Source organism: Mercenaria mercenaria, chromosome 4 (genome assembly GCF_021730395.1).
Source record: "Mercenaria mercenaria strain notata chromosome 4, MADL_Memer_1, whole genome shotgun sequence".
In the NCBI taxonomy this organism is placed as follows: Eukaryota; Metazoa; Mollusca; class Bivalvia; order Venerida; family Veneridae; genus Mercenaria; species Mercenaria mercenaria.
The window spans coordinates 4,387,873-4,445,108 of record NC_069364.1 but is presented as its reverse complement, the minus strand read 5'-3'; the positions used below and the strand labels follow the sequence as shown (position 1 = coordinate 4,445,108).

General features: G+C 36.1%; 3 protein-coding genes across 4 annotated transcripts; 1 reads left to right on the top strand and 2 right to left on the bottom strand.

Annotated features, from left to right (window-relative positions):
* Positions 1 to 1,286: 1,286 nt before the first annotated feature.
* LOC123550864 (SET domain-containing protein 4-like) lies at positions 1,287 to 27,600 on the bottom strand. The gene is made up of 9 exons (XM_053540019.1): positions 27,369 to 27,600; positions 15,364 to 15,490; positions 12,797 to 13,217; positions 9,236 to 9,403; positions 9,130 to 9,146; positions 8,847 to 8,951; positions 6,602 to 6,682; positions 5,162 to 5,294; positions 1,287 to 1,512 (listed from the first exon to the last, which is right to left on the bottom strand). Exons 1-9 carry the CDS (start codon positions 27,550 to 27,552, stop codon positions 1,417 to 1,419), a joined length of 1,332 nt encoding a protein of 443 aa, XP_053395994.1. The 5' UTR covers positions 27,553 to 27,600; the 3' UTR covers positions 1,287 to 1,416.
* A 1,310-nt stretch (positions 27,601 to 28,910) lies between these two features.
* On the bottom strand, positions 28,911 to 33,071 carry LOC123553158 (uncharacterized). Of its 2 annotated transcripts, none has more exons than XR_008370461.1 (5): positions 32,531 to 33,071; positions 31,436 to 31,696; positions 30,517 to 30,765; positions 29,954 to 30,184; positions 28,911 to 29,716 (listed from the first exon to the last, which is right to left on the bottom strand). XR_008370461.1 is itself a non-coding variant. In XM_053540226.1 (5 exons), exons 1-3 carry the CDS (start codon positions 32,616 to 32,618, stop codon positions 30,538 to 30,540), a joined length of 714 nt encoding a protein of 237 aa, XP_053396201.1. In that variant the 5' UTR covers positions 32,619 to 33,071; the 3' UTR covers positions 28,911 to 29,716; positions 29,954 to 30,184; positions 30,517 to 30,537. The 2 variants fall into 2 exon arrangements, 1 of the variants encoding a protein (XP_053396201.1); XM_053540226.1 differs by having other exon boundaries at positions 32,394 to 33,071.
* Positions 33,072 to 38,417: 5,346 nt separating this feature from the next.
* LOC123550862 (NADH dehydrogenase [ubiquinone] 1 beta subcomplex subunit 2, mitochondrial-like) lies at positions 38,418 to 56,938 on the top strand. The gene is made up of 3 exons (XM_045339314.2): positions 38,418 to 38,577; positions 53,547 to 53,691; positions 56,663 to 56,938. The coding sequence occupies exons 1-3, from the start codon at positions 38,489 to 38,491 to the stop codon at positions 56,774 to 56,776; spliced, it is 348 nt and encodes a 115-aa protein (XP_045195249.2). The 5' UTR covers positions 38,418 to 38,488; the 3' UTR covers positions 56,777 to 56,938.
* The last annotated feature ends 298 nt before the right edge of the window (positions 56,939 to 57,236 follow it).

The following is a 57,236-nucleotide window of genomic DNA, read 5'->3' as shown; positions in this document are numbered from 1 at the left end:
CATAAATAAAGCTGCTATTGTGCACACAAGGTCAATATAGCTAATTTTGGCCCTTTCAGGGGCCATAACTCTGGAACCCATAATGGGATCTGGCCAGTTCAAAAAAGGATCCGAGATCTTATGGTGATACAAGTTGTGTGCAAGTTTGGTTAAAATAAAATCATAAATGAAACCACTATCGTGCAGACAAGAAATTGTTGACGCACGGACGGACGGACGGACAGACGACGGACGAAGGGTGATCACAAAAGCTCACCTTGTCACTATGTGACAGGTGAGCTAAAAATGATAGACCAAGTTAAGTGAAGATCAATCAAGAGCTTCATAAGAAGTTGTCTATAGGTAGTTCTGTATTTAGATCTTGCAGCGCACAAAAGGGACAAACAGAAACTATTTGAATAAATCTGATGGGGTTCATAATAGGATGCTACATACCAAGTTTGATCAAAATCCATCAAGCAGTTCACAAGAAGAAGGCCTTTAAAGGCGTGTCTATATTTTGATTTAGTGTCCTCTAAAAGGGGCCAAGTGCACCATTTGAACAAATTTGGGAGCAGACCTTATAATAATGCTAAAAATCAAGTCTGATGAAGATCCAATGGACCATCCGAATCTAGCGCCCCCATTTAAAAAAATTTAAGAGCAGAGCTTATAATAATGCTACATATCAAATTTGATGAAGACCCATCACATGGTTCATTAGAAGTTGTCAGTTAAAGGTATTTCTATTTTTAATTCTAGCGGCCTCTAAAAAAGTCCAAGTACCCTTATTTGAACAAATTTGGGAGAAGACCTTACAATGATGCTAAAAATCAAGACTGATGAAAATCAATAAAGTGCTTCATGAGAATAAGTAGTTTAAAAGTATTTCTAATTTTTTCTCTAGTTACCCCTCTGAAAGGGGCCAAGCCTTCTCACTTGAACACATTTTGGAGAGGACCTTATAATGATGTTTAAGATCAAGTCTGATGAAAATGCATCCAGCAGTTCATGAGAAGTTGTTTAAAAGTATTTCAATTTTTAGCTTTGGAGGCCCCTAAAAGGGGCAAAACTAAAACATTGAATAAACTTAACAGAGGACCATGGCAGGATGCTACTGGCCAAGTTTGGTGCAATTCTGACCAGAAGTTTCAGAGAGATTTCATCTGAAGAAAAGTGTGGACGGATGATGGACAGAAGCAGATGGAAGGACTGCAGACGGACAAAGGACAGTGGGCGATCACAATAGCTCACCTAGAGCACTTCGTGCTCTGGTCCGCTAAAAACACACATATATAACAGGTCTGGAAAATAATACCACTAAAAATGTTTTTTATAGCTTTATATATCACAGTTTCACAAAGTTAAGTTCATACAATTGACAATGACTCTGGTAATTTTCCTTTCATTAATTTAACATCATGTTCACTTAAAGCTTCATGAAGGTAATGACGCCGTCAAAATATGTTTCTCAATATATATGAGTTGTCTTGCAATGTCAACATGTTCAGGGTTGTCAGTACTTGATACAGTCTGAAAAGAAAACATTATACTTCAGAAACATTCATTACACATTACTGATGATGCTGATAAAAAACAACAATCAAATTAGAATATGTGGAAGGCATTGAAGTAAATATATTCATAAGGGGACAACATAACATCTGAACTCAGTAATAATGTTACTGATTTGTGTAAACGTGAAAAGTTCAGTGTTCTCATTGATGAGAGTAATGACGAGGGATCAGATAAATGTGTCGCCATTCTGGTTAGAGTTCATGATTCGGTAGTGAAGCATGTTGTGTCCAGATTTTTAGCTATGCCGATCTGCAACACTGGGACGGGATCTAACCTCTTCAGCTGTCTGTAGACTGTGCTAGTGTAAGAATGAACTGGTTTTATCGGGCAATGGTAATTTTCCAGGTAAATGGTTGAGACGACAAGTATGTGATTATTATGCGTAATGCTGACTATTTTGTTCAGTGCTTTTTTTTTATTGTAGGCAAATGAGGCAATGGTGGGCTATCTGCATCCAGAGATGAAGCGTTTCTTCAAAACCATGCTCAGCAAGTTTGTCAAGATAAGGGTCATTACCAGTGCTACCAACGTTACTAAGGTGGACTTCAAGAATCCTGACAACCAGCATGACGATGACAACCTGGCTGTTGGTATGGGTGTCAGACAGTACCTTAGCTCCAACCCCAACATTGACTCCAAAGCTGTTGAAACCTTCTTTAAGTAAGTGATTAAAACAAAGTATAGGATAAATGAAGCAATATTATTATATTTTTACTTCTTTGGTAATAATTGATGCAGATAAATATCCAAATGAAATATATCTTCAGTACTGACTGCACATTTTCAGGAATGTGAAGTATGATAATTGATACATTATTTATACATTTGCATAATTATATTTTTTTACTTCTTTGGTAATAAATGATGTTGATAAATATCCAGTTGAAAGATATCTTCAGTACTGACTGCACATTTTCATGTGAAGTATAATAATTGATACATTTGTGATGTTTTTTTAGGAGTGCAAGAGAGTTCTACACTGAGCTGGCAGAACGAGTAGTTCAGAAGTTTCCGTTCGACGATACCATTCTACAAACCCTGGCTTTTCTGAACCCAGACTTGAGAGGGGATGTCAGTGCAGTCTCTGGTAAGTTTTCCAGAAAATGAGCCAATAGGCAATATCTTTGTTCATCTGTTCTGTGTATCAGCAATGATAAATTAGTTCACATTTCTTTTGATAACTACCTCAATATAGAAAACAACATCTTTGATGTAACATAATGGTGATTCTAGTTGGAGCATGACTATCAATAACTTTTTAATTCTTATTTTAAAAATCACATTTAAGTTTTTTTTTAATTATCTGCTTGTGTATTTTCAGTTGCACAACTCAGTGACAGATTTACCCCAGGTTTGGCAAGTCAGAAGGTGAAAGACGAATTTCAAGACTTGTGTTTGGCGGAGGAAAATGAGCTACCCACATTTAACTATGGAATGACTTCAATGGGCAGCTACTGGCATGACATCTACAAAATAACCATTCCCACTGGACAGAAACACTTTCCCAACCTATGTGTACTGGCATTCGCCTGCCTTTCCCTATCACACAGTAATGCAGACACTGAGAGATTATTCTCTAGATTACGGAAAGTGCAATCAGACTATAGGGGCAGTTAAAGCAGAAAACTCTAGAAAATCTGTTGGCTATAAAAGAGAATATGGATTCCCCGTGCTATTCCTTTGTGCCAACAGAGAATATGTTGAAGAGTGCGAAGAGAGCACGTGTTGTATACAATGAACAGTGCAGGTCAGATGAGGCTTTAATGTAATGGATATGAAAAGGGACAGATTGTGACAGGGTTTCAGTGATACTATTGATATGTATCATTAAATTATGTTATTAATGGTTGTCATATTTGTAGGTATGTTGTGATTAGGAAGTAATAACATCATATAAAGTTTATATTAGTGTCACACTGATTTTTATTTACAAAAATGAATTCCCATAACAGTGTATTGCAAAATGAGTGTGTAATGTCCAGTTCAATAACATAGTAATCAAGCAATAACAAGAGCTGTGTAATGACACTGATCACAACTATTTGAAGCCCTTCAACTTAATTCTAGCTTATATACAAAAACTTTAACAAAAATTTCTAAGTTGAAAAAGTGGCATAGTTTTGCTATACTGTCACAAAAAATTTTATGTTAAAAAGGGTATTTGCTAACTCTTAATAAATAATTGCTTAAGTAAGTACTCACGTAAATAGCCATGACCATTTCACAAGATAGCCATATATCACAAATATTCCAATTTAGGAATCAATTCAAATTTTTTTACATATATTACTTTTAGCCTTATTTTCTGATTTGAGAATTAATACAGGTTTCACAAATTATCATAATTTGTTCACATGTCAGACCAGTCACTGAACCTCACTTGCATTTTAGAGTGGTTCTGAACACCCACCTAGACTGTATGATTTACTGTAAAATATTTTAATATTTTCTAGCCCACGTAAATTTATTAAGTAAATGTCAGAAATTTAAAATTGCATTTCTAAACATATAATATTTACTAGATTCTAGTACTCTCCATTATATTTTCTAATGATTTCAAAAGTGAATACTGAAAACTTCCCTGCTTTTCATTTACACATATAAACAGGAAGTAAATCTTAACCCTTATCCTGCTAAATTTCTATAATGAACTTCTCCATCTTTCAATTTGGACAGTACCATTATTTGTTAAAAGGGGTGCATACAAAAAGATACCGACTGAATGGCGTACAGTGCAGTTCTTGATCAGACTGCACGGATGTGCAGGCTGATCATGACCTGCACTGGTCGCAAAGGCAGAATCAATTATGTCCAGCATGTTGAGGGTTAATCATAAACTGTACCACATTTTACCTCAAAATTATATCTTCTAAAGTATTTTATCACACATTTAACTATCTTAACTTTTTCTTTGACACATATTTTGCTTTTACTTATATTTTATCTATTCAAAAATGGTATTCAGTCCACTGTTTGGCCATTAATAATATAATACTTGCATTTTCTTCACCAAATCTTCTATAGGACTGACCTTACATCTTATATTGTACATAAACTGCATGTATTATAATTATATTCAATTTAGTATGTTAGTTAATGCAATATGCATATCCATCTGTAAATTTCTAGTTTTTATGCTTATTTTTCTTATATATTTAAAGGATTAAATCTACATTTCTTTCTTAACTCAGATGTTACTCTATTTGCAATTTAACTTTTAACTTTACAATTTTTTACCTTAAAGTATTAAACAAATTATGTAGTGTTTACCTTTATTCATACACATGTTTGTTTTATTTTCATTATGACTTTGTTTTGTTGCAAAATAGCTGATAGCTAGTATTTATAGTTTAATTCATAACCAACTATAAATAAAGTTCCTTGAATATTGCATATTGTATCTTAGTTACCCCACAGCATAAGGAAGTAATGTTTCATTACATACACAGTAAGAAATAATCCCAGTTGACCTACATATCTGTAGATACAATTATAAAACAAAAACTCTTGGTAAAATATGACATGACACAAAGGCTGTAAGTCAATGAATCAAATGTACCAGTTGAATATTAATTAGTCAAATTAATAATTAATTTAAATGAACCTGTTCAACATATTTCATTAGCTGTGTATTTTCTGTCAGATATTGCTGCAGAATGTAACTAGCCATGTTGTTTGCTGCTGGAAGTACTTCTGTGAAAGCTGCCTCATCTGTAAATACCTGGTTCCAGCATTGACTGAAATATGTAAGTACCTATATATTGTTGCAGTATATAACTAGCCATGTTGTTTGCTGCTGGAAGTACTTCTGTGAAAGCTGCCTCATCTGTCAATACCTGGTTCAAGCATTGACTGAAATATGTAAGTACCTATATATTGTTGCAGTATATAACTAGCCATGTTGTTGCTGCTGGAAGTACTTCTGGGAAAGCTGCCTCATCTGTAAATACCTGGTTCCAGCATTGGCTGAACTATGTAAGTACCTATATATTGCTGCAGAATATAACTGGCCATGTTGTTTGCTGCTGGAAGTACTTCTGGTAAAGCTGCCTCATCTGTAAATATCTGGTTCAAGCATTGGCTTAAATATGTAAGTACCTATATATTGCTGCAGAATACAACTGGCCAAGTTGTTTGCTGCTGGAAGTACTTCTGGTAAAGCTGCCTCATCTGTAAATACCTGGTTCAAGCATTGGCTGAAAAATGTAAGTACCTATATATTGCTGCAGAATACAACTGGCCAAGTTGTTTATTGCTGGAAGTACTTCTGGCAAAGCTGCCTCATCTGTAAATACCTGGTTCAAGCATTGGCTGAAATATGTAAGTACCTATAAATTGCTGCAGAATACAACTGGCCAAGTTGTTTATTGCTGGAAGTACTTCTGGTAAAGCTGCCTCATCTGTAAATATCTGGTTCAAGCATTGGCTGAAATATGTAAGTACCTATATATTGCTACAGAATACAACTGGCCAAGTTGTTTGCTGCTGGAAGTACTTCTGGTAAAGCTGCCTCATCTGTAAACATCTGGTTCAAGCATTGGCTGAAATATGTAAGTACCTATATATTGCTGCAGAATATAACTGGCCATGTTGTTTGCTGCTGGAAGTACTTCTGGTAAAGCTGCCTCATCTGTAAATACCTGGTTCCAGCATTGGCTGAAATATGTAAGTACTGCAACAGTCTTAAAACATTGATGCAAAACCTCATAAAATGATACAACAACACAGTTAAAGCGATTTACATAAACAACAAAATAAATACATTTTTTTGTCTGACATCGCCTTTCAAAAAATGCTACAGTTAAATAAGGCCAGTGAACTAAACTATCCTGGATTCTGTACCAGAACTGACATGTTCTAAAGTAACTGAATACTGCCCTCAAAGGTGGACGACAAATGACTTCTGATCTTAAGTGGCCTGTCAAATCATCCTAGGGAACAGTTACCTCAACTGGGGAATAAACTGGCAATCTCTATATTGAAATCTTGTGCCCTGTAAACCTAGCTAACTACACATAAAGAGCAAATATATTCTGATACTTACAGCTGATTCCAATCCATAGCCAATGTTTTAAAAACTGTAAGCAGTTTCCAGGACAAACCTTCTTTGGTGCACATCAAAGACCTGAAACATAATGGAAATCCTTCTTGATAAAGTAAACATTTTATGCATGTTTGTTTTATTTGAATATGAGGCATACCGACAGAGTTTGGATCATATGGCAATTTTCCAGCTTTGGTTGACCAAACACACCTCTCCAGGCATTATTCAGGCTTTGGAATGCACCTAAGAGAAACTTCTTCTGCAAGCTATCTGGATAGCCTCCTAACATGAAATACTTCTAAATCCTGAGCAGAAGCCAAAGTCAGTGATCTTAATCACTCGCCGGTCAAAACTTCTCTCTTTAAAGTACTTCCTTAAATGCTAATTTGTTTTATTTTTATAATTACTAGAATGTGTCTGTAGGACACAGGGTGTGCCCCCCACTGGTACATTTGTCATAAATGAGGGCCGATAATTCAAATGTTTGCAGTCTTAATGGGGTATAGCCTCAACAATCATTTTATGAAAAGGATTCATTATTCTAGGCCCTTTACTTTTTGAGCTATGAGCATCACAAACAAAAAATCCACTATTTTGGTTATTTCACGGGCCATAACTCTGTAATAAGAGCTAAGATTCTCAAGAGGAATGCCAAGTGTGCAAGTTCACATCATGATAAAGACTCCAGCAAGGTTTCTTGAATTTACATCTGATACTTTTTGAGCTAGGCACATAATTAGGTGAAAAAGTGCATTTTTTTACTATTTCAGGGGCCATAACTTTAAAAATAGGGGGTGGAGCCAGCCAAAAAATTAGAGGTGTGCAAGTTTATATCATGATAAAGACTTATGCAAGTTTTCAACCATTTATATTAAATAGGTGCATCACAAGGTGAAAATGTGTATTTTTGACTATTTCAGGGGCCATAACTCTAAAAATTGGGGGCGGACCCAAATGAAAAATAGGATGTGCGCAATTTTTGACTATTTCAGGGGCCATAACTCTAAAAATAAGGGCGGAGCCAGATGAAAAATAGGAGGTGCACAAGTTCATATCATGATTAAGACTCATGCAAGGTTTCATCAATTTATATCGAATACTTTTTGAGCTAGGCGTGTCACAAGGTGAAAATGTGCATTTTTTACTATTTCAGGGGCCATAACTCTGAAAATAGGGGGCGGAGCCAGACGAAAAATAGGAGGTGCGCAAGTTCATATCATGATAAACACTCATGCAAGGTTTCATCAATTTGTATCAAATACTTTTCGAGCTAGGCGCGTCACGAACTTCGGACGGACGGACGGACGCACGGACGGACGGACAAGACCAAATCTATATGCCCCCACCACTCATGGGTGGGCACAAAAATGCTTCTTTTTACAGAAAGAGATGTGTGCTTAATATAAATACACACCATAAAATCAAGGTGTAACTGTGTATGTACACTACTGTCTTAACCATACCTATGCCAGTGATAATACTTAGTGGTTACTTTGACCCTTAACTTAATGACCAAATAAACAAAACGTGTCATGATGTGATCATGAGCAAATAACCTTTTAAGATTTCTTGCAAAAGGATTCTCCAGTTAAAAAATCTTGTAATCTGGTTAACTGATCCACTTGTCTGTCACCTATTATCTACTGCCAATGAACCTACTAAGTCTGGCAACAGTAGGCCTAAATGTTTCCACTGCGTTAATCACTGACAGTCTAAGTCGCACCACTGTATCATTGATTTTCAGATTTAAGAATACAGTGTTTACTCACTGACCACATACAATCATCCTTTGAGGTTTGTCAACTGTAGACTCAATCTTCCAGTTACTTATAGGGGACTTTGATCCTTAATATTATTGTGAATTCACTGTGACTTCAGCTAGTATATAGTATTAAACAATCATTATTTGTTAAACAATTATCCTATGATGTATGCTGGCTGAAGGCATTTCCCAGACATCTTTCTGAAACCATTTTCAATCTGAATGTCCCTTGAACATCTGCCTTTAACCCATTTACCCAACAAGAAGGTCAATGCTCACCTAACCTAGTTTTGACCCCCAGATGAACAAATTTTAAACTTGACATTAATTAATATTAATAGTTCACATTCTTATTTACTTTTAATGATAATCATGGTAAGAAGAAAATATTCTTAGTTTTCATGTTTTTCTGAAATGTCTGGCAAAACTGGGTACATTTTACTCTTTTCTGTCACTGACAATGAAATGTACTCAGCAACTTACTTCAGTAAACCATGTTCCTGCAGCAATTCCATCTTCTTGGATAAATGTTCAACTGCAAAGTGCTTGCATGCCTTGACAATATCTTCTGAAAAAAATAGTAAGATTCTTAATTAATATTCATTGCCTGAAAATCTGAGCGATGATCAATCAATGTTAGGAGCTTTATAAAAAACCTTCAGTCTGTGGTTGGCCTAAGCATTTCCATTGATTTTAAGAGGTATTTTTTTCTTTTCAAGTAACACATCCATGTCATTTTATGTTACTTGAAGTTTCAATAAATTACACTAAATTATATAACATCTACAATGTCATACTGGCCAAACATTTATTGACACATAAAAAATAAAGAAAAGATAAATTCAGGGAAAATTCAAAGGTTTACCATAAACAACTTCAAATTCATCATCAGGATTGTCTGGCACACAAAACCCATACTCTAAGAAAAGTTTCTGGTTACCATGGCAACCGTAAGATATAAACACTTGATCGTAAGCTTTGTAGGTGTCATTTGTAATAATCTCATAACTCTTGTTGACTGGATTAAAACCAGCTTTGATCTGTAACAAAGACAAAATAATTGAGCCGTGCCATGAGAAAACCAACATAGTGGGTTTGCGACCAGCATGGATCCAGACCAGCCTGCGCATCCACGCAGTCTGGTCAAGATCCATGCTGTTCACTTTTAAAGCCTATTGGAATTGAAGAAACTGTTAGCGGATGCGCAGGCTGGTCTGGATCCATGCTGGTCGCAAACCCGCTATGTTGGTTTTCTCATGGCACAGCTCATATTTCTATTTCTATATCAAAGTCCTATTGCATCCTTTCATGATAAACATGTTCAAAGGTACTTTACATACAAAAACTACCATAAAATTCATCCTCTATCAGAACAAGAGTTGTTTGTAAAACATGTATGCACCCCCCCCCCCCCCCCCCCCCCCCCCCCCCCTCCCCATTAAAGGTTTCCCATTTTTAGTCCCATGATCACTATGACCCCTAAAACAATAGGGGTGTTGAAGATACTTGGTCAAGTGGTTCTCAACTTAATGAGCAGAAATAGTTTTCAATGTCCAGGTCCCTGTGTCCTTGACCTTTGACCTATTGACCCCAAACATAATAGGTGTCATCTACTTTATAAGCCCAATCATGCTGTCGGAAGTTTGAAGGTTCTTGGTCAGGTGGTTCTCAAGTTAATAAGCCGAAACCGTTTTCAAGGTCCTAAACCCCTGTGACCTTGATCTTTGACTTACTAACCCTAAAAACTTTAAGGGTCATCTACTTCATAAGCCCAATCATGCTATCAAATTTTAAGGTTCTGGGTCAAGTGGTTCTCAAACAATTTAGCAGAAACTGTTTTCAAGATTTAGGCCCATGTGACCGACCTTTGACCCATTGACACCAAGAACAGTAGGGGTCATTTACTTAATAAGCCCAATCATGCTATAAAATTTGAATGTTCTTGGTCAACTGATTCTAAAGTTACTGAGTGGAAACTGTTTTCAACGTTCAGGCCCCTCTGACCTAGAGCTTTGACCTATTGACACCAAAGTCAACAGGGGTCATCTACTCCATGAGCCCTATCATGCTACCAAGTTTGAATGTTATGGGTCAAGTGGATCTCAAGATATTGGGAGGAAAGCATTCACTCTATTGACAAACAGACGAACAGACCGACATGACCGGCAGGTGCAAAGCAATATACCCCTGCTTCTTCGACTGGAGGCATAAATACAAAGTGATCTGACCAGACGGAAAGAGCAAGAACAGAGAGAGAAATTTTAGACACATACATGTCCAGCTTACACAGCTCAGGTCTTTTTTATCAGACAGTTTGGTTCTTGCAATTCCCAGTTTACAGTCCCATTACACAACTTTCTGGCCACAATGCATTATTATGAACCAGTAATGTATAAGTAAGAAATACTTTGAACAGCATTTCAGAAAAGCCATTGCCATGGCTGGAAATCTAAACCATGTCCTCTGGATTGACAGTCCAAGTGTTTTACATCTGGACCACCACCCACTTATTACTGAGTTTCCTTACTTATAAGTGTTCAAGTACACGCTGGATTTCATTCTTTACTTTATATTCTTTACTTAGCTCGAGATGTCAAAATTTAGAGCATTGGAATTTTCACACAATTATACTATACACAGTCAGAATGTGTTTGTAAATGTGATACTTGATAGTCTTACACTTGTGTAACTTTTTGTATATGCAGCAACATATTTTTCTTCGGGCAAGCAAGAGCAGAAACTAATTATGTACATAACTTTACTACATGTTCAGCAGTTGATGTGTTCTTATGTACATGTACATACTGAAATCCAAACCTCATGCATATTGTTGTCATAGTACTGTAACACGTATGTATCTTAAAATAAACAAGAGGGCCATGATGGCGCTAGATCGCTCACCTGTGTTACACCTCTTGCTTGAACAATGATGACATACAATACTAAGAGACAATATCAGAGTTTTTTTTCCCTTCTATAATAGGCCGTTAATAGGACCCTTCCCCTCAGAAAACTTCTTTTAAATCATGCAGTTTTACCCTAAAATTGACTTTACATCAGGTTTTTATTCCCAATTGCCCAAATACCGAGCTATTTTTCCCATAAATCACAGGCCTGGGCCCCTTCCCCTACTGGTAAAAAAAACCCTGAACATCTAACAAGATTTTTAAAGTTTCCACCACATACATACAGAGGAAAAGGACCAAACCCCCTAGCGGCCATGTTTTTTGATGACACAGAATAGTTCATATAACCTCTGTAAAGGGTCACCCAAGAAACATTTGTGTAAACTTATTTTAAAATCGGCCATCAGTTTCTGACAGTTTCCACTATATAAATATAGGAAAAAGTGACCATGTCCCGTGACTGCAGTGTTTTTTGAAAAAAAAATAATTTGAACACTCTTGGTAGAGGGTCACAAAAAAGACTTAGAAGAATTTTTAAGTTTTCACTATATAATAACAGCTAAAAGTGACCACACCCTCTGGCGGCTATGATTTTTCAGGAATCAAAACAATTTCAATTATCTTCATAGAGGGTCACACAAGCGCCATCTGTGTGAAATTATTTTAAAATAGGGTCAGCAGTTTCATACAAGAAGATTTTTAAAGTTTCCACTATATAGTTACATAAAGAGAAAAGTGACCATGCCCATTAGCAGCTATGTTTTTTAACAAATAATTTGAATGATCTTGGTACAGGGTCACATTTGTGTGAAATTATTTTAAAGTTAGGCCAGCAGTTTCTTTAAAGTTTCAACTATATACTACATATAGGAAAAAGTGACCACGCCCCCTGGCAGCTATGTTTTTGACAAATCTGAATAATTCGAATAATCATGGTAGAGGGTTACATAAGGACTATTTGTGTGAAATTATTCCAAAATCGGACCAGCGGTTTAGGTGGAGACGTCATTTGAAGATATTTCTATTTTTAGCTCTAGCAGCCCATATGTGCAATCAAGTGGAACAATTTGAATAATTTTGGAAGACCACCCAAGGAACATCCTGCCAAGGAGCATCCAGGCTAAGTTTCATCAACTTACACCACACAGAGATGTTGTTTGAAGAAAAGTGTGTACGGACGGACGTCTGACGGACGGACAGACGCCGGACTGTGAGTGATCAAAATTGCTCATCCCAAGCACTGTGTTCAGGCGAGCTAAAAGCTAAAAAGTTTCTTTTATTTCTCAAGATGTAATGAAGACCACAGCAAAATAGATTTTCATTTTTTTGACCAGTTTTCCTACAGAACATTTTTAATATGGAAAGAACAAAAATTATGTTAGGAAAAAAAACTAACTGGAACACAGCGTTCAACACAGTTCTATTGACACTGTCTTTTTTATATTTACTGCAACTAATTTGATACAACTAGAAATTGTCAAATAATTTCATAAGCAAAGTTAATGGAAAAAAGTGTAAAAACCTTACATTAGCTGCAGGAGAATGGTTTAGTAAATCCAGGAATGGGGCTAACGCTATAGTATCAGGTTCCTCTGTACTTAGATATTCACTTTGTCCGCTCTGATAAAACACGCTTCTTGTATTTATCACATACCATGCCCATCTATACACATCAGATGTCAGCATTTTATAAAACTCATTCCAATGTTTCATGCTAAACTGTTTCACTTCATTAAATGTGTCCTCAAGTTTTTCACACTCTTTCACAGCTTTAGATCTGACAGCTGTAGGTAAGTAAGTTAACTCAGTCTGTGAAAAATAAGCCGGTGTAGTGAAACTGGAAGGTAGAAGGTTAATATATGGGAACCAAGTGGAAGATGTGTGCTTGTTTCTCTCCCAGATCAGGAATATTGACAGGCACTGTTGTGGTGATAGTTTAGGTTTCCATCTACAAAAAAATAAAACAAGAGCTGTCCGTAAGACAGCCAAGCTCGACTATTCGAAATATTGTCCCAGAAGCAGGAAAATATTACCCAAAAAGGTTAAATATCAAAAGAGTTTTAAGTTCAAAAGGGGGAATAATTTGACCAAAATGCATATCAGTTATGGGACTTGCTGCTATCAACTAGTTTTATAACCCCGAAGGCACATGTGAAGTTTCAATTCAATATCTGCATTAGTTTTGGAGATAGAAACTTGCATGTAAAACTTTAACCAGAATTTTCAAAGTCCAAAAGGGGGGCATAATTTGCCCAAAATACATGCCAGAGTTATGGGACTTGATCCAGTGAGGTTAGTAATTGATCTAGAAAAAGAAAAAATAAGTTTCAAATCTATATGCCTTTTAGTAATAGCTGTATGTACTTGCACGCAAAACTTTAACCAGAATTTGCTAAGTCCAAAAGGGGACATAATTTGGCCAAAATGAAGGTCAGAGTTATGGGACTTGCTGCTATCAACTAGATTTATAACCCCGAAGACACATGTGAAGTTTCAAATCAATATCTGCATTGGTTTTGGAGATAATAACTTGCATGTAAAACTTTAACCAAAATTTTCTAAGTCTAAAAGGGGGCATAATTTGCTCAAAAAACATGTCAGAGTTATGGGACTTGACCCAGTGAGGTTGGTAATTGATCTAGAAAAAGAAAAAATAAGTTTCAAATCTATATGCCTTTTAGAAATAGCTGTATGTACTTGCACGCAAAACTTTAATCAGAATTTTCTAAGTCCAAAAGGGGGCATAATTTGGCCAAAATGAAGGTCAGAGTTATGGGACTTGCTGCTATCAACTAGATTTATAACCCCGAAGACACATGTGAATTTTCAAATCAATATCTGCATTAGTTTTGGAGATAGTAACTTGCATGTAAAACTTGAACCAAAATTTTCTAAGTCTAAAAGGGGGCATAATTTGCTCAAAATACATGTCAGAGTTATGGGTCTTGACCCAGTGAGGTTGGAAATTGATCTAGAAAAAGAAAAAATAAGTTTCAAATCTATATGCCTTTTAGAAATAGCTGTATGTACTTGCAAGCAAAACTTTAACCAGAATTTTCTAAGTCCAAAAGGGGGCATAATTTGGCCAAAATGAAAGTCAGAGTTATGGGACTTGCTGCTATCAACTAGTTTTATAACCCCGAAGACACATGTGAAGTTTCAAATCAATATCTGCATTAGTTTTGGAGATAGTAACTTGCATGTAAAACTTTAACCAAAATTTTCTAAGTCCAAAAGGGGGCATAATTTGCTCAAAATACATGTCAGAGTTATGGGACTTGACCCAGAGAGGTTGGTAATTGACCTAGAAAAAGAAAAAATAAGTTTCAAAGCTATATGCCTTTAATTGATGGCTGTATGTACTTGCATGCAAAAACTTAACCAAGGTGTGACGCCGACGCCGACGCCAGGGTGAGTAGAATAGCTAGACTATTCTTCGAATAGTCGAGCTAACAAAACAAAATGAAGTTCACCAACCAGTTATCTTGGTCCTTCCCCCTTACCTGGCTAAATTTCTATAATGAACTTGTCCATCTTTCAATTTGGACAGTACCATTAACTGTTAAAAGGAGTGCATACCAAAAAGATACTAACTGAATGGCGAACAGTGCAGATCACAATCAGACTGCACAGATGTGCAGGCTGATCATGATCTACACTGGTTGTAAAGGCAGAATCATCATGTCCAGTATGATAAGGGTTAAAATAAGTACTGTTTTCTTATAATCAGATACCAAATTGTATATCTAAGTTGAACAAAAATCAACTGCATTTAATTTTAGCACAGTAATTAAGAAGCATTGGGTGTATTTCTTATCCTGGTATATCTGTCAATATTAACAATTTAAACAAACAAAATGCAAAATGTTTATATACATGTATGTACATGCAAAATGTGGAACCTTTATGAAGTTAACAGCATAACCAAGCATGAAGAGAATGTATAGACATTTACAATCAAAAAAGGCAAACTGTATTAAAGAAATACTTGGGATGTATCAAACATTATTAATGACTGTTTTATTCAAATTCATGCATATGCATATTTGCTTTCATACTGATGAAAGAACATGGTACTTGCAGCTCATTTTTACCTTTTTATTACATGTCCAATTTCACTGTCCAGCACAGTTTTTGTGGTGATTAACAGAGAATGTGGTAAAGACACAATTATCTCCCCTGACTTGATAGCTCTTTTTGTCATCAAGCCTCTTCCAGTTTCTGTAGAACACAAAACTATGTTAACTACATATAATTTCTGCATGTATGCTGTGTAAAACAAAGATGGGTTAAAGGTATTTTTTCTCAAAATTGAACTGATAGAACTGTTTTTAATTTTATGTTATGTTTATTGTGCAGCTCCACCAAGCGGGGCAATATACACCCAAAGGGTTATATCAGAGGAGGATGGGAGCAAAATTTAAAGAACTTGATAGCCCAAAGGACAGAAGAACAAAGGGAAGAAATTTAAAAAAAAAATCCAAGTCCACAGAAAAAAATAATTCTAAGTGCACAAAAAAATCCTTACCAGGTACAGATATGTCAAAATACACCTAACATTTGGCGGTACCATCCATGATGTACCACAGAAAAGTGGTCTTGGTTTTCCCCATGGCCAATTACAGAAAATTACAAAACAAGCTATTTAATATTAAAATCAAAGGAAAGTAATTCAATGAAATAATTATTGTAAGTGAAGAAACAAGAGGGCCATAATGGCCCTATATCGCTCACCTGTTATCATTGCACTTAAGGACAAGAAGGTCAAAAAATCATAATCAAGATCAATCAAAAGAAATTAACAAGAGGACCATGATGGTCCTGAATCGCTCACCTGTCCCCACATGACCCAGTTTTGAACTGAGTATGACGTTGTTTTTTTCTATTATTTGACATAGTGACCTAGTTTTTGAGCTCATGTGACCCAGTTTTGAACTTGACCTAGATATCAAGGTGAACATTCTGACCAATTTTCATGAAGATCTCATGAAAAATACGGCCTCTAGAGAGATCACAAGGTTTTTCTATTGTTAGACCTATTGACCTAGTTTTTGACCGCATGTGACCCAGTTTAGAACCTGACCTAGATATCATCAAGGTGAACATTCTGACCAATTTTCATGAAGATCCATTGGAAAATATGGCCTCTACAAAGGTCAAAAGGTTTTTCTATTATTTGACCTAATGACCTAGTTTTTGATGGCACGTGACCCAGTTTCGAACTTGAACTAGATATCATCAAGGTGAACATTTTGACCAATTTTCATGAAGATCCATTGAAAAGTATGGCCTCTAGAGAGGTCAAAAGGTTTTTCTATTTTTAGACCTACTGATTTAGTTTTTGACCACAGTTGACCCAGTTATGAACTTGACCTAGATATCATCAAGATGAACATTCAGACCAACTTTCATACAGCTCCCATAAAAAATACGGCCTCTAGAAAGGTCACAAGGTTTTTCTATTTTTTGACCTAATGACCTAGTTTTTGAAGGCACGTGACCCAGTTTCGAACTTGATCTAGATACCATCAAGGTGAACATTCTGACCAATTTTCATGAAGATCCATTGAAAAATATGGCCTCTTGAGAGGTCACAAGGTTTCTCTATTTTTAGACCTACTGACCTAGTTTTGGACCGCATGTGACCGAGTTTCGAACTGGACCTAGATATCATCAAGATGAACATTCTGACCAACTTTCATAAAGATCCCATGAAAAATGTAACCTCTAAAGTGGTCACAAGCAAAAGTTTACACACGCACGGACGACGGACGCCGGGCGATCACAAAAGCTCACCTTGTCACTTTGTGACAGGTGAGCTAAAAAGGGATCTGCCAATAAAAACAAGAACACCACAATGCAGAGCAGTAAACACACGAAACAAAGTCATTTGACCTTTGACCCCTAAGTGTGACCATGACCTTGAAGCAAGCCATCCAAAACATTCACTCTGCATGTCGTCTTGATGTGATGAACATTTGTACCAAGTTTCTTTAGAATCCTTCAAGCAATTTAAGAGTTACAGAGCGGACACGAAACAAAGTCATATGACATTTGACCCTTACGTGTGACTTTGACCTTGAAGTGAGTCATCCGAAACAAGAGCTCTGCATGTTGTCTCAATGTAGTGAACATTTGTGTCAAGTTTCTTCAAAATCCTTCAAGGGGTTCAAGAGTTACAGAGCAGACACGTAACATAACAGTAAAACATGTTAATAAAGCTTAAACACTGTATGTTTCATTTGGCTACCTTGCTGTATTTATATGTCCGCCATTACACTCTTCCATATCAGTACAGCTGACAGTGCAATTATTGATCACATGACACGAAGCGGAGACATGTAAAATGTGTGTAAACTTTAGGGTGCATTGTTTAAAACTCGTATTTTGACGTTTATTCACATAAACATCAATTGAATGGAAGGAAAACAAGAGCTGACGGAGGACAGCAACGCTCGAATATTCAACAGCCTTGTCAATTGAATGAAGACGAAAGTCAAAAAAGGGAAATAATCTTGTAAAAATGCAAAACAGTGTTATGGAACCTGCACAGTGCATATCAGCTTATGACAGTGGACAAGTGTGTGAAGTTTCAATCCATTCCCATTAGTGAGCACTGAGATACCAGCTTACATACAAAACTTTAACCAAAAATTTCTAAGTCAAAAAAGGGGCATAATTTTGTAAAAATGCAAAGTAGAGTTATAGGACCTGTGCATTACATGTCAGATCATGACAGTGAACAAGTATGTGAAGTTTCAATCCATTCCCATTAGTGGATACTAAGATACCAGATTGCATACAAAAACTTAACCAAAAATGCTAAGTGGAAAAAGGGCCATAATTTTGAAAAAACAAAAACATAGTAGAGCTATGGGACCTGCTTAGTGCATGTCAGATCATGACAGTGAACAAGTGCGTGAAGTTTCAATCCATTCCCGTTAGTGAGTACTGAGATACCAGCTTACATACAAAACCTTAACCAAAAATTTCTAAGTCGAAAAAGGGGCATAATTTTGTAAACAAGAGGGCCATGATGGCCCTATATCGCTCACCTGAGTAGAGTTGCTTGCTTGAACAAATTTCTTAGCTAAAGCTTTAAGATCTAGGCCTTCTGGTTTATTTTTAGCAAATTTATGAAGATTTCCCTATGTACAATCAAGTAACCCCTGGGGCTGGGTCAATTTGACCCTGGGGGTCAAGATTTGAACAAATTTTGTAGAGGTCCTCTAGGCAATGCTACATGTCAAATATCTAAGCTCTAGGCCTTCTGGTTTATTTTTAGAAAATTTTGAAGATTTTTCTATGTACAATCAAGTAACCCCATGGGACGGGGTCAGTTTAATCCCGGGGGTCATGATTTGAACAAATTTTGTAGAAGTCTAATAGGCAATGCTACATATCAAATATCTAAGATTTTCCTATATAAAATCAAGTGACCCCTGGGGCGGGGGTCAATTTTGACCCCGGGGGTCATGATTTGAACAAATTTTGTAGAGGTCCACTAGGCAATGCTACATGTCAAATATCTAAGCTCTAGGCCTTCTGGTTTATTTTTAGAAAATTCTGAAGATTTTTCTATGTACAATCAAGTAACCCCATGGGACGGGGTCAATTTGACCCCGGGGGTCATGATTTGAACAGATTTTGTAGAGGTCCACTAGGCAATGCTACATGTCAAATATCTAAGCTCTAGGCATTCTGGTTTATTTTTAGAAAATTTTGAAGATTTTTCTATGTACAATCAAGTAACCCCATAGGACGGGTCAGTTTGACCCCGGGGGTCATGATTTGAATTTTTTTTGTAGAAGTCTATTAGGCAATGCTACATGTCAAATATCTAAGATCTAGGCCTACTGGTTTATTTTTAGGAATTTTTTGAAGATTTTCCTGTATAAAATCAAGTGACCCCTGGGGCGGGGTCAATTTTGACCCCGGGGGGTCATGATTTGAACAAATGTTGTAGAGGTCCACTAGGCAATGCTACATGTCAAATATCTAAGCTCTAGGCCTTCTGGTTTATTTTTTAATTTTTTTTGAAGATTTTCCTATAGAAATCTATGTAAAATCAAGTGACCCCTGGGGCGGGGTCAATTTTTATCCCGGGGTCATGATTTGAACAATTTTAGTAGAGGTCCACTAGGCAATGCTACATGTCAAATAACTAAGCTCTAGGGCTTCTGGTTTCTGAGAAGAAGATTTTTTAAGATTTTCCTATGTAAAATCAAGTGACCCCTGGGGCGGGGTCAATTTTGACCCCGGGGTCATGATTTGAACAAACTTGGTAGAGGTCCACTAGGCAATGCTTCACACCAAATATCTAAGCTCTAGGGCTTCTGGTTTTTGAGAAGAAGATTTTTAAAGTTTTTCCTTTCGGTTGCCATGGCAACCAGAGTTCTGCATGGAATTCAATTCTTTGAACAATTTTTAAAGAAGACCATCCAAGGAACATCTCTGTGAAGTTTCATCAAAATTGGCCTGTTGGTTTAGGAGATGTTGTTTAAAGGAAAGTGTGGACGGACGACGGACGGACGTACAACGGACGGACTGACGGACGGACGGACGCCGGACGGTGAGCGATCACAATACCTCACCCTGAGCACTTTGTGCTCAGGTGAGCTAAAAAGCAAAATAGAGTTATGGAACCTGTGCAATGTAAGTCAGTTTATCACAGTGAATAAGTGTGTGAAGTTTCAATCCATCCCCACAGGTGGTTACTGAGATACCAGCTTACATACAAAAACTTAACCAAAGTGGGACACTGATGCCGACACGGACGCAGACACCAACGCCGACACGCGGACCAGTCCAATAGCTCTACTATTCTTTGAATAGTCAAGCTAAAAAGGATATTCTTTCCAAGTATCTTAAAATTATAGTAATATTTTTTTATAGTTAAACTGAGATTTAAAAATCTCCATGTAGAATCGTCACGGATGGTTCACTACAGAAAAGGTCCTTCCTATGTTGTATGTGAAGGAGAGATATTGACCTGAGCAAAAATCACAATATCACAACTCGCATACATTTACTCTGACTAAGGTGTTCAGTTACCGGACGGCTAGACACTTCCTTGTGATAATAACAACTCCATTGATCGGGCAATGTGACCAGCCTGTAAAACACTCCTACTGATAACTTGCCAATAGCGGATCACTATGTACACTAAAAACCAAAACTATCAGGGGAGGTAATCTAAAGGAAATTTTTTGAGAACTTCTGTCACTATATGATTTGTCAATATGCACCTTTTTTCTATCGTTTGACATTTTCAAAGCTTACATTAACAAGTTGTATGTACGCTTTTGGTGAAATTAAGGCCTATTACACTGGTAGTCATCCTTAACTATTGATTCCTAAACTGACTCACAAAAACTGCAAAAAGATCTTAACAAGAAGAGTGGGAAAACCAACAGTCTATGGAATTCAATCCTGACAAATGTGAAAATATTAGAATATCAAACAAGAGGGCCAAGATGGCCCTAGGTCGCTCACCTGAGAAACACATCATAACGGTGTAAACATGTTTCTCAGATGACCCAAATTTGAACTTGGCCCAGATTTCATCAAGGCAATCATTCTGACTAAATTTTATGAATATCCAGTGTAAAATGCAGCCCCTATTGCCTACACAAGGTTTTTCTTTAATTTGATCGGGTGACCTAGTTTTTGACCCTAGATGACCCATATTCAAATTCAACCTTGATTTCATCCAAACAAAATACTCTGATCAAATTTCATGAAGATACGGTGTAAAATAATGCCCCTACTGCATACACAAGGTTTTTCTTTGATTTGACCTAGTGACCAAGTTTTTCACCCAAGATGACCCATAATCGAACTTGTCCTAAATTTCATCAAGGCAATCATTCTGACCAAAATTCATGGAGATCAATTGAAAAATACAGCTTCTATCGCATACACAAGGTTTTTCCTTGACTTGACCTAGTGACCTAGTTTTTGAAACCAGATGACCCATATTCGAACTTTGCCTAAATTTCATCAAGGCAATCATTCTGACCAAAATTCATGGAGATCAATTGAAAAATACAGCTTCTATCGCATACACAAGTTTTTTCCTTGATTTGACTTAGTGACCTAGTTTTTGACCCCATATGACCCATTTTCGAACTTGGCCTAGATTTCATCAAGGTTATCATTCTGACAAAATTTCATGAACATCAGGTGAAAAATACAGCCTCTATCGTATACACAAGGTTTTTCTTTGATTTGGCCTAGTGACCTAGTTTTTGACCCCAGATGACCCATTTTCAAACTTGGCCTAGTTTCATCAAGATAATCATTCTGACCAAAATTCATGAAGATCAATTAAAAAATACAGCCTCCATCACATTCACAAGGTTTTTCTTTGATTTGACCTAGTTACCTAGTTTTTGACCCCAGATGACCCATTTTCGAACCTGGCCTAGATTACATCAAGGTAATCAATCTATCCAAAATTCATGAAGATAACTTGAAAAATACAGCCTCTAACGCATACAAAAGGTTTTTCCTTGATTTGACCTAGTGACCTAGTTTTTGACCCCAGATAACCCATTTTCAAACTTGGCCTAGATTTCTTCAAGGTAATTTTTCTGACCAAAATTCATGAAGATCAGTTGAAAAATACAACCTATATTGCATACACAAGGTTTTATTTTGATTTGACCTAGTGACCTAGTTTTTGACCCCAGATGACCCATTTTCGAACTTGGCCTAGATTTCATCAAGGTAATCACTCTGACAAAAATTCATGAAGATCAATTGAAAAATACAGCCTCTATCGCATACACAAGGTTTTTCTTTGATTTGACCTAGTGACCTAGTTTTTGACCCAAGATGACCCATTTTCAAACTTGGCCTAGATTTCATCAAGGTTATCATTCTGACAAAATTTCATGAAGATCAGTTGAAAAATACAGCCACTATCGCATACACAAGCTAAATGTTGACAGACGACAGACAGACGCCGGACATTGAGTGATCACAAAAACTCACCTGAGCATTGCTCAGGTGAGCTAAAAAGAAAAACATCGTCAAATTTCCTTATAAACTTCATAACACACAACTTAAAGAAACAAAAAATGCTAAATATCTTGGGGTTACCATCAGTGAAGACTTTAACTGGAAAAAACATATAGAAAATATATCATCTAAAGCAAGAAACACCCTTAAATTTATAAAAAGAAATGTCCAGAGCAATGATCAAAGTCTTGAAGAAACAGCCTACAAAACTTATGTCAGGTCTCAGTTAGAGTATTGTAGTACAATTTGGCATCCACGGCAGAAAAAATTAACATATGAAATAGAATGGGTGCAAACTGCTGCAGCTAGATATATTTTATATAATTACTCCCAATTTAGCAGTGTCACATCTATGCTAGAAGCTCTCAAATGGCAAACACTAGAAGAAAGAATAAAACAAGTTTCATTAATCATGTTGTATAAAATCAGTAATAACACAGTATTGGTAGACTGCAACCATCTTATTCAGTCAAATCTCAACTACCTTACCGGTATTCCTTTTTCGTGAACACAATACCACATGAACTCTTTCTTTCCCAGGACTATTTGTTATTGGAATGACTTGCCTTACAATATCAAGGCCAGTGAAAGCCTAGCGAGCTTCACTGTCAGTCTAAATACTCTCATGCACTAATCCATCATGTTATGTAGAAGTAACATAAGTGATTTTAACAGACTGTCCCCGACCTCCCAGTTATGATCAGTAAATAATTGTTGGGAGTAACCCCATAGAAGTAGTAGAAGTAGAAGAATATAGCGCTAGTTTTCACAGTTATAATTCTATGAATAATTAGCACCAACTATATTTAAAACTAAAATCGAAATACAGATGCATAGAACCTTATTTATTTCAATATCTACATTTGCCAGTTCAAACCATTACAACATCAAATCAAGCATTGATTTGTATTTTAAGCAGAATAATCCTTTTATTTCTGAAATGGGTGATCAATCCTCTATTGGTTGAATGGCCGCCTCTGCTTGATGACACTTTTTTTTCATCGAAGTCAATCAAAAATTCAAAATCACATTATTCCTATGAAAGTGTATGTTTTACTCTTCAAAACTGTACCAAATGTGTGTGGTTTTACCTAAGAAACTATGAGGTATGCTCAAAAATATTCTACTTTGAAGAATTCAAGAGTGCTAAAATCCAAATCAGGAAGCACGGTTGCAGGAGTTATCCACTCATGGAATTCAAACTCATTTAGATTAGATCCATCTTCTTTTGTCTAAGAATTGCTAAGTGACAAGTCTATATAACTGCATACTTAAATATTGTATACTCTGATACTCTCCATGTTTCAGAGAGATTCGCATTTTATTTTCAAGTGATCCACTATCTACATCTACATCTACATCTACATCGGTACAACCAACAATCGATTTCCGATTATGACTGGTCGGCGCTGTCAGAGAAACAGTTGTTAAAGAAATTTAGTATACTACAGTATTAAAAGTAAAAGATAAAAGGACAGTATGCTACAGTTAAAATAGGACAGAATGGAAGAATTACATAGTGACCGCCGCCAGCTTCTCTGTAAAGATACTGGGGCTGGGGCTAGCTTTGACTGATGTGGGGAGGGAGTTCCAGAGACGGATGGTTCTAGGGAAATAAAGAGTTAGCAAAGTATTGAGTGCTGGAATAAGGGATCAAGTAGTTAAGATTTCTAGTGGGGGTCAAGTAACCTTGGTCAATAGCAACGGTCTGGGTCCTTACTTTGTAAAACAAAAGTAACTAGAGCTATCACTAAAGGTGATGAATGTACCCCCCGCATGCACTGACACAGTACATTGCAATTTGACGCACACAAGATTGCATAATTATGTGGACTGTATGTATATAGACTGTATGTATACAGTATAGTAACAAAAAACAAAGTCCCATAACTATGCAGAATATTTATCTAAAAGAATGTAACATGCACCACGCACAACTAGGGTTGGTACTGATCACTTGTGTGAAGTTTCATTAAATTGTGTGTAAGGGTTTGGTAGATTAGGCACGCACAAGATTGCATATGCAGACTGTATGTACATAGTATGTTAACAAGAAACAAAGTCCCATAACTCTGCAATTTTTGTCGCTGAAAGAACCTAACATGCCCCATGCACAACTACTGTTGTTACTGATCACTTGTGTGAAGTTTCATTAAATTGTGTCAAGGGGATGAGGAGAGATGGTGCGCACAAGATTGTGTCTATGTATATAGTATAGTAACAAAAAAACAAAGTCCCATAACTCTGCAAAAATTTTTTCTAAAAGAACCTAACATGCCCCATGCACAACTACTGTTGTTACTGATCACTTGTGTGAAGTTTCATTAAATTGTGTCAAGGGGATGAGGAGAGATGGTGCGCTCAAGATAGTGTCTATGTATATAGTATAGTTACAAAAAAACAAAGTCCCATAACTCTGCAAATTTTTTTTCTAAAAGAACCTAACATGCCCCATGCACAACTACTGTTGGTACTGATCACTTGTGTGAAGTTTCATTAAATTGCGTCAAGGGGATAAGGAGAGATGGTGCGCACAAGATTGTGTCTATGTATATAGTATAGTAACAAAAAAACAAAGTCCCATAACTCTGCAAATTTTTTTTCTAAAAGAACCTAACATGCCGCATGCACAACTACTGTTGGTACTGATCACTTGTGTGAAGTTTCATTAAATTGTGTCAAGGGGATAAGGAGAGATGGTGCGCACAAAATTGCGTCTACGGACAGACGGACAGACAGACAGACGGACAGATAACCTGAAACCAGTATACCCCCCCTTACAACTTTGTTGTCGGGGGGTACAATGAACAATTTAATCTACGGTACTGGAGAGTTTTCCATTCTAAGGATTTCAACATTTCAGTTACACTGCTTGTATAGTTGTAATCATTCATAACATACCTAGCTGCTGACCTTTGGACTCGTTCAAGTTTATGGGTGAGGGTTTTCTGCCAGGGATGCCACACAGTTGAACAGTATTCTAGCTGTGGGCAGACATAGGTGGTGTATGCAGCTTCTTTGACCTTTATGTTATCTGTCTTGACATTTCTCTGAATAAATCGAAGGGAAGAGGTTGCCTTAGAAGTTATGTTTTCTATGTGTTGTGACCAGTTCAAATCATTGGAGATAGTTATTCCTATATATTTAGCTGATGAGGTGGACTTTAACTCTGTATTGTGTAACCTGTAGGGATATATAAAGGGATTTCTCTTCCTACTTACTCTAAGGACTTCACATTTGTCGGGGTTAAATTCCATTTGCCAGACTCTTTCCCATGTTTCTAATTTATGGAGATCTTCTTGAAGGGCTATGCTATCATTATTTGATTTGACAGTGAGGTATACGATGGTGTCATCTGCAAACATACAGGTTTTACATTTGACTGAGTCAGGCAGGTCGTTAATGTATACAAGGAAAAGGCAAGGCCCAAGGACAGACCCCTGTGGAACTCCAGACAGGACCGGAAGTTCGCTGGACAGGTGACCTTCAACTGCGACCTTCTGAGTACGATTAGAGAGGAAGGATTTGACCCAATTAGTTATTTGGGGACTAACACCTAGGGAATGTAACTTGTAAATTAGCCTCAAATGGTCGACTTTGTCAAATGCCTTAGAAAAATCCATTACGATGACGTCAGTTTGTTGGCCTTTTTCTAAATTACTATAAAGTTCCTGGGTGAAATTAATAAGCTGAGTTTCGCAACTATGACCCGACCTAAAACCATGCTGGAACTGGCTGATAATATTGTGTTTGTCAAAGAAGGACATAAGATTTGAAACCACGATGTGCTCAAGGAGTTTGGACGCAATACAGGTTAGAGAAATTGGTCGATAGTTGCTGGGTTTTGATTTGAGACCTTTTTTAAAGACTGGTGCAACTGTTGCCTTTTTCCAGTCTTGAGGGACAATGCCTGTATTTAGGGATAAATTGAAGATGTGGCAAAGGACGGGGGCGATTTCTTGATGAAGTTCCTTGAGAACACGGGGGGATAATTCATCTGGCCCTGAAGCTTTATGTGGGGATAGGCCAAGAAGGAGTTTGTCAACACCCTCTGGAGTTACATTTATTTGGTCCATTAGGGAGGAAGGGGATGTTAACAGTTTGGAGCACAAATGTTTAAGGCTTAGGGGCTTAGGTGGGGAGAAAACTGATTCAAATTGCTTATTAAGGATGTTTGCTTTAGTGACTGGATCAGTATGGGTGAAACCATCTGATTTGAGAGGGGCTATGCCGACATTTTCTTTTTTGTTATGTTTGATGAAGCTATAGAATTTCTTATTTCTACCAGGTTGGGAATCATGGCTAAAGATGACGTTTTCCATGTATGACCAGTATGAGGCTCTTATTTGCCTTTGTATATAGGATTTTAGGGACTTCAGTTTCTGGTTCTTAGCTTGATTTGGGGATTTGTTGAGTTTGTGATAGAGTTTATCACGCTTGTGGATAAGCCTGATAATTCTGGGAGTTAACCAAGGCAAGTCGGCACAGGATTTGGATATTTTAGTAGGGATATGCTTGATACAACTGCTATTGGCAGTGTAGTGGTAGTAGGTTTATAGGCCACTTCCAACAGCCTTGCTGTTGGGTTAACCCTTAAGCGAAGTGGTTATAGTGTGTCCACATACAGATCAAGAGGTGAGGTCTGGGGTTCAAGCCCCAGTAGGGGCCTTGGTATTTTCTCTCCCAGGATTTACTTTAATGGTGTCAGAAGTGTTTGACGGACTCATGCAGTGGGCATCGAGTGTCATTCTGGAGATCTCGAGCTGGTAAGCTCTGAAAAATAAAGGGGGAGAAGTGTAGTGATAGTAGGTTTATAGGCCACTTCCAACAGCCTTGCTGTTGAGTTAACCCTTTAGCGACGTGGTTAGATTTTCCGCCTACGGATCATGAGGTCAAGGGTTCGAGCCCCAGTAGGGACCTTGGTATTTTCTCTCCCAGGATTTACTTTAGCAGTGATCCACTATTGGCAAGTTGACTGTACTATTAAAACAATTTTTTCACTCATTTGCTTCAATTGTTTTCTGGAAAAAAATCAATAGCGAAGGTAATCAATGTGGCCTATGGTAACTGCTACCTGGAAACAAAGCTGGAACTAAGCAATTTCTGAATCCATAATTTTGTGTCATCCATTGTCGCAGTTTAACAAAACCTTCCTCGTGAGCACAGGACTTCATGAAACTGTTAGACACACATTTAACTCGTCTCCTTTTCTCTCTATTTCTTCTGCCGAGCCTCGCATTGTACGCATTTCTTTCCATGCAATTTGTATTGTAAATGGCGCGAGTTATGTAAGGGGAGTAACTCAGTCTTGAACAAATTTCTTATCCGTCCACTTTTAGGTTGAATACCACTAAATCAAGACAGTTATTAGTCTTCCACGCGTTTATAAATACTACATATTAACTGTATTGCTAGACAGGTCAGTGGAACAGACTACTTACTTGGTAACGATAGATTCAGCATTTTATGAAATTCATTATCAAATCTTCAAAGACTAACGTTCCCTCAAGAATCATATCTCTAGTATAGACGAAGTAAAAGAAAAAGGGTAACTGTCTTTTATATAATAATGTTAGGGTTTATAATCTACAGCAACACCTAAATCGCGTTTTCGGGACAGCGCCATTTTCATCAAGTATGCGGTAGTAATATGCAGATTTCGACAGAATGTTTTCTAAAAAGGGTGAGAATTGCTTTGCATGCTGTAAGAATTATATAATCTAATTGGTCAGCACATTACTCAACATGACTGAGCAATCAAAATTAGTATATTTTCAATTAAAATGCATTTCAATCAATAAAATGCAAAACACAGGAAATAACCAATTTATCTGTACATTTCAATAAAATTTATGATCCTCGGACAATAATTAGGCTACATGTCAAGTCTACAGGGGTTTTATGGACCCTTATCAGACTGGACCAGACAGGATCCTATTGGGGATTAAAGTGTCTGGTTTTTAGTGGGGTTTACTTATATAGGAGAATTTCTTTGCCTTTAAGACAAGGGCTGCGTTTTTCATGGACGTATTCAGGTTTGTTTCTGAAAAATCGTCCGAAAACCCAACACAACGTAGTTCTGAATGTGTCGCTATGCAACGCACTCAAGTGGATACCATTCTGTTTCTTACCTGCGTAGTCATTTTATGCATGATCCTAGGTTTACACCATTATTAACCTTAATTCCTAAAATTTTCAAAATTTCGTTTCGGTAGAGCTAAATTTTCTATAATTTATTGCTTCAAAGCAACGATATGTAGCTGGATTTTTTAGTTTTCTTTTTTATAACTAAAATCAAGTTTTCCTTCAACTTTCACAGTGTATGACATTATGTGAAACATTTTGTTTTCGTTTTCTGTTGTGCCAACGTCCTGATGCTCCAGGTGCAAATAGAAATATCCGGTTCGAGGAAAAATGTTTAGGCATAACGTACGAGGCTCTGCAGAGATAACGCAAAACAACCACCGGATAATTCCATCCACACTTAAAACAGTGATAAATTCTTTTTCTTTAATAATGTGTCTTTCAAACAACAGAAGAAAAAGGAATGTTTTTTTTTTTTATTTAATAGGGGTTATTGAACATTTCACTCTATCTGTGAATGAGTCATTTTAAAGAAAATAAAAACTTCTATTGCACATTGCTTTATGTACCATAACAAACTGGAATAAACAATAGCTACAAGCTCGCATAAATGATACAATAGATTTTAAATCGTTGAAATTAAAAAAAAAGTACTAGCCCTGCTTGGAAACAGTGTGGCAATGATTTTCTTCAAAATGAATGCAGACAAACTACCAAGAGAACAAAACATACAATGCAGTAAGAACTATGAAATATGTATACAGTGCGTACTATAACTCTTAAAGATATATGAACGATTCGAAACCAAAATGTACATTTTAACGTGATCAATACTCATGAAACAAACTCATTAACAAACAAGTCATTCCGCCGCCTGGACATACAGTTAAGAACAAAATATAAAATTGTGTACATTTATAAACAGAAAAAAAGTTTGTCATGTCAATGTTATTCTTAATATATTACATAAAAACTGATATGTCTTTACAATACACACTCTCGATTGGCATGCATTTATGTCAAATGCACACTCGGGTATGAATATTTTATAAAGATTTCAAACTGGCTAATTAACAAGTACATAAAGGCACTGTTAAACATTAGCTGTTATCCCTTCAACTGATACAATTTTCAAAAAGTGCAAGACTTCTCGCTCCAGTGAATTATAATTGAAATAGTTGTCATCAATGGAAAGGGATCTGTCGCTGGAGCTGTTGTCATGGCACTCTGTAAGGTTGTTAAGTGACCGATACTGCGTCAGCTCTTCGTCTTGGCTGACAGTCTGAAAACATTTGTTCTCACTTGCACGATACACATGTTCCATATGTTGCTCGACCTCTAGAACATAAGTAAGAACACACAATTAATGTAAACCCACAATAAACAGATAAAATATCTGTCTGATGCTAATCAAGATACAGCAAGCATTATTTTATTAATATATGTTTACTTGATCTATTCAGGAAAGTATTTCGGATTAAAATGCTTTAAGACATGCCGTTTTCATGATTACAAACGAACATTATATACTTTTTAGATAAACGGCCTATAATAAGTTGCAGTGTTAGTACTTACTTCCATATCGCTGTCTTTCGTGTGTTTGCATTACCCCAAGCAATACAGAACTATCATTGCTGAGAGATTTATTTACCCAGCCGACCAGAATTCTAGTACAAGCGTCTTTATCCAGCAGCAAATCTGGACATATTTCACTGGTCATACTGTCTTCGTCGCCGCCAACTTCGAGGATATCTTCGGGAATATCTATGTGCAAAGCTTCACATAACGACACAAGTCCCCTGTGTCCTGCATGTAACAATTAATTAATTAATTAATTAATTAATTAATTAAGAAAGAAAGAAAGAAAGAACGAAAGAAATCCTGCATGTAACAATAAATAAATGAATGAATAAATAAATAAATAAATCTGGTATAATAATAATCATTATTATTATTATTATTATTATTATTATTATTATCATCATCATTATTATTATTATTATTATTATTATTATTATTATTATCATGTTATATTCTATTAGACTTTACCGACAATGAATTAAATTGTACAAATAAGTAATAAATATGTTATCACTAGATTGTTAAAATATTTCTGTCAAAAGCATATAAATTATTACCAAACAAATGTACAAGTTTTGTCACCAAAGTTTTGTTTGAAACGGTAGGAAATCATATCCATGATCAAATACTAGGCCGAGGCGTATTGCTGATATGCCATCTGACACTATTTGTTCATCAGGCATGTTTGTGACCAGTGCTTCTTGGAGATCTTTTAAATCTTTCAATGCCTGCATGTGACTGATTTCCTGCTGGCTGATTCCGGATGAACATTGTAACACTAGATCTTTCAATTCATCCAACTTGGTCTGAAACAAATATAGATTTGTTACAAGAAATATGCTATTTCATAGGTGCGCCCCCATTTACCTAAGTCTGTGTACAATATTACAGTATAAATAGGTCTAGAATGGGAAATTCAGGGAGGAAAGAATCAAAGTGTTTGCTTCTTTACCGTTGCGTACGTCTATTTAATACCATGGTGCTGGTATCTATCAAATTTATTTTCTCTAGCTGACGACCTAATTAAATGATTTTAATGGACAGATATTTACGCATTGCATGTATATTTTATGGGTAATGGACAAAGCAGGATGGTATCGGGTTTCCGCATAATGATGTTTTTAAAAAGCAGGCTATGCGTATATCTTAGAGCGGTATAGCTGTTTTACTTTTTAATCTGATAAGCATAGTCACTTTTGTGGTTTTCAAATAAATAAAAGTTTGTGTAGTTTTAATGAAGTATTATGTCTACAGATATTTATTTGTTGGAACAATTAGTATGATAGCTTATGTTATATCAGTCCAAACATTCGATAAATAAAACAGAATCGTCGTCAAATATATGGTGTTGACACTTGAAACTGTCTGCTATAAAAATGAACCATTTACAGTTATAATTTTTATAAACAGCTTGATACCATTTGGCTTTGATCATTATATATCAGTACGGAAATTCATTATTTATTGCTAAATTACCTCGGAGCGTTCGTGACAAAGTCTGAGTTCTGCGTTTTCTCTAATTCTGTTTTCGTTTTCTGTTGTAAGTTCTTCAAGCAGCTTGTTAGCCGCATCAGTTAATTTATCAATCGCTTCTTGTATTTCACCAAGGTCACTGTCAGAATCATGTATGTTGTTGATGCAGTCTATTTGTAAGTTTCCAACAGAACCTTTTACATTCTCACCTCTTGAATGGATGGAGATCATAATTAACAACTGCTTGCTGAGCCTTTTAACAGCCTAGATATAAAAGTTAAAATAGTAAATATTTAAAATCGCCAACGATCAATGTATGTGGCATTTGATGTTTACAAATGAAATGGTAATTCCCTTTTAAAAGTACTCTGTCAATCAAGTTTTAGCAATCCATGATTTATTAATAGGACTTGTACAAATTGAATAGAAGTTAAATCTTTTATATTGGTAGAAAAATACATGTAATTTCAAGTCACACGACTAGATCAAATTTCATGTGACCACATGAGTACTGATTTTGATACATCGCCAATAATTTTGGTAAAATTATATTTCAAGCGTAAAATAACCGTGATATTATTGTTTCACTACGTTGTATAATATACGCATGCATATTTCGAAATATAACGAAGTAATGTTACGGAAAGCCGATTAAAGATAGGGCAGAGAATTAGGCTGAGATGACAAAATATGGCAGAACCTACGTGTTGTTCTCGTGGACTGTCGGCTAAGTCTGATCAGTTCTGCTGTATATGTAATGAAAAATGGACTTTTTCCTATAATATAATCGGGAAAAGGTATACAGTTACCCTTTACTTATTATCGCAATGCATATTACCGATTTTGTTCAAAAGTGTATGTTTCGAATTTGTGATTGATACCAACGTTTTAACACGCAATTTGTGAAATATTATCAATTAATGTGCAATCAGTTTATCATGTAAAGATATCTAAAACTTACTGCTTCTAAAGCAGTTTTCTGTTGTTTCAATTTTTCTATTTTCTTCTTGTTAAATGGGTCTCTGATTCGGTGCCCTATTTTGCGGATACCTTTCTTCTTCTTTCTCGTCACGCCAAATTTGACCATAGGAGCTTTACCTTGTTGAGCCTCGCCAGATGTACCAGCATTTGCGCAAACATCACCACCATCCTCTAAAACCACTTCGAGTTCTTGACTGTCTGTCATGCTATAGAGCTGATTTTGTCGAAAATTTAAGCTGGTTACACGGTTGTTTATAAATGTAATTCATGCGTATTCCTTCGATTCATGTCAGTCATACTTTATTACTATATCTCTCATTTCATTACCAATAACATTATCGTACGTACGATAGTCCTGTTAAATTTTTTATCGGTACGATAATGTCATTTAGTCTCCCCCAAACTATTAAGCTATGACTACAGTTATTTTCCATGTAATTTTTAGAACTTCTGGAAGACTTTTTGACTGAGCTTAATGACATAACAGAAAAAGCGATCTTAAAAGTTATTCCTAAGGAATGTTTGTGTATCTTAGATAAACATATTCTTTAAATGTATTTCCTTTTTATTATATATTGTCAATCCGATTCTTTTATACACTTATAATTTGGTGATTGTGTATTTATTTTCTATGTTAGCAGTTTAGTTGTACGTGGCATTATAGTCCTAAAATCATTTTCGAATACATGTATGCTTAAAATAAGTATTTTTGGGAAGCCTTTAACATGTATATATACTAGTATGTTATTTTGTACAGCAGATCTTAAATCAATCACATATTGATAAGATTACCTGTACTTTATAATTATAGTTCATACAAAATGTACTACATGTATTTCAAATGACCTATATCGAGAAATTTGTTTTGGTGGTGTTTTGTGTTGGTGTGTTTTAGAGAATTTTTTACCATACATGCTAGAAAAATTACAACGCAAACAAACTGCTTCCAAAGCAATAACAGAATTTTATCACCAAGTGTGTCTTCAAAGAATATGTAGTCTTATCAAAAAGTACAATTTCATTCAATTTTAGCACTACAGTATTGATTAATTACCCCTATATTATTCATTTTATTTTTCCTTTTTTTACGTGACATTGAAAAATAAATATTGTTGATATTCCTTCAAGCGGCTGACTGGTATTCACTCAGTCCAACTGTACTGTCGTCCCTGTGCAGTTGGGGACATTTCCTGCTAGGGAAATCAACTGATCATTTTTAAACGGTTGAAAATTAAGTAGCGTCTCAAGTTAACAGTGAGTGAGTTGGGTTTTCAGGCGAATTGACACAAAATGGGCATATATCGCCGAGTCAAGTTATCATAGCATATTTCATTAGCATATTTCATTTGATGATACCATACATATTCTTGTGCATCTGAACTTTTAAGTGAAACAGGTTAAACTGATTATTTTATCATTTTCATTTCCCAAATGGGATGCAAGTTACTATATTCAGTAACAAATTTCCAGTTTGGCAAGTAAGGAAACCCCATAATTTGATTTTCTGAACGGGAATTTCCCTAATGATATGGCGAAACTTTCTCTTCACTTGATGGCTGTTTTTCCCTAAATCACGACCTGGTTCAGTCTCTTTAAGAGTAAGTCCCGTACACAAAGTCCGACTTGATGTAGCCTATGGATAAAACAAACTTTGACCTTTTAGTATTGATATCACAGCAACTGACAGTTAAGAGACGATGGTTACTTTAATTGGTATGGCAGGTTGTGGCTGAGTGGACAGTGGATCACCCCATACAAGCATTAGACAATATTTTACGCCGTTCCCCATAAGTTTGAATATTCGCACATGTTGTATGTGATGTGCATGGGCTATTAGTATGTACATGACTAATACAGGAATATGTGACTGACTCAAATGACGTAAAATTCGTAAACTATAGACATCAACGGTATCGCGTGCAACAGTGCAGGACGATGCCTGAGAAGATCAAGGATTACATGTTTTTTGACGACAAATCTTCATAGGATACCAAACACTACACTTGTTACAGCATGTCCTTTTCATGTGATCATTTTACGTGTATTCACATACACCACAAGGGAAGATGGGACGATTATCTGGACCTGTCTTTAGCTAGATCTCTTGTTCTATTTGATTGAGGAGGTGGTTGCCTCTCTCTTGAGTAGATGGATTGATTTATTTCAACAGAAAATGTACATTCAATACGGCAATTTATACTGAAAGATACAGATAACAATAGATGATATGCATGAATTAATATAGTCATGTCAATCAACAGTATGTGTTAATGATTGCACAAAAAAAGGGGTTGAGATAAGCCTTTTTTTTGTTGTGGTCATCAAGATAGATTTAGCATTGTATGACAAAGGAAGAGATCACAATAAAAAAAAGTTACACAAATAGAAATTTATGAAACTAGGATTAAGCTAGAAGATACTTTTGTAGAAAAGCACATGTCTACGCCAAAGCTAAGTAGTAACAGGCAAGAAGTTAACAGGGGACAGGAGCGAAAGTCAAAGAGACACTGATGGTTGGCTTAGTGACTGGAATTCAATAGGGACCATCTGCTTGGCATGTCCAATCCTTCCATGAAGGTTTAACGTTCAGGATGAAGTGGTTCTCAAGTTATGGATCTCAAACAGTTTTCCATGTTCTGGCGCCTGTGACCTTGACCTCTGAAAGAATTGACCAAAGATCAACAGGAGTCATCTACTCTGTATGTCAAATCATCCCATGAAGTTTTAACATTCTGGGTCAAGTAGTTCACAAGTTATTGATCGGAATGTTTCCCATGTTCAGGCCCGTGTGTCCTTGTCCTTTGATCGAATGACCCCAAAAACAATAATGGTCATCTACCCTGCAAGGCACATCACCCTATGAATTTTGAAGGTTCTAGGTCAAATGATTCTCCAGTTATTGATAGGAAATTAAGACGGGCGAACGGACATATTCAGGCCCTCGTGACCTTGACCTTTGATCGAGTGACCCCGAAAAACAATTAATGGTCATACTCCATAAGCCCCATTACCAATTGAAATTTGAGAGGTCCACGTCAAATTGTTCTCAAGTTATTGATTGGAAACGGTTTTCAATGTTCTGCCCCTGTGACATTGACCTTTTCTATTTGATCGAGTGATCCCAATATCTATAAGGGTAATCTACTCTGCATGTCCAATTATCTTATGAAGTTCCACCATTCTGGGACAAGTGGTTTTCAAGTTATTGATCGGAAACGGTCTTGACCCCTGTGACCTTGACCTTTAATCGAATGACCCCAAAATCAATAGGAGTCATCTACTTTGCATGTCCAGTCACGTTATGAAGGTCAAGTGGTTCATAAGTTATTGTGTATGCTCATGTCCCCGTGACTTTGAACTTTGATCGAGTGAATGCAAAAACAATAGGGATCACCTACTACGAAATGCCGAACATACTATGAAGTTTGAAGGTTCTAGGTCAAATAGTTCTCCAGTTATTGATCGGAGTGTGACGGACGGACAGGGCAAAAACAATATGTCTTTCCTTGTGGGAGTGATGATATAGCATCTAATGGTAACGATCTGTGTAAATAGTAGAAAGTACTAGAATTATATACGGCGGGAAAGCATATGTGCATGCGAGGGATAAGATAAGATAATCTTTATAAGATAAGATAAGATAATCTTTATTTAACGTCGTTTTTACAAAACAGTTTGAAACTAGCTAATAGAAGCTATTTTCCGACAAAACAAAACTATCCTTTAACCAGGAAGGTCTTATCATTTGTTCAAGCTTTAACATACAAAAAAATCTATATAGGGAAAGAAAGCAAATTAATAAATATATAATTATAGGGTTAAAAGCATTAGCACATTCACAAAAAGTCATGGATTTAAATTAACTGCAAATTTACAGACATATTAAAAGATTAGGGGACAATGCTAATCAAGACCGATATGGTCTTAAATCAAATTAATTAAAAAGAATATGAAATTAGGAAACTGACAGTAAAAAAAAGACACAAGCGTGTACTGATTAAAAACGTCTTAAGGAGGTAGGTTACCTTGTTACAAGGGTAAATTCAAATTAGTTGAACCGCAGCATTTTTTTGTATTTCGTGTAATATGAAGTTTTAAGTGTTACAATCTCAATTTCGTTTGTCTCTGTCCCTTCAAGTTCAATTTTTATCCAGGTTTGAAGAACATGACCCTCCAAAGGTATTTCATATTGAAAGAAAAAGGAAAATACGGATATTTAACACTTTTCAGTGTATTTCAGTTTCATTGATATCCGTAGAAGTCTGCGTAATTGATAATTTTACTAGTATGCACGTTAGCTTTTTAATATAAGCTTTAAATGTATATGTCGCGGGGCTCGTGTTTCCATGGTAACGCATTTTCTCTCATTTTTAAACAACTATGTATAAAAATAGGGGTTTTCGACGGCTTCAGTGCCATTCTGTTAATGACCAACATGGAATATTTGGGAAATATTATTAGCAAAATACCAAGCACTTTACATGGTACCCTCTTTTTCTTAAAGTTTACAGTAACCATGGCAACAGTGATGTTTAAAATAGCTTATATCTTGCTTTTAGTCGTTATTTCTTACAAAAAAAATTGAATAAGATTATCTTTCTAGTTAATATAGCTTTAAAACATATTATTTCTAACGTAAGTTATATTTTCGTGTTATTTGCATTTATTCAAACAAATTTCACAGCTTAGAATACTTACAGCAGTACCCCTCGTCTGGCATTTTGCATGGAAAAATCGTTCGGCATGCTGCTATTATTCTCATGGATATTTTTGAAATGAAAATAAAAAGCTGAAGCTGTGTTTCTTAAATAGACCAGTGTCAACGCTTTCGAGTTTTACATTTAGATACATAGGTCACGGGCTTCGTTTCCATGGTAACATCAATTAAATTCAAGAAACCATCATTTTCTACTGAAATTTGAACAATTTTAGATCTTAGTTTTAGTATATAAGTAACAAATTATCAACGGAACCTGAAAAATAGGTATTACAAATCAAACTGCTAGATTTTTCATTTGAAAATGGCCGTTACAAGTAACCTTTCACCCAACTATATTCCAAATAACATTGGTTACTATCATCCATTTTCTTACATTCCGCATAACGTTTCAATATAACATAAAAGAAGCAAAATATTGATTATTATTCAGAGTAAAAGACTCATAACAAATAATTCAACAAATAATGGTTATTTGAAAATAGTTAAAATAAAGAAAATGCACAGAATTACATACTTTCAAGTTAAAAGCTATTCATTTTGCGCGGTAACTTACACGTAACGTCATGACGTCAATGACGTCACTTTAAGAAAACATTGTTTTGAAGCGTTTCTGCGGCAATTTATTCATTATTTCTGCATTATTAAACCATAAAGCATCAGATCGAAGACATGTTCATGATTTGTTTTCAGAAGAATGAATATACAAACACATTTAGTTTGTCGTAAACGTCGTCGTAAATCGTCACGTTAGCTTCCGGTTAGACATGCGCACATACAAATATGAAGGTAACCTACCTCCTTAATACACAAAGGTATCACCTCTAATCAGATTTACTGTGAACTGATTAGCACTCTTCTCTCATACAAACATAAAAAAAGAAAAAAATCAAGCTGAAAAACACACACACACACACACACACAAAATTACAGCTACAGTCAGTTAACTTATTTATATTAACAGACCAGTCAGAAAATATGAGTAAGAAAAATGAAAAAAATAGGGAAGGATGTATCAGTAGCAGCAGTCCAGATGCATACTTAGTCAGAATAATAAAACTACAGTTAAAAGGTGGGAACAACAAGAGTAAATAGCATAATATATTGAAATAAAAAAGGCAGAAAAAACACTTGCATAGGAAAAAAGTACAAGGGAGCTAAAATCTGCTTCAGTATATAACACATTCTTCCCCGTTATCATCATCCTATGGAACAAGCTACCACAAACTGCTGTTGACTAGCCAAGTCACCAACTGATCTGTGTGGTGTAGTTGCAATTTAGTAGCAATGAACCTTAGAAAGCTATTTTTAGAGGGTAATTCTTACATGCGCACCTTGAAACGACATTGAGGAGAAAAATGCTGTCATTTCTCCGACTTTCTCGTGCAGGACAGCGTGTTTGTTGCAGAGCTAAAAGAGTTAATAAGAATTTCAAAAGAAATGAAAGGTAAGTCACTTTTACCCTACCTGAACCGCGTCACGAATTCCTTAAACTATTTAATTTTCGGATACTTCATTTTCGGATAGACCAGTGATTTCTACCAGAAGTGTTGATGATATTACTATGCAAATGATGTCATTGCAGTTCCAGTGCTTTCGAAGCTTTATCTATCTGTCAAGAACATGTTCACAATTTTGTAATCAGATAGATCTGAAAAAGAACCTGACCGCATATTTGTGTGTGTAGATCGTTTCCGCTTTTGTTGTAGCGTTGACCACTATAAGATAGGCAGTGGCTACGATTACGGTACCGTAATCCTAGCCTCCGGTTCTAGGATTACGGAAGTTCCGTATTCCTAGACAACCCTATGAGGACAGGCTAGGATTACGGAAGTATTTTAAGAGTCATAAAGTATATGTTAACACACGCATAAATGATGTTGTAAACTTACTTATTTCACTTAATTTTTCATGCCTGCCTTATTATTTCATGTTTTCTATCCGCCGTTTTGGGTTAGTATAATCTTAATGGCGGCGCGCGGAAATATATTAGAAATATGAGTGTCAAAGTTAGATTTAAAAAAATCTATACTTTGAAATTTATGATTTATAACCATATTGTAAGTTATTAAAGATCATTTGTGTTGGCTTGATGAAAAAAATGCAGGTATATAATATTATGAAACATGTATAATTCTATAATATTTCCGTGCACCGCCATTAAGATAATACTAACCAAAAACGGCCAATCGATAGCACGAAATATTAGTGAAATGAGTAAGTTTACAATGTCATTTATGCATGTCCTAACATAAATTTGATGCCTCTTAAAGACTTCCGTAATCCTAGCCTATTCTCATAGGGTTGTCTAGGAATACGGAACTTCCGTAATCCTAGAACCGGAGGCTAGGATTACGGTACCGTAATCGTAGCCACTGCCTATAAGATACGATAAGATAAGATTTATTTAAAGTCGGCAAGACTGTAATATGTGCATTATAGTTGTCATCACAGGTTGCTAACACAAAGTGCATCACTTTTGCTTCTGTATTAATTTGAAAATATTGTATTGAATTTGAGGGAAGTTGTTTTAATGTCATTTAATAAAATCTGCCTGATGATTCTATAAATGCTGCAAAAGCTTTGACAAGTTCTTCTTTTGCAGTGACTGTCACATATTCTATTTCTCCTGCCAGTGTAGACATGAAAATGGTGCTGCTATTCCTGTACAGTATGTCCTCAACTGTCCTTTCAATTATATCTCTTTGTGAAGAGAATCTTAAACATTTGAAAATGTAGTGATCAGCTGTTTCTGGGGTTTGGCGTTGTTCACTGTACTTGGATAAGTTCTTATCAATTTTAGACCAATGATTTCTTAATTTACTATGACGGTACAGAAGTTGGTTTATTATTGAAAAGTTTTTTTCTGTCTTCTTCTCCTGTACAGTTCCTTGTTCCTGCCCTGCTGAAAATTTCTTATATTACTTTTCATAGCAGTCACAGCTTCTCTAGCATCTAACATCCCTGTCTCTTCTGTTTCTGCCATGCTCATTTCTGTTGCAGCCAATTTTGCTTGTTTGTCAGCCAGCTCGTTACCAGTCAAATTTTTGTGTACAGGAATCCAGTGAACCTCTGTATGATTTTGTCTCTCTTCAATTGCAGCTACATTTGTAAATATTTCTTAATGTTAGAGATGGCCTCAATTTTGTTGGTAGGGATTTCCTTGCAAAAAGCAGACATGATTGCAGCTTGGCAGTCTGTATATCACAGTAAATATATGGATCATTCTACCAGTGATTGTATTTATATCAGCCAGAAATTCCAGTGCTATCTCTATTCCAACTATTTCTCCTGAGAAGTTGTTACTATTTTTGCTCACTCCCCTGTTAAGCAGGATGGGTGTAGAAGGGTGCCTTCCAAGTAAACTGCAGCACCCGCTCCAGTGGGACCTGGGTTGCCAAGTGCTGAACCATCTGTAAATGCTAAAACCGTGTTGTCACCACAGGAATTTATTATCTCTCTGATATTTTCTACTTGCATATCTTTGTCTACTCTGAAACAGGCTTGGGGCTGATTACTTACGTCAGTAATTGATTACATTACAATTACTTTGACATTTTCTGATTACAATTACAATTAATTACTCTGAATTTGTATCAGTAAGGCCATCCTTAAAAAATTGTTTGTTTGCAGTAACGCGACCGACTGACGAAAATCGCCGCGACTCAAACAATTTTTTAACCCAAAACTCGGAAAAAATTTTTTTATCGGCGCCGTGTTTTTATTCTTTCCTGTTTCGTTATTTCTTTTGGGTAACTGTTTGTATCGCTAAGTTTTCCTAGACAGTGTTCGTTGAGGTTAAATTACATGAATGATCGATATGACCAATAAGAAACAAAATATGTGAATGTTACGCTTTCTGTATACCGCTAATTAACAAGTGACACAAATACGATAATAGGCTGCTCTTCTATGCATTGTTTATCAATTAACTTTTACACATTGATCAATAAATACCTTTGGCAATGACGGACATTATTGTACCAAATACAAACCGCGAGAAGCCCACGTGTTAGTCGGCGCGTGGCATGATTGACATCTGCCAGAAGCTGATTCATATACCAAGCTCCGCCTACTGCCATACTTCCGCTTATGGCGGCGAACAATATTGGAATTCACCGGGATTTTGATTGACAAGGGGCAGTACTTTCGAACTCGAGACGCATAAAAGAAAATTTCCTCGGGTCAAGCTGACGCACGGGACATTTTTTGTGCGGGTCAAATACGAGTTTTTCTCGATAAGTGCGAGTGAAAATCCAGAACCTCGGGTCTACCGAACGCCCTGCCGATTTCCTGATATACTACAAAAAATTCATGCAAAAAGTTGTTTAGAAAATTCTACATGGACAAATCGTGGTACATAGTGTTATCTGTGCAATACTGCAGACGTATTTAACCGAGTTTTAGATTTGTAAAATAATGATTTTTCTCGTACGTAAAACATCTGGGACAGATAAATTCTTGGATATCATTCTGTCATAATTTCTCAAACAATTTTGCAAACAAATAATAATTTTAGTTTCGATCTTTTGTCGTTGCATAATCTTTTTAATCTGCCCCGAGGATAAAACTGCAGTGTACAAGGCAGTGACACTGCACAAGTCACTTGGAAAGAGCACAATAAACGTCAAAAATATTAGACAAACAAAATTTTCTTACCTGAAAATTTATTTATAAAAGTTATACATCCTTTCAATGCAATGACTAAAACCAGCGAAAAAAATCCATAATGTTTACATTTCTAGATTTTCCTATTTAAGTGAAACTAAATTTCCATGGGTCCACGTTTTCCTATTTTTCAAAACCCAGACTTTAGAAACATAGTTATTATTACTGAAACTTTCTGTGACTTAAATAATGTAACTGAAATTCATGCAAATTTTTGACACCTGCCATCAGAAACTGGGTTTAACCTGTTTGACAACTGTTTCTTTTAATGTGTGCCGACAGTAGCAGATCAAAGAAGACACTAGCAGATCAAAGAAGACGTGTATTCTGTGTGATGTCATAGTGATGTCACTGCTATTGACATGTATTTAATTCAAGAAGTGACTGTTAAATGCTTTTATGGGTTTTTGTGTTTTGACTTTGAGTGCATTAGCACTGGGAGCTTGATTTATTTTTTGCTGATATGGAATTAACCTAGCTTTTTTTAATTGTATTCATATTCAGATTAGGCTTTTCTTGGTTAAGGCAATCTGACATTGCAAGAGTGAAAAAAAACTTTAATTTGCACTTTAATCACATTAGATTCACAAGGATAAGAAATTAGGTTTACATTGAAGGATAAGAAAACAGAATCACTGATATTTTCAGTGAATTTGTTATTTACTTTAAATCAATAGACTTAAACAAAGACAGGAAATAATAAAAAAAAAAAAAATAAGTATATTTAGTTCCATTTTCAACTTGCATGTCATGGCATTATTAAAAATCTTTCCACGTTTCCATAAAATCACTCCACCTCTCCCTAAAATCTCTCCACTTCTCCATAATCTTAGCTGAGGAAGAAATGACTTCTCCCTAAAATATTAGCATAATTTAAGCCCTGAGTAAACAATGTAAAACAATTAAGTATTGTCTAAAAATTACATGATACATAGGCTTTGAAGGAGTGCGGTGCTAGTAATCAGACTCAGGTCTACAGGGTAAAATATCAAAGATTTTGCTATGTACTTCAATGCTGTCCATTGGAGTAGGAATCCTAAGGAATGTAATGTTTTTTTATTACCCCAGCCAGTGCAAGGGCATTCAAAAGGTCTGGCCAATTATTTTTGTTTAATATATTGATAATCTTAAATTTTTAAGTTTCATATGGAGATAATAAGCTCTGTTTCTGACTGGTGTCAGGCTATCTGTTGTTTTTATTGTTATTAAAAAGGTGATATTAATATTAGTATTCATACTATGTGAAAACTACCACCCTTGCAGATATGTTACAATCAAGTTAGCATTCTACAGAGAAGTGTTAGTACCCAAAAGGTGTATAAACCAGAGGGTTAAAAAGAAAATGCAGGTGTTGTACAATTAGCTTACAAAAAAAAAAAAAACGAAAAAAAAAAAAAAAAACCTACCTACCTACTCACACTAAAAATTCTGGGTCGCGTTACTGCAAACAAACAATTTTTTAAGGATGGCCTAATTGATTGAATTACATTACTTGCACCCAAGTAATCATGATTACATTTGATTACTTTCAATAAAGCCATTTCTTTGGACGACAGTTATATGGGCATACATTTGTATATAACTGAATTAATATATGGTTAAATTAACTTTATTTACAAATATGATAATGGAATTAATTATTCATTCAATCTTGAAATCCAGAAACTTCATGGCACAGCAACCAAACCATTCACTATCTTGTAGAACATAAGTAGGCGTGAATCAGATCTCCTATCTTCAAGGGTACGCCATCTCAGCTGACATAGCATGTTTGTGACACTGCTGTAAGGGGAGTAGTCATGATTAACCCATCCCGCTGCCCTCCGCTGAATCATTTCGATCTGGTGGATGTTTTGTTGGGTGTAAGGGTTCCAAACACAGCTAGCATATTCTAGATGTGGCCTGACTAGGGCTTTATAAGCTACTTCTCAAACTTTTGGGTTCTTGCATGGGATATTTCGCTTGATGAAGTTTAGTGTTCGGGTAGCTTTGGACGTGACTAAATTGATGTGTTTATTCCAATTAAGATCTGAGGATATAGTGACCCCAAGGTACTTTGCATCAGGAACTGTTTCCAAGACTTGGCCATGGAGTGTGTACTTTGATTTAAAAGGGTTTTTTGACCTTGTTATGTTCATAACAGTGCATTTTGAGGGGTTGAACTCCATGTCCCACTTACTTTCCCATAGCTGTAACCTATTTAAGTCTTGCTGGAGGATGTTTTCTTGGGCAGAACTATTTACAGTTAAATAGACAGCAGTGTCATCAGCGAATAAATGAACCTGTGAAATCAGATTTTCAGGCAGGTCATTAATGTAGAGTAAGAATAGAAGGGGGCCTAGGACGGAGCCCTGTGGGACTCCGGATGTTACTGGAACTTCTTCTGATGTTTCACCATTCACAAGGACAGACTGGTGCCTGCCAATCAAGAAAGACTTGTCCCATTGCAACGTGGTGCCCTGAACGCCATGTTGATGAAGTTTGTACAGAAGTTTCAGATGGTTAACCTTATCAAATGCTTTAGAGAAGTCCAGAAGGATCTTTTCTGCAATTCTGATGACCTCTTGTGCCTGTATTAATTTTATCTGCATGTCCAATGGTATACAGTTATACAATCTATTATTAAACAAGATTTTTTGCAATTCTTTTAAAATTAAATGTGGTGATCTCAGAAGCATTGATTTAATTTAGCAGCTTACTCAGGGTTCAGAATTAAGCTTGCATACTCACAAAATGCAAGTGACTTTTTGCCCTGCAAAATCTCAAGTAGAAATTATGACAGTTTTAATTTTTTAACTTTCAACTTTCAATGATGATGTTTCACACAGTTCACACCAATTGATGACGTTTTTACATAATGCCTGAATTGCTTGCAGATTTTGATTACGAAACACGGTAACTACAGGGCCGTCTCCGGCTTCGTAAAAGTGGTCAAGCCTTCGGATTTCCCCTTCCCTATCCTCTCTCTCTTCAGGGGGATTCGGGGGCTCTCTCCCCCCCCCCCCCCCTCCGAGAAAATTTTAAGATTTGGGATGCCAGTAAGTGCGTTTTTCTTGCATATTGAATGCATTTTCTGTTAAGATTTTCAGTCAATTTCATGATGTTTTCAAGGATAGAAGGATAGCTTACCAACATTGGCCAATTTTAGTAGATCGCTATACATATTGATGTATTGTTATAGTTGAAATGTTTGTCGGCATTTCGTTTGATTAGAAACAATTATTTAATATAAGGGAGATTCGGGGCCCATCGGGGGTTTTCCCCCGAGAAAGTTTTAACATTTGGGATGCCAGTAAGTGCGTTTTTCTTGCACCTCAAAAGCAGTTTATGTTAAAATTTTCAGTTAATTTCATAATATTTTTCAAGGATAATTATCCACCATTTGACAATTTTAGCAGATTGCTATAAATATTGATGTCTTTATTATAGTTGGATGTATGTCGGCACTATTTAAAAGATAAATAATCATATCTGAAAGTAATAACCAAATAATCAGAGGAAATTAGCTTTCGGTAAGTTTTGTTTTAAACACAATTGTTTCCCATTTTTTAAACATACGGTGTTTTTTTTTTAGCTCACCTGTCACATAGTGACAAGGTGAGCTTTTGTGATCGCGCAGCGTCCGTTGTCCGTGCGTGCGTAAACTTTTGCTTGTGACCACTCTAGAGGTCACATTTTTCATGGGATCTTTATGAAAGTTGGTAAGAATGTTCACCTTGATGATATCTAGGCCAAGTTCGAAACTGGGTCACGTGCGGTCAAAAACTAGGTCAGTAGATCTAAAAATAGAAAAACCTTGTGACCTCTCTAGAGGCCATATTTTTCAATGGATCTTCATGAAAATTGGTGAGAATGTTCACCTTGATAATATCTAGGTCAAGTTCGAAACTGGGTCAACTGCGGTCAAAAACTAGGTCAGTAGGTCAAATAATAGAAAATCCTTGTGACCTCTCTAGAGGTCATATTTTTCATGGAATCTTCATGAAAATTGGTCAGAATGTTCATCTTGATGATATCTAGGTCGAGTTCGAAACTGGGTCAGGTACGGTCAAAAACTAGGTCAGTAGATCTAAAAATAGAAAAACCTTGTGACCTCTCTAGAGGCCATATTTTTCAATGGATCTTCATTAAAATTGGTGAGAATGTTCACCTTGATAATATCTAGGTCAAGTTCGAAACTGGGTCAACTGCGGTAAAAAACTAGGTCAGTAGGTCAAATAATAGAAAATCCTTGTGACCTCTCTAGAGGTCATATTTTTCATGGCATCTTCATGAAAATTGGTCAGAATGTTCATCTTGATGATATCTAGGTCAAATTCGAAACTGGGTCACGTCCGGTCCAAAACTAGGTCAGTAGGTCAAATAATAGAAAAACCTTGACACCTCTGTAGAGGCCGTATTTTTCATGGGATCTGCATGAAAATTAATCAGAATGTTCATCTTGATGATATCTAGGTCAAGTTTGAAACTGGGTCAACTGCAGTCAAAAACTAGGTCAGTAGGTTTAATAATAGAAAATCCTTGTGACCTCTCTAGAGGCCATATTTTTCATGGGATCTGCATGAAAATTGGTCAGAATGTTCAACTTGATGATATCTAGATCAAGTTCGAAAATGGGTCATGTCCGGTCCAAAACTAGGTCAGTAGGTCAAATAATAGAAAAACCTTGTGACCTCTCTAGAGGTCTTATTTTCATAGGATCTGCATGAAAATTGGTGAGAATGTTCATCTTGATAATATCTATGTCAAGTTTGAAACTGGGTCACATGCGGTCAAAAACTAGGTCAGTAGGTCAAATAATAGAAAAACCTTGTGACCACTCTAGAGGCCATATTTTTTATGGGATCTGTATGAAAGTTGGTCTGAATGTTCATCTTGAATATATCTAGGTCAAATTTGAAACTGGGTCAACTGCAGTCAAAAACTAGGTCACTAGGTCTAAACATAGAAAAATCTTTTGACCTCTCTAGAGGCCATATTTTTCAATGGATCTTCATTAAAAGTGGTGAGAATGTTCACCTTGATGATATCTAGGTCAAGTTTGAAACTGGGTCACATGCTGTCAAAAACTAGGTCAGTAGGTCTAAAAATAGAAAAACCTTGTGACCTCTCTGGAGGCCATATTTTTCATGAGATCTTCATGAAAATTGGTGAGAATGTTCACCTTGATGATATCTAGGCCAAGTACAAAACTGGGTCACGTGCCTTTAAAAACTAGGTCATTATGTAAAATAATAGCAAAACCTTGTGACCTCTCTAGAGGCCATAGTTTTCATAGATCTTCATGAAAATTGGTCAGAATTTTTATCTTGATGATATCTAGGTCAAGTTCAGAACTTGGTCACATGAGCTCAAAAACTAGGTCACTATGTCAAATAATAGAAAAAACGACATCATACTTAGTTCATGTGGGGACAGGTGAGCGATTCAGGACCATCATGGTCCTCTTGTTTATTAGCTCACCTGAGCACGAAGTGCTCAAAGGTGAGCTTTTGTGATCACCCTGTGTCCATCGTCCGTCGTCGTCCGTCCGTCCGTCGTCAGTCATCCGTCGTCAACAATTTGACTGTTAACACTCTAGAGGTCACAATTTTGGCCCAATCTTAATTAAACTTGGTCAGAATGTTACCCTCAATAAAATCTTGGACAAGTTCGATATTGGGTCATCTGGGGTCAAAAACAAGGTCACCAGTTCAAATCAAAGGATAAGCTTGTTAACACTCTAGAGGTCACAATTTTGGCCCAATCTTAATGAAAATTGGTCAGAATGTTACCCTCAATAAAATCTTGGACGAGTTCGATATTGGGTCATCTGGGGTCAAAAACTAGGTCATCAGGTCAAATCAAAGGAAAAGCTTGTTAACACTCTAGAGGTCACAATTTTGGCCCAATCTTAATGAAACTTTTTCAGAATGTTACTCTCAATAAAATCTTGGACGAGTTCGATATTGGGTTATCTGGGGTCAAAAACTAGGTCACCAGGTCAAATCAAAGGAAAAGCTTGTTAACACTCTAGAGGTCACAATTTTGGCCCAATCTTAATGAAACTTGGTCAGAATGTTACCCTCAATAAAATCTAGGACGATTTTGATATTGGATCATCTGGGTTCAAAAACTAGGTCACCAGGTCAAATCAAAGGAAAAGCTTGTTAACACTGTAGAGGCCACATTTAAGACTATATCTTCATGAATCTTGGTCAGAATGTTAATCTTGATGGTCTCAAGGTCCAGTTTGAATCTGGGTCATGTAGGATCAAAAACTAGGTCACCAGGTCAAATCAGAGGAAAAGCTAGTTAACACTGTAGAGGCCACATTTATGACCGTATCTTAATGAAACTTGGTCGGAATGTTGAGCTTAATGATTTATAGGTCAAGTTCAAATCTGGGTCAGGTGGGGTCAAAAACTAGGTCACTAGGTCAAATCAAAGGAAAAGCTTGTCAACACTATACAAATGTAGAGGCCACATTTATGACTGTATATTCATGAAACTTAGTCAGAATGTTAATCTTGATGATCTTTAGGTCAAGATCGAATCTGGGTCATGTGGGGTCAAAAACTAGGTCAACGGGTCAAATCGAAGGAAAAGCTAGTTAACACTTAGAGACCAAATTTATGAAATTATGACCATATCTTAAGGAGACTTGGTCAGAATGTTAATCTTGATGATCTTTAGGTCAATAGGTCAGATGAGCGATACAGGGCCTTCATGGCCCTCTTGTTATTTAAACAATTAGTACAGATTATAAAAGAAATCGTCCTTTAAATCATACTGGATTAAAGATCCATCAGATAATCGTTTAGTTATGATTAATCCAGTCAAACAGGGTTGATAAGTTTGACACGAAAATTGTCAAAGTTGTTTTCACACCTTAAAACAATCATGACGAATACCGCTCTTGGTGAATAATTACATTAACAAGGCAATATTTCGACACTTAATGAAAGCTAAAGATGAAATTTAATGCAAAAAAACGATTACGGCCAATATCATGGTCAGCCAAAAAAGTGGTCCAGCCATGCGGAGACCATCCGCGACGGCCTTGAACTACAGATATGCGCATGCACGATATTTTATTGAAAAACCGTGTTTTGTACTACACATGCTTAGCAGTGGTGTTATGGAGGACAAAACCTTGTTTTAGCCCGAAACGGTTAACAGAATTGCCATTTAAGTTGAAATTTTTGTACTCACAAAAACTTGCAAAGTGCAAAACACTGTTTAATTCTAACCCTGCTTACTCCATCAAATTTGACCAAGAATTAACAAAGTTATTGCAGTAGAAAATGTTTAAATTACCTCCCCAGTTAGTCACTTGTGACCTCTCTATAGATGCCATACTTGTGAATGGATCTTCATGAAAATTGGTCAGAATGTTCACCTTGATGATATCTAGGTCAAGTTCGAAACTGGGTCACGTGCCATCAAAAACTAGGTCAGTAGGTCAAATGATAAAAAAACCTTGTGACCTCTCTAGAGGCTATATTTTTCATGGGATCTGTATGAAAGTTGGTTAGAATGTTCATCTTGATGATATCTAGGTCAAGTTCGAAACTGGGTCAACTGCGGTCAAAAACTAGGTCAGTAGGTCTAAAAATAGAAAAACCTTGTGACCTCTCTAGAGGCCATACTTGTGAATGGATCTTCATGAAAATTGGTCAGAATGTTCACCTTGATGATATCTAGGTCAAATTCGAAACTGGGTCACATGCCATCAAAAACTAGGTCAGTAGGTCAAATGATAAAAAAACCTTGTGACCTCTCTAGAGGCTATATTTTTCATGGGATCTGTATGAAAGTTGGTTAGAATGTTCATCTTGATGATATCTAGGTCAAGTTCGAAACTGGGTCAACTGCGGTCAAAAACTAGGTCAGTAGGTCTAAAAATAGAAAAACCTTGTGACCTCTCTAGAGGCCATATTTGTGAATGGATCTTCATGAAAATTGGTCAGAATGTTCACCTTGATGATATCTAGGTCAAGTTCAAAACTGGGTCACATGCCATCAATAACTAGGTCAGTAGGTCAAATAACAAAAAAACCTTGTGACCTCTCTAGAGGCCATATATTTCATTGGATCTGTATGAAAATTGGTTAGAATTTTTATCTTGATGATATCTAGGTCAAGTTTGAAACTGGATCAACTGCGGTCAAAAACTAGGTCAGTAGGTCTAAAAATAGAAAAACCTTGTGACCTTTCTAGAGTAGAGGCCATACTTTTCAATGGATCTTCATGAAAATAAGTGAGAATGTTCACCTTGATGATATCTAGGTCAAGTTCGAAACTGGGTCACGTGTTATCAATAACTAGGTCAGTAGGTCAAATAATAAAAAAACCTTGTGACCTCTCTAGAGGCCATATTTTTCATGGGATCTGTATGAAAGTTGGTCTGAATGTTCATCTTGATGATATCTAGATCAAGTTCAAAACTGGGTCAACTGCAGTCAAAAACTAGGTCAGTAGGCCTAAAAATAGAAAAACCTTGTGACCTCTCTAGAGGCCATACTTTTAAATGGATCTTCATGAAAATTGGTCAGAATGTTCACCTTGATGATATCTAGGTCAGTTTCGAAACTGGGTCACATGCCATCAATAACTAGGTCAGTAGGTCAAATAATAAAAAATCTTGTGACCTCTCTAGAGGCCATATTTTTCAATGGATCTTCATGAAAATTGGTTAGAATTTTTATCTTGATGATATCTAGGTCAGATTCAACACTGGGTCACATTAGCTCAAAAACTAGGTCACAATGTCAAATAATAGAAAAAAACGACATCATACTCTGTTTAAAACTGGGTCATGTGGGGACAGGTGAGCGATTCAGGACCATCATGGTCCTCTTGTTTCTTTTTCTAGATCAATTACCAACCTCACTGGGTCAAGTCCCATAACTCTGACATTTATTTTGGGCAAATTATGCCCCCTGTTGGACTTAGAAAATTCTGGTTAAAGTTTTACATGCAAGATACTATCTCCAAAACTAATGCAGATATTGAATTGAAACTTCACATGTGCCTTCCGGGTTATAAAACTAGTTGATAGCAGCAAGTCTCATAACTCTGATATGCAGTTTGGTCAAATTATGTCCCCTTTTGAACTTAAAACTCTTTTGATATTTAACCTTTTTGGGTAATATTTTCCTGCTTCTGAGACAATATTTCGAATAGTCGAGCTTGGCTGTCTTACGGACAGCTCTTGTTAAAAAAATGCACTTACTGATATTAAAATGCACGATAGGAATGGAACAAACAAGATAGTATACACAATGTTGATGGACAGCAGAGTTGTTGTGGAAGAAGCAAACAACTTCATGTGTTTATGTTGATTATGCTATATTTCACTGCAAGCAACTGAAAACTGCAGTAGTTGAGAGGTCCTCTATTGTCACATGAATTACCAACTTAATACCTGGATTAGTTTTCTAGTTCCAGAGAAGCATAACGTTATAACTAAGGGCGATAATTTGAAAATGAAGGTGGGGTTACGGTTCCTTGACACTGTGGCGCCTGTATGGTCCTCTGTCTTCATATGCAGTTTTGATAAAATTCCTTGTAAACTTTTTGTGTTAAACTTCAGGCAAGTTATGAACTTTTATACAAATTATAATGAGAGATATTTTTAAAAGTAAACAGGATGGCGTTATGTTTCTTGGACACAATTTATGACGATGTTCCCTTTCATCGTGTTAAGTTTCAACAAAAATCCTTAAGATAATCTGTAATGCTGTGGACAAGCATAATAAAATATAATTAAGGGAGATATTTAAAAATATGGCTTGACAGAGTTATAGTTCTTGGTCATTGTACTTCCTCAATATCTTCTATCGTTGTATCAGATATCAACTTAATCCCTTCATTAGTTTTCCAGTTAAGTTCCAAAGAAGCATTGTACCATAAAACAAAGGGACATAATTCTAAAATAAAAACTGGCAGACTTATGGTTCATTGACTCTGCACTGTCCCTTAAGGTGCTCTGTCTTTGTATGCAGTTTGAATAAAAGCCGTTGCATACTGCTTATCCAGGCTTTGTGTTACTGCATCAGTATTAATCAGAGTTAAGGTACTCATGTGTCTAGTACCTGTATGATGATAACGTTACAGTACAAAAATCAACAACAGTTTGTTGTGTATTACAGCATATCAGAAATACACAAAGTATGTGCAGTTTCATGTGATAAAAATACATTTTTGTATTCACTGCTATTAATAGGTAATAATGATGAAATGGCTCAATGAATACCTGATCAAGAGTATTTAAAACTGACTGTACTGATACTACAAATTTTAAACACATTAACTTGGGTGGCATTTCATGTTTTCATATATGTTCAAAAGCATATAAATACCAGTATATATGTATACACTCAGTAATTCAAACCTATTAAGTATCCCAGAAAATTGTTTTTAAAAGGATTTGTTTCAAATCCGAAACTTGCACCAAAAACCAAATGGCCCGTATTTGCGTATGTGTTATAAAATATTGTTTTAATATAGGCTAATTGTATTGACATTTCAAAATAATACCTCTAATTTGGTATTTATTCTATCTCTAGGGGCAAGATTATTAATATTGTTCTAAGTCGGAATCAAAACTGATTACATTTGATAAATCGATAAGCTGCTTCTACGTGAATATTCTAGCATTGCCACATACAGTTCACGCATAATAGGCATGATTCCATTTGTTGAAGGTCGCTTTCGCCTAGGAGTATATTTTTTTAATTTCTATTGTAATATCCCTTCAGATCCGTTTTCCAGCTGATATCGCATGCTTTTACGACTGCTTTATTTTTGTTAGCCAAGGATTATTTTCTTCATGAGCATTTGGCAGTTCAACTTTAAAGGCTTTCATCGAGTGTTTTCGGATAAAGCCTAACTAAAGCAAGTGGCTCTGATGAGCCCCTACGGGCCATAGCTAAAACTAGGTTTCCTTTCAATAACTTTCATTAAGAAGAGGATATAGTGGTGAAAACTATTCACTTGATGAATGTTGTCGTTAAGCTCCTGATTTTTATATCACCAAGCTTTCTATTTTGTACTTGATATTATTGACACTACCACCTCGAAAACTCTTGAAACAGATCTACATCAGTCTTAAAATCTAACCTGGGTGCCATCAAATCTGGATCTCTGATTTAATGAGACAGTGTTTTTTTTCCTTTTACGTGAACTAAAAATGTCACATGTGGTAACAGGGTACATTACGGAGTAGTAATGTGGTCCTAAAGTTAGGTTTCGCTGTGTCATGGTAAAAGAGTCAACCACCACTACAGACACTTATGCAGTATATTTTGTCCTGCTAACAGTATCTTAATTGTATAGCAAAATAACCAAATATTGACATCCCTTAATTGTTGTTTATACAAAAATCCTTTGGATAATCTTTAATGCTCTGGACAGGCATAATAAAATATAATAAAGGGAGATAATTAAAAATATGGCTTGACAGAATTACAGTTCTTGGTCAGTGTACTTCCTCTCAATGTCTTCTATCATTGTATGAAATATCAAATAATCCCTTCATTAGTTTTCCAGTTAAGTTCCAGAGAAGCATTGTGCCATATAACAAAGGGACATAATGTCAGAAATGATGTAACACACCCGTGACCAGTTATTGTGCTGGCGTGGGTTATAAATTCTGTCATGTACAAATTAATACTATTTGTAATAAGGTATATAACAAATACATCTGTTTGTTTCATATACATGTACTAAATTTTACTAAAACTCTACATTAATTTGTTTCAGCTGGGATGCAGCAGACGCTCCACAAGTATACAGAGAGCAGCTGCCAAAGCATTCGAAGTTGTTAATAGCGTTAGCTACTTTCTACCCTGCTTTCGTCACATTTTATTTAGGATACAACTTCTATCATCACCCAGAGCATGTTACTGTAAGTCAGTATTTATATTTATACCCATATTTTGTAGAAGTGAGGTGTGTTGTTTTAAACAGTTTCTTGTTTAATGTAGGTAATCAACAGAAGTTACGGCCTGGAATGGATGGAACAGTTTACAGTATTTCCAATCAAGCCCACAGCAGGTGCCCTGTTCACCTCCCATATTATCCTGTCAAGGCTGATTCTGCTGGAAACAGTTCCAGTTTAAGTATTATCACCCAACACTGAACACTTAATCAAAATATCATCTGCGACCTGGAATCAAACCCAGATCTCTGGCATTGTAGCCCAGCCTGATAACTACTGTGCCTCTTGCTGCCTTCTTAATGTTGTTTGTTCTGTTGACCTTCTGTAGACCTTTTGGATTTTGAATCTGATTCTCGAGAGAACATCAGATCTATTGCTGTCAAACTTCTTAGTGTGATTGCCTGTGGGTAGTAGTTGATTTATATTGCTTAGCTGTTCTAGGGACCAGTAGGTCAAAGTCACAGACAGTGACTGAAAGCTGTTTCCAGTCAGAAAGTGAAGGACACTTAAATGTGGCTTTTAAATTCTACAGGATGATTGAAAGAGATCAGTAGATATCCCTATTATTTTTGGGATCACTTAGTCAAATGTCAAGGTTGCAGTAACATGGAATCTGAAAATTGTCCCATCAAAACTCAAGAACCTCAACTCTGTACCTAAGACAGTCAAACTTCATAGGATGGTTATTTATTCTCAGTAGATAACTCTGAAACTGCTGTTTTGGTGGTATCAATGAACTTGTAATTGAAATATCAATAACTGGAAAATGCTTTTTCCTGACGACTTTAATTTCTAAGGATGATTGCTTGTGGCCAGTAGATGACCTTTTTTCTTTGATGGTCAGAAGGTCAGGGTGATTGTTAGAGTGAAAACAGTTTTTCATCAACAACTTTAGAATGCTTGAGTCTACACCTTAAAACTACATGTAGATAGCATGCAGAGCTGTTGTTTTAGGTGTCTGTAGGTCAAAGGTCAAGGTCACAGTGAGCTCCAGACTCACTGTAAACAGTTTTGGTCAGATAAGCACTTAACACTGTAGTCTATAAATGGCTATCAAGCTTTGTTGCACAACAGACTTTGGTCTGTTGACAGGGGTAAACACTAACCATTTTTTCTTAGTGACCCAAAGGACTGCAACTTTTAAAATCTAGTGATTCACTCAAACCTAGGTGGTCAGCAAAATTTAAATATATACAGAAACATTGGTATTTCAGTTACATCATCAAATGATTTTGTTTTCACTTACAAGAATACATTTTATCTTTCAAGATACTACAATTTACCATAGAATTTTTTTTTTAGAGAAAATGTCAGCACTACAAATGCATGCTACTTAAATGATGATTGACAACTTCTGAATTTTGGTGGTCGATAGGACCTGTTTGCTTTTAGGATATACTGGTCCCCATATAAATCTACTGTCAGAGGGTCAAGGGATCACTAATAGTGTCAGTCCCTAGTTGATAACTTCTTACTTTCAGGTGGGGGTTGTGGAGAGTGGTGGTGGTGGGGGTGGGGGCAAGAGGTTTCCTTGGTCATAATATTTTCTTTAAACTCCATACTGTTTGATAAATTGGAGAATGTTTGAGCTAACAGAGCTGTGTCAGACTTTGTAAGAAATTGCATGTTGTTATTAAACGAACTTTCATATTTTTAGCATTATTAGGTCATAATGACCTTGAAGCTTACTAGTAACCCTTACCATGCTGGACACGATTGACTCTGTCTTTGCGACCAGTGTAGATCATGATCAGCCTGCTCATCCATGCAGTCTGATCAAGATCTGCACTGTTCGCCATTCAGTCAATATGTTTTTGGTAAGCACCCCTTCCAACAGTTAATGGTATTGTCCAATTTGAAAGATGGAAAAGTTCATCATAGAAATTTAGTAGGGTAAGGGTTAAAACAGTTTCTGATCAGTAACTGGAAGACATCAGAGACTTAAAGCTGTCAAAATCCATAATTGCTAGTGATGAGTAGGTAATGCACATGATCATTTTTGGGGTCAGTATGTCCATGGTACATTAATTTTATAGATGAAGATCACTTCAATGCTCTGTTCTTCATACCATAATTGAATATATATATGCATGGTCAGTGCATAATGCAATTATTTTAAGGGTTATAAGGTCAAAGGTCAAGGTAACGGAACCGAAACAGTTTCCTGAAAAAGCTTGATAGCACTTAGTCCTACTACACTTGGTTGACATTCTTTACCGATCAGTCAGTTGACTTTGCTCAGGGTTTTTGAGGTTATAAGGTCATTGCCCAGGGTTTATTTTCGGCTGTTTTTATAGCCGTTATTCGGCTATATTCCCAATGCCAAAAAGTATGTTTTTTTCCCCAAAATTAGCGCAAAAATTCCCAATCTACATCCTGAAAAAAAATTTCATCAAAATTGCACAAACATTGACCAAATTATGGACAATTTTGTAATGGAAGTATGTTAAAGAGGTTGTACAATGTGAAACAAGTGTATGAGAAAGTACTTAAACACATCCTTACTATATCCTATGGGACTATATATTTCCCAGTTTGGAACATTTACGCGTCAAAATTCCCAATTTTGGGGGTATAGGCTATGTCCCCAAAATAGCTAGAAAAAACCCTGTTGCCCTAGGGTAGTTAAAACTGAAAATGATGTTTCCTTGGTCAAGTCATCATTTGTTGGGAGCATAATGTGTTTTACAAATCACTGATAATTTCTTGTAAAATGTACATGTTATCGACCTTTCTTTTAGAACTAAATCAGTATGAAATGAAATGCAAGTATTTACACTGAATGAAACTTCTAATACCATCTAGAGTATCATATATTTCAATAAGTAGAATATTACGGTTTTAAGAGTGAAGGCTGTCTTCTGTTAGGCATTATTCCAGTGACACAATTCAAGTTTGTTTTAGAAAATGACTGTTAAATACTCTTTTGTTGTTTCAGGGCCATTACCCAAAAATGGAACCATCAAAATGGACAGACGAGGAACTTGGAATCCCACCAGATGATGAAGATATATATCCCCCGGGTTATATTCCACTAAAAGATCGGGTTTAATTATTATAGTGTGATTTAATATAACTACATTAAATGTTTGAAAAACTTTTATAGACCTTTCTTAAGATTTTTTAAAATGTGTAAATCTGGCTAAAATGACAGTATTGTAACTGATCATAAATGGTTTAAAAATCAGAATAAATTAACATCTGCAGAAACATACTGCTGATTTAATTAAATGGAAATTTCTTATTTCTGCTTCATGAGGAAGAAGTACCAGTCAAGATATGATTTTGTGAAATGTTTCCGACATTTTTAGAGTGGAAAAGTAACTGTGCAAGATTGCAAAAGATGAAAACGCTTAAGACTGAAAATCAAGTTCCATCACCTTATTAATTAATGTTATCACCCGAAACATTTTGAATTGGACATTTTTAGCTTGACTATTGGAAGAGTAGATAGAGCTGTTGGACTCGACAATTTGCGGGCATCCCAATTTGGTTATGTTGTTAATACACTT

Coding starts and splice junctions, on each gene's coding strand:
- LOC123550864 (XM_053540019.1), bottom strand. CDS start 27,552: ATGGAAAGAAATGCGTACAATGCGAGGCTCGGCAGAAGAAATAGAGAG. Junction 15,491..27,368: donor AGTTCCAGCTTTGTTTCCAG/GTAGCAGTTACC, acceptor TGTGTTCTACAG/AAACTGGAAGAGGCTTGATG. Junction 5,295..6,601: donor GCTATGGATTGGAATCAGCT/GTAAGTATCAGA, acceptor TACATATTTCAG/TCAATGCTGGAACCAGGTAT.
- LOC123553158 (XM_053540226.1), bottom strand. CDS start 32,618: ATGACAGACAGTCAAGAACTCGAAGTGGTTTTAGAGGATGGTGGTGAT. Junction 31,697..32,393: donor AGAAAACTGCTTTAGAAGCA/GTAAGTTTTAGA, acceptor TTTTATATCTAG/GCTGTTAAAAGGCTCAGCAA. Junction 30,766..31,435: donor TTTGTCACGAACGCTCCGAG/GTAATTTAGCAA, acceptor TATTTGTTTCAG/ACCAAGTTGGATGAATTGAA.
- LOC123550862 (XM_045339314.2), top strand. CDS start 38,489: ATGCTGTCATTTCTCCGACTTTCTCGTGCAGGACAGCGTGTTTGTTGC. Junction 38,578..53,546: donor AATTTCAAAAGAAATGAAAG/GTAAGTCACTTT, acceptor AATTTGTTTCAG/CTGGGATGCAGCAGACGCTC. Junction 53,692..56,662: donor ATCACCCAGAGCATGTTACT/GTAAGTCAGTAT, acceptor TTGTTGTTTCAG/GGCCATTACCCAAAAATGGA.